The sequence below is a fragment of the Capsicum annuum genome, chromosome 1, assembly GCF_002878395.1.
Source record: "Capsicum annuum cultivar UCD-10X-F1 chromosome 1, UCD10Xv1.1, whole genome shotgun sequence".
Classification (NCBI taxonomy): domain Eukaryota; kingdom Viridiplantae; phylum Streptophyta; class Magnoliopsida; order Solanales; family Solanaceae; genus Capsicum; species Capsicum annuum.
In genome coordinates, this window is record NC_061111.1 from 251425083 (window position 1) to 251478050 (window position 52968).

Genomic DNA, 52968 nt, shown 5'->3' on the forward strand with positions numbered 1-52968 from the left:
TGGGTATCGTTAGACTCGTATTGATGAGTAGATTATATTTTTGATAGTGTGATGACATTTTGGAAATTGTGAAGTGAAGACCAGCATGTGGTGCGTGAAGTGTGATTTTGCGGTTTAGCCTTGAGGTAGGCTTCTGTCTACTCTTCTTCATGGATGATGTATGATATATATTGCGTGTGAATGTGAATGTTAAGATTGATATTGGATAGAATGACTTATTATTGATTATAAATTTAAGTTTGGGGATTAGATGGGGGTTTTGACTCGTAGGTTGAATTACTTAATACCCTTGTAGAATCCTATTGCCTTCTCCCTAGCTTGGGTAAATTTGTAGCATGGACATGATATAATGTTATGCTCGGAATATGATTTTAGAAGTTGAAGCATGATTTGTATATTTAGCCTTATTGGGCTAGTGTGATAGTTTTGAAACCGTAAGTTTGGTAGAGTTGACTTGAGTACCTTTGTTTCTAGTCGAATTTACTATCTTAGGCATTAATATGGCTTGCTTGACATCTAGAGGATGAAGTAGATATCTTAGCCTAGTTTGGAGCATAGTATGCCAAATTATGGTTTAGAAGTGGGATCATCCGGCCCACTTAGGCCAAGATTTGTCTTAGCCCTTGTGGGCTTAGTTGCGGATAGTAGACCTAGTTGAGACTAATGAGCCTTATTTATGAGAATTACTTGGTGAATTGATAAATTGTGATGATTTTCGTCGGATTATGATTAGTGGCCCATAGAGATGCATTCTCCTCTTTATTATGATATTTGGCCCCTAGAGATGCATTCTCCTTTTTATTATGATATTTGGCCCATAGAGATGCTGCATTCTCCTTTTTATTATGATATTTGGCCCATAGAGATGCATTTTCCTCTTAATTATGATATTTTGCCCATAGAGATGCATTTTTCTCTTAATTATGATATTTGGCCCATGGAGATGCATTTTTCTCTTAATTATGATATTTTGCCTATAGAGATGCATTTTTCTCTTAGTTATGATATTTGGCCCATAGAGATGATTTTCTTCTTAGTTATGATTATTGAGCTTATAGAGACTGTAACACCCCAACTTAGGAAGGAGTCCCACATCGATAAAACACAGGAGGGATGCTGGGTATATAAGTGAGAAAGCCTTACTCACTAGTGACGCATTTTAAAGTCGTGCGGGCCTGGGCCCAGAGCAAAAAATATCACTAGTGGGTTGGGGAGTGTCAGGGGTATCTCGGGCCTGTGTGGTTCGGGATTCTCGTTGGGGCCAGGGCCTCGGGTCGGGTCGTGACAGAATATTCTATCACGACCTGACCCAAGGCCTTGGCCGCGATGGACATCTTGAACCACAAAGACCCGAGAGACCCATGTCTCTGCCCAACCTACTAGTGATATTATCCGCTTTGGGCCCAGGGCCATACGGCGTTAAAACGCGTCACTAGGGAGTAAGGCTTTCTTACTTATATACCTAGAATTCCTCGTGTGTTTTGCCGATATGGGACTCTTTCCTAAGTTGGGGTGTTACAAAGACGATTTTCCTCTTGGTCATAATGCATAACCTATAGATATAAGATGTCTAATAGAGGCGATATGCTTTTTGATATTATATCTCCTAGATGTAAGATGCCTCCTAGATATGAGATGATTATAGATATGCTACGATTTATAAATATGATTATTGATATGAGTCCCGGATATGTATATGGGCCTAAGGCCATGATTATGATGTTGTGATTATTTCGGATAAATTAATGGGCCAAGGGCCGTGTTATGGTACTGATTAAATATCCAAGAAGTGTTTATCATTGTGAATGATGTGATTGCGATTTATGAATATGAATATGTATATGTTTGTATACACATCTCTCCGGTATGGGACGGAGGAAGATACAGTATAATGCTTATTATTCCATTGATTGAATACTGGTGATGGTATGCATAGGTTTGGTACGTTCATGATTATTTACCATTATAAATGATGTGATTATAGACAAAATATGATCTTATGGTTTTTCTTCTTGTTAGATGGTTAAGCTATGTGGTAACTAGTTATCTATTAGCTAACTATTGCACTTGATGGCTAGGAAGCTAATGTATTAGTTAATGAATCTTGCTTAGTTGGAACATGGTAGCTAATGATGGTCAGTTAATGAATGATGTCATTTAATAAAAGATGGTTAGGCGAAAAGTAGTAATGTGTTGTCTAGTAATGATTAACAAAAATAGGATGAATAGTTGATAATAAAGAATGGTAGATAAATGACGGTTTTGGTCTAATGATGAACCTAGACTAGATGTTAGATGTTGACTATTAAATGAATAGTGGTTAGTTGTTATCCCGTGAATAAGGATTATGTGAAGGAAAATGTTTAGGCTAATAACTAGAGGTTATGTGATGACTAGCGAACTAGCGGTTTAATAATAATAAGTGTTGGTTAGATAATAACGAGTAGTTGGGATGTATTGATAAGTTAGACATCTTTACGGTTATGAGTATATTGGATTGCGTCTGTGCACCTATTATATGCCTATATTTATGCGTCGAGAGTTATGATGATACATTGATATCCGGCAAGGCCAGAGGACATTATGATGATATTGATATCCGGTTCGAGTCCGGAGGATACTATTGAGATGATATTGATTCCCGACAAAGCCAGGGGATATTATGATGTTATTGATACCCGGTTCGAGTCCGGAGGATACTATTGAGATGATATTGATACTCGGCAAGGCTGGAGGATATTAAGATGATATTGATATCCGATTTGAGTCCGGAGGATAATATTGAGATGATATTGATACCCGACAAGGACGGAGAATATTGTGATAATATTAATACCCGATTCGAGTCCAGAGAATACTATTGAGATGATATTGATACCCGGTGAGGCCGGAGGTTGATGACGATGATGATGGTCCTGATGAAGACAGTTATGGTGCATTGTGATATTGATGGTATATTTTGCATTCATTCCTGCATGCGCATCGCCTATCACCAGTATACACATATGTCTATCAACCAGTATGGGACAGTTGCATAGATATGGGTAAAGAATATGTCTTGTATTATTGTTTGTTGATTGAACCTTCCGAGTCTGGGGCGGTGGGGATACACATAGGCTCAGCTAGGTATTTGGTTATCCGGAGTAGCCGGTTATTTATGATGTTATTGATATTGTTATTATCATGGTTATGATCATTATTATGACTAGCTTATGACAGATTGGTCATGGATCCAGTATTGGGATTGAGGTATGTCTTCGACCTTTGCTATCTTATGATTACATTACTATGCATGATTATTCTATGTCTAGCCATATGGATTAGTAATTCTGAGTATGTTGGTATTGAATCCTGATAGTATTATAATGAGGTCTTAAAATGAGAACATAACGATGTAGGTTATGTTGAGATGACCTCCTATATATATATATATATATATATATATATATATGAAGTCATAGTACTATCGGATATCCCTTTCTTTGGTGTTCATATTGTATAGTCGTTCCTTCGCCTTGTATATTACAATATATCTTTATTTCACTCTTTATTTGTCTATTGACCTGGGATATATGGTATAGCTTTGGCATATATTGAATGTAGCTAGAATAAGATAGTACACCTTGATACTTCCTTAGTCTTATTATGTTAGACTCTTGGACATGAATAGGATAGTTGTCCCTTGTTATTCTCATTGACTTATTACATGATTTATGGACTCTTAGTTGTATTTTCCATTCTGTTTATATGTTGTATATATCTACTTTATCTTTGGAGCTCAGTTGGCAGTTGCTTATTGAGTACCATTCGTTTGGTACTCATACTACACCTCTGCAGCCTGCAGATCATAGTATAAGTTATCATCGTTGATGTATGCATCGTGTGGAGTAGCCTTGATTCGGAGACTTAGAGTGAGCTCTTGACGTTCGGAGTATTCCTTATCTCTCTCCTATGTATTAGACTAGCCTCTAAGTTGTATTCAGAGGTAAGTTGAATAAGTGTATTTCTCCTTGATATATCACTTTTGTACTCTTATTATGTTTAGAAGCTCCTGTACTGATACCACCAGGTTTTGGGATTCACCTATGTATTGATCTTTATCTTATATATTCTGTATTCTTTTTCTTATGTTATTAAGTAGTCCGTTACTAGCCGTTCTGGACTACAGGTTGGCTTGCCTACTGGTGGGTTATGGTAGGCGCCATCATGACCTGAAAAGTTGGGTCGTGACAAATTGGTATCAGAGCCTAGGTTTCTTCGGTGTATTAGTACAAGAGCTAAGTGTTTGTAGAGTCTTGTGGATCGATGCGGAAATGTCCATAACCTATCTTTGGGAGGCTACAGTGATATTTTAGGAAATTTACTTTATGACTCCTTATCGTGTGTCTCCATTCCTATGAAACTTGAACATATTCTTTGACTCTATTCTACTCCCGAAGGACGATATGATATTGTCGATAGATGCGGATGAGACTCCAACATGCATTTTCAGAATTTTTGTGCAGTATCGAACTAATGAGTCAAAGATAGATATCAAAGATCTTCAGCAGTAGCTAAAAAGGATTTGGGTTAAGTCCCTATTAGACTTGCGGAGTGTGGTATAGTTCTTCGGGCCATGGTGATCATTCTGGATTATGAGGGGTAGTATTTTGAAGTATTTTAGATTCTTGGTTTGGTTGTGTTGTGATGGGACACTGATTCAGAAAATGCCCCTGGTATGAGATAGGTGGTCAGATAGAGTTAGCCTGTATTCCCTGCCAGCCTAGAGTTCCTAAGAAAAACTATGATTTTGAAGTTTGGACCTGAATTTACGGATTTCTCCCGACGTTGGTTGGCCATCCATTTGAGCTCAATTTGTGTCCTCGCCATGTTGATGCTCCAGGAATTGCTACGAGAATAGGACGATCGATTACTAGTATAAAGAGTGTCTTCGACATAGGAGTTTCAGTTATTCAGCTCATTCAAATCAACCTCGTGATGTTGTGGCGTCTTCAGTTATAGATGGTGCATTTGGCGACTCAGTTGATGATTCAGTCGGTTGGTCTGAGTTAGGCCTGTTCAGATTTTTTTTCCCTATGCCCATCAGGCATGTGATTGCGGATGTCGCCACGACTGGTGTGCTTTTATTCTCGCCTTTATCTCTTATTATGTGTATTGGGATTTTCATATCCATTGATAATTATATGCCTTGATGAATTTATATCGGTCATTATGTGCCTTATTATTGAATTCATGATTATATTACTACTCCATGGTTTATTTCTTTTAGTAGTGGATGGAGTAGATCTATATTGATGTTTCTTCCCTATGGGTGTGCTTTGGGTTCGAGTCCCATTTATTTTGGCACATTAGTCCTGTTGTGTCCCTTGAGTGGTACATTATGTTGATGTTTATTTTGGTACCACCTATCGAGTATATTCATTTTAATATTGTTGTTGTTATTACTACCACTACATGAGGGTACTAATATTACTTGATGTTGTTACTTTATAATTGATTCTTGCTGGGTAACTGTATAAACTAGTGTTATCTAGTTAGACTCTCATTTTCTTGTGTTATTATTTGGTGGCTTAAGTAGATATAGCCCGATTTGATGATTTATTTCCCCTACCATGGCGAGGTTGATTGTGTTCCCTCTTGGTTAGCTGTATTAGATTGATTCGGGGATGTATTGTGATATCGAAAGGCAAGTTAATCTTTTGTGGCACTATTATCACCCTAGTTGGAAATGTAATTGCATTGCCTATTATTGAGTCTGAGATCCTTAGACTTGCCTTCTAGGTTGCGAAGGTTTTCGCCTTAGCTATTCTTTTAGATATAGCTGTTTGTGAGATTGACCAGTTTGAGGTCCGCTCTTCATTTGTGGCTATTTCTTTGTCCGATAGCGATTTGATGTTGATGTTGAGATGTCATGGATTTATCTCATAGGTAAGTTGGTTCGCTCTCTTGTGATGGATTGCCTTGTTGTTAGTGTGGAGATTGGATACTCTTTTGTCGTTGTGATATGGTTTTGTCTAAAAAAAATGAAAGATAGAGGCAGGTGGCCTTTCCTGTGATCGCTTCTAAAGTTGGGAAATTAGAAACTCTTTATCTTGAGTTGTTGGTACTTTGGTGGTTGTCTCGACTTTGACCTTGGCTTTGAGATTGTTATTTCCTTTTTGATGATGTGGTTCTTGGGTGGATTCAGGAAATTCCTATTTCCGTATTTGTTTGGCCTAGTAAGGCTTGGTAGAGTAATTCTCCTCAATGATATATGTTTATGGCTATTTCTTTGCCTAGATGGGGTATCGTATTGGTTCAGTTTTAACTTGACGCTTTGGGATGGCGATTGGGAAGTATGATAAATTTGGATTATTAGTGCCTACTCATTCTTAGTTTTGTTTAGATATTTGAGACCGAGCGATTTAGCCTTGGTATTGAGATTTTAGCTTGGTATTGAAGAGCTTGCGTGGAGCTTCTATTTTAGAGTTGTCTTTGTTCAGATTTCATTTATAGGCTGGTTGAGCCTACTCTGTGGCTGTTTATTCGGTTTTCTTGACATCGGTTGGATTATAGTTGATAAGTGTTCAGATGATAGCTCGTGGGCCCCATATTGGTTATATCAGTTTTGACCTCGAGATTCAATTTTCTTTAGGAATTTTGGATGATTTACTCAATGGGAGTAATATACTTGAGTTGGTATCAATGTGTTGTGGTTCAGATTTGTGTGCATCAGTCTTTTCAGTTTAGTTGGAGGCCATTTAGCGGTTGAAGTTGAGGTTTGGTTGTTTGGGAAGTAAAGTGAGGGTGCAAGTTGATAAAGGGATACCTGTGGTGAAATCCCTTGCAAGTGTTCTCTCCTCGTAGAGGTTACATGGGAAGTCATTCTTGGAGCATGTGGGCCCAGTACCTCATCCATATTTATGCTTATCTTCACCGTTTGAGCTTCTCCATAGCTGCCCCAAGTCATTTATGACTTGCTGGGACTGAGGATTCGGTTACCGGGTAGTTCGTTTTGTTTTTAGGGTCAACTTTCTGTTTAGAAGTGTTCGTTGGTTCCAAATGGCCACCGATCGAAAACTTTAGCGAAACGATCTCGGATGAAAATTTCAACTGCGCCAGTATATCTGAAATATCAATTTTAGTTTAGGTAGACCTTTGGTTCGGGTCCCAATGCACCCGAGCTTATTTCGACCTATTAGTCAGAAAGTCATAAAATTGAAACTATATATGTGGGCCCCACTTTTTGCCTAAACGAACTTGTTTGGAAGTTTTGATGATTCCAATGGATTTGAATTGTGGTTTACACTCAAATTTTACTAGTGGATCATATATTTTAGCTCCCGGATGAGTTTCGAGAGTCAAAAACAAATTTTTGACTTTGCTGTCACAGGGTACTGCGTCTATTCGCTGAAGGAGTCTATAAATAGACCCAAGGTCGCGATTTTGGGGATTTTTCTTTCACATTTGAGAACCTAAAACCATAAATGGGTATGATAGCTCGAAATTGAGTCTTGTGGGTGTCTAGGGAGCTTGGTAAACATCTTTTATCATGATTACCATCCGAATTAAGGTAAGATTTCATCACTTTATTGGTGAATTTCATTGTTCTTGACCCAAAACCCCAATTTAGCTTAGGGCTTGATTTAGCCCCAAATTTCATTTGTTTGCACACATCAATTGAGGGTTATGCTTCCTTGGTGATAGATGAGCATTGGGTTGACCTCGAAAACATGATTTCCGTATGTGGGATCCACTTGGGCTTTTTGGTGTCATTTTTGGACCCGAAGCACAATAGTGCAATATGGGTATCGTTAGACTCGTATTGATGATTAGATTATATTTTTGATAGTGTGATGACATTTTGGGGATTGTGAAGTGAAGACGAGCATGTGGTGCGTGAAGTATGATTTTGCAGTTTAGCCTTGAGGTAGGCTTCTGTCTACTCTTCTTCATGGATGATGTATGATATATATTGCGTGTGAATGTGAATGTTAAGATTGATATTGGATAAAATGACTTAGAATTGATTATACATATAAGTTTGGGGATTAGATGGGGTTTTGACCCATAGGTTGAATTACTTAATACCCTTGTAGAATCCTATTGCTTTCTCCCTGGCTTGGGTAAATTTGTAGCATGGATATGATATAATGTTATGCTCGGAATATGGTTTTAGAATTTGAAGCATGATTTATATATTTAGCCTTATTGGGCTAGTGTGATAGTTTTGAAACCGTAAGTTTGGTAGAGTTGGCTTGAGTACCCTTGTTTCTAGTCGAATTTACTATCTTAGTCGTTAATATGGCTTGCTTGACATCTAGAGGATGAACTAGATATCTTAGCCTAGTTTGGAGCATAGTATGCCAAATTATGGTTTAGAAGTGGGATCATCCGGCCCACTTAGGCCAAGATTTGTCTTAGCCCCTGTGGGCTTAGTTGCGGATAGTAGACCTAGTTGAGACTAATGAGCCTTATTTATGAGAATTACTTGGTGAATTGATAAATTGTGATGATTTTCGTCAGATTATGATTAGTGGCCCATAGAGATGCATTCTCCTCTTTATTATGATATTTGGCCCCTAGAGATGCATTCTCCTCTTTATTATGATATTTGGCCTCTAGAGATGCATTCTTCTCTTTATTATGATATTTGGCCCATAGAGATGCATTTTCCTCTTAATTATGATATTTTGCCCATAGAGATGCATTTTCCTCTTTATTATGATATTTGGACCATAGAGATGCATTTTCCTCTTAATTATGATATTTGGTCCATAGAGATGCATTCTTCTCTTAATTATGATATTTTGCCTATAGGGAGTCATTTTCCTCTTAGTTATGATATTTGACCCATAGAGATGATTTTCTTCTTAGTTATGATTATTGAGCTTATAGAGACGATTTTTCTCTTGGTCATGATGCATAACTTATAGATATGAGATGTTTAATAGAGGCGATATGCTTGTTGATATTATGTCTCCTAGATGTGAGATGCCTCCTAAATGTGAGATGATTATAGATATGCTACGATTTATAAATATGATTATTGATATGAGTCCCGGATATGTATATGGGCCTAAGGCCATAATTATGATGTTGTGATTATTCTGGATAAATTAATGGGCCAAGGGTCGTGCTATGGTACTGATTAAATATCCAAGAAGTGTTTATCATTGTGAATGATATGATTGTGATTTATGAATATGAATATGTATATGTTTGTATACACATCTCTCCGGTATGGGACGGAGGAAGATGTGGTATGATGCTTATTATTCCATTGATTGAATACTGGTGATGGCATGCATAGGTTTGGTACGTTCATGATTATTTACCATTATAAATGATGTGATTATAGCCGAAATATGATCTTATGGTTTTTCTTCTTGTTAGACGATTAAGCTATGTGGTAACTAGTTGTCTATTAGCTAACTATTGCACTTGATGACTAGGAAACTAATGTATTAGTTAATGAATCTTGCTTAGTTGGAACATGGTTAGCTAATGATGGTCAGTTAATGAATGATGTCATTTAGTAAAATATGGTTAGGCGACAAGTAGTAATGTGTTGTCTAGTAATGATTAACAAAAATAGGATGAATAGTTGATAATAATCAATGGTAGATAAATGACGGTTTTGGTCTAATGATGAACCTAGACTATAGGTTAGATATTGACTATTAAATAAATAGTGGTTAGTTGTTATCCCTTGAATAAGGATTATATGAAGGATAATGTTTAGGCTAATAACTAGAGGTTATGTGATGACTAGCGAACTAGCGGTTTAATAATAATAAGTGTTGGTTAGCTAATAACGAGTAGTTGGATGTATTGATAAGTTAGACATCTTTACGGTTATGAGTATATCGGCTTGCGTCTGTGCACCTATTATATGCCATATTTATCTGTCGAGAGTTATGATGATACATTGATCTCCGGCAAGGACGGAGAATATTATGATGATATTGATAATAATCGGATGCTTCAGCGAAACTCTGGTGACACTCCGTCGACATAACCAGCGGCCCCAATTCAATCGACCTTCTTCTGGCAACCATTTTTCAACATCAAAATTGACGAACCAGCAGCCGCAGGCGTACCAGTGACATCTAAACTTTGATTATTTTGTCACTCCATATTTCAGCACTTCATATTGTTTGACTGCTTTTTACTATTTTTTTTCCTATCTCTCTTTTCTGCATTCGTTACTTGCTGCTAGTGAGCATAGTTGTGACTGGCTTCTTTGCTTAGTGGTGGATATTGTTTGTATTGTCTTTACCTGCTTTGACCTTTTCTTGATTATTTCATATACTGTAACTGTGCCTTCTATTTCCTGTTGTTACCTTATTACTATTATTGTGGGCATTTTTCTGGACTTGTGGTTGTGGGAATTGATGGTAGGATAGGGTCATGTCCGATGGGATTGGGGCAGGGGGCTATGCTAGGGGTGGGGGAGGAGGGAAGGGTAAGTGTGGGAGTGAGGGATAGGTCTGGCGTTAGGGGAGGTAGAGGAAGAAGTGGTGCTAGAGTGGATAGGCTGCGGGTTGGGTCTTGGAATATAGGTACTCTTCAGGGTAAGTCTATTGAGCTAGTGAAGATTCTTAGAAAGAGGAGGATCAATATTGCGTGTGTACATGAGACTAAGTGGGTAGTGTCAAAAGCTAGGGATGTAGATGGTTACAAACTTTGGTACTCTGGTAGCGTGAGGCGTAGGAATAGAGTTGGCATCTTAGTAGATGAGGAGCTTAGAGGGCAGGTAGTGGAGGTTAAGAGGATCAGCAATAGGTTGATGACTATTAAGTTGGTCATTAGGGGGTCTACCCTAAACGTGTGTAGTGTTTACGCACCTCAAGTAGGCTTGGATAGGGATGAGAAGATGCGGTTTTGGAAGGCCTTGGATGAGGTGGTGAGAGGAGTGCCTAGTTCTGACAAGATTATTGTAAAAGGGGATTTCAATGGGCACATCAGGGCATTACCGGGAGGCTTTGGAGATGTGCATGGTGATTTTGGTTTTGGGGAGAGAAATGAAGAGGGAGCTGCTCTGTTAGACTTTGTGAGGTCCTTTGGGTTGGTAGTGGTGAATTCGAGCTTCCCGAAGAAGGACGATCATCTGATCACCTTTCAAAGCGCGATAGCCAAGGAAAGGGGATAGGGTGTTGTGTAAGGACTGTAAAGTCATCCCGAGTAAGAATATTTCGACCCAGCATAGGCTCTTGGTGATGGACTTAGGTATTAAGAAAGACAATAAGAGAAGGGGTGAGGAGGGTAGACCTAGAATTAAGTGGGGCGATTTAACGCCGGCGAATGCGCGGGAAATATGGGAGAAGGTGAAGGGTATGGAGGGGTGGGAGTGTAAGGGGGATGTGGATGGTATGTGGGATATGGTGGCTAGGTGCATCAGAGACTGCTAGTAAGGTGTTGGGTATGTCCAGGGGCCAGGCCGATCATTGTCGAGGGGATTGGTGGTGGAATGAAGAAGTTAAGAAGAAAGTGGAGATTAAGAAGGAGACGTATGCTAAGTTGGGTGAGAGTAAGGATGAAGATGAGAAGCGGGCTAATAGCGAGGGATACAATATAGCTAGGAAAGAGGCTAAGTTGGCAGTTACGACGTCTAAGATGACAGCATTCGAGAGATTGTATGCGGGGTTAGAAGAGAAAGGACGGGAAAAAAGGTTGTTTAGGCTTGCAAAGGCTAGGGAGAGGAAGGGTTGTGACTTGGACCAGGTAAAGCGTATTAAGAGGGAGGATGGTAGAGTGTTGGTGGAGGATGATCACATTAAGAAGAGATGGCAGTCGTACTTTGATAGGTTATTGAATGACGAAGGGGATAGAGATATTGTGTTAGGGGAGCTGGAGCACTCAGAGGACTATCGTGATTTCAGTTATTGTAGACGTTTTAAGGTAGAAGAGGTTAAAGAAGCTGTTCGCAGGATGCGTAGGGGTAGGGCGACGGGGCCTAATGAGATTCCTGTGGACTTTTGGAAGTTTTCTGACGAAGCGGGCTTAAGGTGGTTGACTGAATTGTTTAACGACATTTTCAAGTCGGCAAAAATGCCCGAGGCTATGAGATGGAGTACAATGATCCCTCTTTATAAGAACAAGGGTGACATTCAGAGCTGCAATAACTATAGGGGTATTAATTATTGAGCCACACTATGAAGATTTGGGAGGGAGTGGTCGAGTTGAGATTGAGAAGGATAGTGTCTATCTCGGAGAACCAGTTTGGATTTATGCCCAGCGCTCGACGACGGAGGCGATTCACCTGGTGTGGAGACTGGTGGAGTAGTATAGGGAAAGGAAGAAGGATCTGCACATGGTATTTATCGACTTAGAGAAGGCGTACAACAAAGTCCCTAGGGAGGTTCTTTAGAGATGCTTGGAGGTGAGCAAGGTCCCGTGGCGTATATCAGAGTAATCAAGGACACGTATGATGGAGACAAGACTCAGGTGAGGAAGGCGAGAGGAGACTCAAAGCATTTTCCTGTCGAGACAGGGTTGCACCAGGGATCTACTCTTAGCCCGTTCTTATTTGCTTTGGTGATGGATGTGTTGACGCGGCGGCGTATTCAAGGAGAGGTGCCTTGATGTATGATTTTTATAGATGATGTAGTTTTGATTGACGAGACGGGGGGAATGATAAATTAGAGGTGTGGAGACAGACCCTTGAGTCTAAAGGGTTCAGGTTGAGCAGGAGTAAGACAGAATATTTGGAATCCAAGTTTAATGACTTGAGGCAGGAAAATGAGGTGGTAGTAAAGTTGGATTCTCAGGCGGTGTGTAAGAGGAATAGTTTCAAGTATCTTGGGTCCGTGATTCAGGGGAATGATGAGATTGATGAAGATGCCTCCCACCAGATTGGGGCGGGATGGATGAAGTGGAAGCTCACCCCGGGGGTATTGTGCGATAGGAAGGTACCGCCTAAGCTTAAGGCAAATTCTACAGGGTGGCAGTCCGTCCGGCCATGTTGTATGGAGTGGAATGTTGGCCAGTCAAGAACTCTCACATTCAAAAATTGCAGGTGGCGAAAATGCGGATGTTGCGTTGGATGTGTGGGCTTACTAGGGGTGACAGAGTTCGAAATGAGACTATTAGGGAAAAGGTTGGAGTGGCTTCAGTGGAGGACAAGATGCGAGAAGCCCGTTTGAGATGGTTCGGACATGTGAAGAGGAGGGGCACGAATGCCCCGGTTCGTAGGTACGAGAAGCTTTCTTTGGATGGTTTCAAGCGGGTTAGGGGTAGGTCGAAGAAATACTGGAGAGAGGTTATCAGGCAGGACATGGAGCAGTTACAGCTCACAGAGGACGTGACCCTAGATTGAAAGATCTGGAGGACGCGGATTAGGATAGAAGGCTAGTCCCATTTTCGGTCGCTGGGGTAGGGCATTACTTGGTAGGTTATTATTCTTGTTATGACACCTTGTTGCATGCTTTATTACTAGTTTGTTTACTGATCTTTGATTATTATTCCTTATGGGTGGCGTAGGTATGTACTGTCATCTTGTTCCATGCTTTATTAAGGATTTGTGTATTATTCCGTGTCTTGAGCCGGAGGTCTATCGAAAACAGTCTTTCTACTTCTCCGGAGGTAGTGGTATGGACTGCGTACATCTTCCCCCCCCCCAGACCCCACTATGTGGGAATATACTGGGTTTGTTGTTGTTGTTGTATTGATACCCGGTTCGAGTCTGGAGGATACTATTGAGATGATATTGATACCCGGCAAGGTCGGAGGATATTATGATGTTATTGATACCCGGTTCGATTCCGGAGGATACTATTGAGATGATATTGATACTCGGCAAGGCCGGAGGATATTATGATGATATTGATATCCGATTCGAGTTCGGAGGATACTATTGAGATGATATTGATACCCGAAAAGGCCAGCGAATATTGTGATAATATTGATACCCGATTCGAGTTCGGATAATACTATTGAGATGATATTGATACCCGGTGAGGCCGAAGGTTGATGACGATGATGAAGGTCCTGATGAAGACAGTTATGATGCATTGTGATATTGATGTACATGCGCATCGCCTATTACCAGTATGCACCTATGTCTATCAGCCGGTATGGCACGGTTACATAGATATGGGTGAAGAATATGTCTTGTGTTATTGTTTGTTGATTGAACCTTCCAAGTCTGGGGCAGTGGGGGTACGCATAGGCTAGGTTAGGTATTTGGTTGTCCGGAGTAGCCAGTTATTTACGATGTTATTGATATTGTTATTATCATGGTTATGATCATTATTATGGCTAGCTTATGACAGATTAGTCATGGATCCGGTATTGGGATTGAGGTATGTCTTCAACCTTTGCTATCTTATGATTACATTACTATGCACGATTATTCTATGTCTTGCCATATGGATTAGAAATCCTGAGTATGTTGGTATTGAATCCTGATAGTGTTATAATGAGGTCTTAAAATGAGAACATGACGATGTAGGTTATGTTGAGATGACCTCATATAGAGAGAGAGAGAGAGAGGGAGAGAGATATGAAGTCATGGTACTATCGGATATCCCTTTCTTCGGTGTTCATATTGTATAGTTGTTCCTTCGCCTTGTATATTACAATATATCTTTATTTCGCTCTTTATCTGTATATTGACCTGGGATATACGGTATAGCTTAGGCATATATTGAATGTAGCTGGAAAAAGATAGTACACCTTGATACTTCCTTAGTCTTATTATGTTAGACTCTTGGACATGAATAGGATAGTTGTCCCTTGTTATTCTCATTGACTTATTACATGATTTATGGACTCTTGGTTGTAGTTTCCATTCTATTTATATGTTGTATATATCTACTTTATCTTTGGAGCTCAGTTGGCAGTTGTCTACTGAGTACCATTCGTTTGGTACTCATACTACACCTCTGCAGCCTGCAGATCATAGTAAGAGTTATCGCCGTTGATGTGTGCATCGTATGGAGTAGCCTTGATTCAGAGACTTAGAGTGAGCTCCTGACGTTCGGAGTATTACTTATCTCTCTCCTATGTATTAGACTAGCCTCTAAGTTGTATTCAAAGGTAAGTTGAATCAGTGTATTTCTTCTTGATATATCACTTTTGTACTCTTATTATGTTTAAAAGCTCTTGTACTAATACCACCAGGTTTTGGGATTCACCTATGTATTGATCTTTATCTCATATATTCCGCATTCTAAGTTGAATCAGTGTATTTCTTCTTGATATATCACTTTTGTACTCTTATTATGTTTAGAAGCTCTTGTACTAATACCACCAGGTTTTGGGATTCACCTATGTATTGATCTTTATCTCATATATTCCGCATTCTTTTTCTTATGTTATTAAGTAGTGCGTTACTAGCCGTTCCGGACTACGGGTTGGCTTGCCTAATGGTGGGTTATGATAGGCGCCATCATGACCTGAAAAGTTGGGTCGTGACAATGTTGCAGGAATTGCACCATATTTCATTAGAGCCGAAAACTCCAGGAGAGAGCAAACTCCTTGCCATCTCTCTCCAATTCTTTGTTTGAAGTTTCTTTTCCACCAATTAAGAACAACACAGGCCAATGAAACAAGTCCTTAGACACGAATCTTACAGTACTATTTTGGCAATCTGGATTTCAACCTTAAATTTTCGTAGTATAAAAACAAGATCAGGATTTAGCAATATGAAGACACTTTTAGGAGCTCCGGTGTCAATCAATTCCATTCCTCTCGTTAGACTGTCTGTAGCACTCATAGCTACAGCGCTTATTCGATTATTTCCTAATAATTGTTGTACCTCACAAGTCATATTAATTAGTTGACCAACACTATCTCGACCTTAAACTGCTGGAGCTTTATAAATATTTGGCATCTTGCCCGGCGAAAGGCTTCATCTAGCACCGGACCAATGATTCAGACAACAAGCCCCCTAGCCCCCTGTTCTTTTCCACGCGTGGAAACCCCAGAACTAGAATTAGTAGGATTGATTCTCATAACAATAAAATAAATAAATACGTTGAAATGTTTCCAAAATCTTTCTTAAATGATGATTAGAGAATGAACACTGTTACTTAGACATGAAAACTTACTAATAACTCCTTGGATACTGACAAGCGCAATCCAAGCCTTGTCAATCAGCTCAAACCAGTTTCAAACATAAAGTAACAGATATTAAGCATGTCGCGATTAACACAAACCATAGGGGCTCAAGGTTATCAATAAGAAAAAAGAACTTTAGCATGCGGAGAGGATCTTGTTAAGCTTAGGAAATCCAATGCCATTATTTCATAACCCGGAGACGCATCACTCTCTTGGAATGCAGCATCAATGAAAAACTCTTCTAGCACAATGGCATGCTTGAGCAAATATTTTACCAATGGCAGCACAGATCCGTAAAAGTTACGGAACTTGATGGTCTTCAGATGTGGAAATGAGCCGTTAAAATTATGTGTCTCAAACCTCCTGGTCTGTTCATCCTCGTTTAACCTTGACAGCAGGTCCTGTAGGATAGAATCAGGAATCAGGAAGCCAACGAGTTGATTGTGGATAAGCAATCTCAGCGCTTAGCAAATGTTACAATGTGGTATAAGCAAACAGTAAAAAGATGTTTCAAAGCATCTGATCATCTATCCTTGGTTAGACATCGTATTAGAAGAGTTGCAAAACCTTCTTGGCAATATGAACCTATTATTGAAAAGATCGAAGAGTTGATGCGTAAGTCAAGGTGTGACACATCGTTACGGAGAAGCCAATAGTGGGGCAGATTCTATTAGTTGAATACAGTCGCCTAATGGATCTAGCGAACAACATTTTCAGCTTAGACTCATTATGAAAAGAAGCTAGACATTACTTAAGGGTTGACTTGTGGAATCTTTCTTCCCGGTTTGATCCTTCTGTCAGCTCACATGTCACTTGTCTCACTTTTTCTCATTTTTAGTTCTTATGGGAACAACACACACAAGAGCTGTTTCCGCAAGTTATGTTGAAAATCTCTTTAAGTACCTACGCTAGTTTATGTTCAGAAATATTGTTCTTCCACTAACAGTTGTTTGATATGAATAAAATGAAGTAACAAAAATAAAGGTGTAAAAGAAACTTACACTTTCTCTGTTATCGTACCATTCAATAACCAATGTCTCAAGATCCAACGAGCTCTGAAGAAAGCTGCAAATTCCAGGGAAGTCCAACCGTCCAAAGGCTACGCCAAGTGTTAAGACTTTCCGGCTTGATGGTGGAAACTGCCACCCTTCCAACTCCAAGATGGACAGGCACTTGCAAAGAAAATAGACAAACCAGACTGTCAAAACAATGAAATATAACGTACTTACTAAATGAAATGCAAATTGTTGAATCATCAATAAAAACTTGGACTATATGACTGTGTTTTGCCACATCAAAGTGTTCATGGTTGTTGCGGTAACCCAAAGATGAACCTTTAGACACTTGGGGAAGCCCATCAATATGAGCGTATGGTCGACGTAAATCAATCCAAACTTTACATTGCGAAATCTTTATTCTCATAGTTAATCATACAAAAATTTGTTCAACTTAGATTATCCTAATTTCCTCAGTAACGCCACCGTTAATGTTAGTGAAGTGTTAATAAAAAGACCGTAGAAAAAGATTACCTCGATGCACCAGCTCCCCAAATTAAGAGTCTCGGCATGGGCAACACTCTGAAGAAGTTCCTTCAAATAAGATTCCTCAGATTCAAATTCTACATGAAGCATTGCATTCACAAGTGATGCCACATTTCTCTGCCCGATGCGTATCTCACTGCATGGACCACAAATCTGCAAAGTTTCAATATGTGGGGCTATTATTTCGAGCAAACTATCATCATAGTTTTCTAACGACAACGTTCTCAGTTTCTCAGAACTGATTTCCAAACGATTTATCCCTGAAACACTTTCCAGATTCAAGTCCTCCAAATTAGGACAACCAGATAATACCTTTTCCATCACATCATCTACCAATTCTACATACCCAATCGAAAGAGAAATGAGACTACTCCAATTAACACTACTCCCAATAGGGTTGGTGTTGAGTCCCAAGTCGAGTGTTGGGGTCGGGTGTCAGGGTCGGGGTCGAAGTTGGATCCCGGTTCAGGTGTTGGGTTCGCGTTCCGGATCAATCGTCGATGTTTGTTCCCGGGTCAAAAACTATTTTCCTAAAAAGTATTTACTACACTCTAGCTAAACACAAAAAGATATTTTCTAGATAATGTTTTTCCTTGACCAACCAAACACTAGTAAATATTTATCGAAAATATTTTCTGAAAAACATTTTCCACTAACCAACCAAACAGGAGAAAACAAGTAAGAAACCAAATTATTTTCCATGATAAACATTTTGCTTCATACCAAACACACCCTAAAAAACGAGCAATACAAATAAAAGGGTGGGGGAATTTCTTTCTTTATCCCTATCATACTTTTTGACGGACAGACGGAATGATTAAAACGAGTAACTGTGCAACTCCCCGAGGACCAGTGTCATATGGTTCGAAACTTGAGTGGATAATGAGTCCACCTTTCATAACTGACTTATGAAGAATGATTTCTTATGCAATTAGCATAAATAGCAAAGAATTAACACCCAATTTGTCGTCATCTTAAGAGAAAATAAGACATCTCAGATGTAAGACATTGTAAGAGTCGAGAGTCCAGATCCCAGCAAGATCAATAGAAGTGCTTGAGGCATTTCATTATTGCCTCCGTATGCTTAGGATTCCCGACAAACACACAAAGGTATCCCTTCAGTTCTTCCCAAAATTGTTGTCGGATCCCTATCAAATCCTTCGAAAATGCACTACTTTTGAAGGATCGGAACGCACCCAACATTTTTGGATAGTCCAATGGTTATAAGATAATATAAAAAGTTAACTCTTGACCCTTGGTATTTACTACTATTTGTATTCCCTCCACCCCCACCCCACCCTGCCCCACATTATATAAGGATAAATTCATTTGTATATTTAAAGATTCTTCTACAGGTGATATTCATATATACTCAACCTTATAATAGTTCACTAATTCAGCAGTGATCAATGACCTCTTGCTCAGCATAATCATCGAGTAATATGGCCTTTCAACTAACGTTAAAATATTTCTTTCGAATTGGTATCAAAGCTTTGCAGAGATGATGTTTAGCCCAGAATAGGAGAACATAAACAAAAGAACAAATTGGAATCGAAGCAACAGAATTTGACTTTACAAGAATGGAAGTTAGTAATATAAGCACGTTACCTTCAATTTCTTGGCATCCATTCCAGATTTAACCTTACAGAGAATGAAATTAGAATAGATAGGATATGGATCAAGAAATGGGACGTATTTCAAGAGATTAAATAACCTCTCCCTTTCTTGCACCAGTGCCACTTTCACATTCTGGCATAAATGAAGATTGCGCTTCCAAATAAAGTACAATTTCTTTATCTATGAAAGAGATTAGGACATTTGGGCAAAGTCATTTAGCGATATTCGAGGGAAACGTTCAACATCCTAAGATACCTCCAGATAAGTAGGATTCTTTAATGCAGCACATGCAACGACTTCAGCAGCAACAAACACATTATATGGTTGCTTTGCTTTCAATAATACTCTGTGGAAAAGCTCCATATCCGACTCTGCGTCCAGCTAAACCTGATGATCAGGATACCACTTTTCTTGGTCAACTATACTTAAATCCCAAACACCCATTTATGACACCACCTGTAAAGACAAATCTCACGAACTGGAACACACAAGAAGTCTTCATTACTACTACAATCTGATAATATGTATAATACCTAAAGACACTCAAACTTGCCTTTAGTTGGCAATTAAGCACTACAACTTTGAGAGTGCACATCTACACACCTCAACTTGGTCTCAACTGACAACTAAACACTCCAACTCGACTGTGTCTCATGGACACCTGACGCTGACGTGACACTTGAATTTTGGAGGTGTCTAGATGATCATTTTGTAAGTGTAGTGTTTAACTGTCACAATGGTGACGAGTGGAGATGTCTAGATGTGCACTCTCAAAGATGGAATGTTAACTTGCTAGCTGAGGCCAAGTTTGTGTCTGTTGATGTATTATTAATACTATGACAAGACAGACTGAGATGAGCATGTCTCAGACACAAATGATACGATCTTGCAGTGCATGAGCAAAAGAGCAATAAGAAGCATATGAGTTTTCCAAGCAAACATATTGAATTGTTTCATCGATGTCAAAAGAAGAAGAATGAACCTACCAGCTCTTTTGTTGTATGTACGACGAACAATCAGATTCTCATGTAGCTTGACCCACTTCATCTTAGACTCTATTCCAGAAAACTCAACATATGCTTCATCCAATACTACCAATATGGGCAGATGAAGAATTTTCAAAAGAGTTTCGTCATCAATTAGACTGTTCAACAACAAGATACATTGTCACGATAGAATGGCAACTTAAAGGAAGTTGTACCAAAATGGATAACGGCAAAAGAAAAACCTAACAAAAGAAAAGTCAACCAATTGGAAAACGAACAGAAGTACTGAGTAAATACAAAATGAGTTTCACATTTTCAATTCTCTGAGGTCCAGATGTTAGGAAATTACTCTAGAAACTCCTACATAGTAGATATTTTTTAGTAGACAAGCCTGTTGGTTAAGATGAGTGGTGTTTAGTGAACCACAAATGTCAATAGCTTGGGCAAACCTCAACTAATTGCACGATATAAATGCCACCTCCCTCCAGCAGGTACCAGGTAACTGTGTCCACCAAGTCTAAGATGGAAGAAATCACCTAATTTTTGGTGTAAAGAATTTTATTTAGATGAAGAGGCTTCACTACCTATGTGGGAAAACACTGGGTATGTTGTTATTGTTGTTGTTCAAGAGACTTCACTACAGCTTTTAGAGTCCTCGTAAGAAGAATATTGGGGCAATTTTATTAAGTACTCAGTAAATATGGTTTCCAGCACAATCTTTGTGTTGATGAATATAGCTGTACCTTTCTCAAGAAAAGAAAGAGAGAGACTCACATGCTGTACATTCTAGAGAAAACTACTACCACAAAGAGAAATAGAACAGGAACACAATGCAGAAATACCTCCCCTCGGGTTTACTAGGCGGAGTCCGAAATATACACTTTGGCTTAACTACTTTGGCAATCCGTTCTACATCCAAGCTGAAGTCTGAATTTTGAGGCAGTGCCAGTTTGAGACAGTTGCGGATTAAGAATTATCTGTAGAAGACTGGAGAATAATAGACGCTTTAAGTAAAAAAAGAAGTGACGAGTTTATTTCATTTTTGATGAAATGTATGAGTCCACCAAGTACCACAGGACCTGGTCGCTAAGGTAACAGATGCAATACAGTAATGATAGAAACAACAACAAAGCAGTAATATAGAGAACACTCAAGTTTACTTGGAAACTTCCTTGCTCAAGGGAAGTAAAAACCACGACCTGTCCTCAGGATTTCCAATGCTTCACTAATCTTCAAGCAACCAAGTGATTACAAACTCCAATAATCACCACTTCTTGTAATAGCTCTATTACAAGACAAGCATAGTAACTCTACCACACTTCCAACTAACTAACTCTAGCCACTCATCCTAGGTAAGTCTACCCAGGACTCAAAACCACCCAAGATGGTAAACCACACGTGACCAACTTACAAACAAACTGATTTGACTAGAGTTAAGACTTGGACAAGCTAAACATCTACTGTCCTTTATAAACTAGGAGTTGATTTACAATATGAGAGCAAGACACAACAAGACTAAGTGAACACTTGATCAGGTCCCATGTTGATGCATGAGCTGTGTATATGAAGACGGCTTTTGGTGTTTTTGAGAGAATTCTTGATGTCAAAAACCAGGTTTTGTTGTGTGTGTAAGTAGTCCTTTTATATGAGACAACAAAACCTAGAACTTCTCCCATTGGTCGAGGTTGAGCATCTCTACTGCCGTGCTACCAGCTTTCTGCAGGAAAGTACAGCTTCCAGCTGTAGTAGACTTGTCATCTTCGGAGAGCAACTTCATATGGGACCAGGTCCCATAGATACTGACCTAAGCCTCGATCAAGTCCTTTGTAAAATAGTTTGTGGATCATCAAAACTCCGAGGGTGTAACTATTTTACTGCCATGCTTTAAAGCATTGCTTTGTCTGAAAATAGAGCATCTGCATTTTCGTTGTACTCACTCCATTTCTTTCTTAAACATGACATTTACACAGTATGGTATTAACGAGCAACACATCATTGATAGGCAATGACCGGATGGACAAGTACTAGCAACAACTAATAACACGCTATAGTGATGCCAATGCAACTACTTGTTGAGAAAACTATCATTACCCCACAAAGTGCTTAAATAATCAGCTTAAGACCTAAATGATGATAGCTAGAAAACCAACATCCTTCAGGGAGAAAAATGTCGCACGCACCTAAAGCAGAGAACATTCAAATATCCGGCAGTAGATCAAACAAGGACAATATTCTCAAAAAAAATGCAAAATACTTTAACCAAAAGGGTAGTCTAATCATACTACTTACTGCATTATCAAATCAACGAGTTCATCAGCACCACATCCTGCAAGGATACACTCAGCTTCATGGCCAGAATCTTCAGCAAGTGTCGCATGCAAGGTACGGCTTTCAGGATCAGGATAAATATATGGAAATTTCATATCTCCCAACAACAACAAAAAAAAACCCAGTGTATTCCCACATAGTGAGGTCTGGGGAGGGTAAGATGTACGCAGTCCATACCACTACTCCCGGGGAAGTAGCAAGGCTGTTTCCGATAGACCCCCGGCTCAAGACAAGGAATAGTAATCAAAGTCATACCAAAAAAACTGAAACAAGACAAAACATAGAGATGCAACATACAAGGAAAGAGTAAACAAAGACTAGTAAACAATTGTAATACAAATTTCATATCTCCCAAAGCATCAAATACCTGCAAGAGATTATTACAACAACAACAACATACCCAGTGTATTCCCATAGAGTGGGGTTTGGGGTGGGTAAAGTGCACGCAGTATATACACAATTCTATTTATTAAATTTCAGAAGATTATAATATAATACATTCAAATGGTATACTTCAAAAAATTCCCCTAAACTTTCTATACATATAACAAAAATTCCCCTAAACTATAATACATTCAAATGGTATACTTTCAAAAATTCCCCAAAACTGTCTTTCTATATATATAACAAAACTACATTTGCTACTTTATCTAATCTGTACCAAGTCAAAAAATGGCTCTAGCTTTCTCTTTAGCACAGGCTTATTCGGATTCCCAAAAATATTCCATAATCTTAGTGTCTCATCCGCTGCTGCAGTCGCCATGGTATAGCCATCCAGACTCTGAAACATGTCGAGAAGGAAAGTCGGTAAGGGACGGCGAAATATGAGCATAAACGAACACGATGTGGCGTTATTGGTTAACAAATCATACCTGAGCCATATGAAGAACTCGTGATGTATGATCGAAAAGTTCTGAAATTTTTGTCATAGAAGGATACTTCCAAACAGAGAGCTGGTTGTCAGTAAAGCCGTGAGAACTCAAAAGCTCGCGCTCGTGTCTATTCCAAAGCAAGGAACAGACTTGTGAACGTGTATTGACAGTGTTCAAGCATGCCCCGATATTGGTGTTCCAAAACTTTATGCACTGATCTCCCACGCCGCCACCTGAGGCAACCATGTTACTCTGGAAAGGACACCAAGAAAGATCTTTTACAGCAGCTGCATGATCTGTCATATGCTGGATCCACTGGTGAGAGTTGTTAAAAGACCCCATCGATATGCTCCCTATATGGACCAAATTATCGTTCCCTCCACTAGCCAACAGCTGGCCTGATTCGGACCACTTCAATCCACATATCTCCTGGGTGTGTCCCCTGTGTGTTCCAACTACGTGGGATCTTACACGCACGTCATTGTTGATGATCATACTATCCATGCCTCCAGTTGTCAATATGTGGCCATTCCAATCAAGTGAGCCAACCCTTAATTTGTGTCCTCGTAATGTCCTCAGCTGTGTAGAAAGAAAAACGTTAGACTTCTGGTAATAATTAGACTAGAAGAAGGAAGACGGCGAAAGAAACCACTTACCAATTGGCTAGACCCCTGCAAGGTGTCCCACAGCTGAACGTGTGAATTATTCAAGGCAACTGCAAGGTGTCTTCCATCTGGTGACCAGCTGACGCTAGTCACCAGCCCAAAATCATCACCAACGGTGAGAAACTCAGTAGTCGAGCCATCAGAAGCATCCCACAGGTACACAGAATTGCCTAACCCAATGGCAATAATGTTATTGCTACCCCAGTGTAATAAATTGAGACATGAATCATCAGGAATGTCACGAGTATCCAGGGTCCTCTGCGGATACTGTTAACAAGCAAAAAGCTGTCTAAGTAAGGAACGAAAAGCCAAGATAACAACACATTTATTTACACACTAATACAATAAGTAGAGTTAGACAGTAAAGAAAAACTCACTTGGGGAATGTATCTCCGCTTTTTAACCTGTTGATTGTGTTATGGAGATTGAGAAACTCTGTGAGCCGAAGGTGGAGGTATATTCTTAAAAGCAAGGATCCTCGTTCTGTTCATGTTGAAAACTTGTGCTAACAGCTTCGAGTAAGCTTCTTTAGATGAAGAATTTACTCCAACGTGTTCCTTTTTAACCTTCCCACCACTGAGCATGTAATGTGCATAGAGCGATTGGGAATGAACCTGTCCAGTTGCATTTCAAGGAAAAAAAAACATATCAATTAAAATCTTTTGATTTGAAAAAAACCGACCTTGGATTTGAATACAATTTAGTGTCTCCTTTTGATTTTTTTGATTTTGAATTTCGGTGTAAATGATGATTGTATGATAGATGATTGTGGTACATACCAATTTTCAGGCAAATTGACTGATACACTTGTGGTTCATAGCACCTGAATTTTGGTTTCCATTATGCAATCTTAATTCGTTTGATCGGTTTTCGCTATATATGTTCTAGTTTTAGCTGTTATGCATCATGAAATGGCATCGCCAATGTGTTTTGATATTTATATGATATGTTGTTGTTGTTGTTTTTACAAGGTTGGAATTTTAATTGATACGTTCTTCTTCTTTTTTTTCCTTGAAATGCAGCTGGACAGGTTCATTCCCAATCGCTCTGCGATGGATTTTGACTATGCACATTACATGCTCAGTGGTGGCAAGGTTAAAAAGGAACACGTTGGAGTAAATTCTTCATCTTACTTGAAGCTGTTAGCACAAGAACTCAACATGAACAGAACGAGAATCCTTGCTTTTAAGAATAAACCTCCACCTTCGGCTGAGAGAGTTTCCGAATCTCCATCACATATTCAACAGTCAAAAGCCGTTAAAAAGCGGAGATACATTCCCCAAGTGAGTTTACTGTCGTTTCTGTTTTTTGCGCTAACTCTACTTATTGTATTCGTGTAAATAAATGTGTTATCTTGGCTAACTTAGACAACTTTTTGCTTGTTAACAGTCTGTGGAGAGGACCCTGGATGCTCCTGACTTCCTAGATGATTTTTGTCTCAATTTGTTAGACTGGGGAGCAGTAATGTTATTGCCATTGGGTTAGGGAATTCTGTATATCTGTGGGATGCTTTTGATGGGTCGACTACTGAGCTTCTCACGGTTGGTGATGATTTTGGGCCGGTGACTAGCGTCAGCTGGTCACCTGATGGAAGACACCTTGCAGTTGCCTTGAATAATTCGCATGTTCAGTTGTGGGACACCTTGCAGGGGTCTAGCCAATTGGTAAGTGGTTTCTTTCGCCGTCTTCCTTCTTCTAGTCTAATTATTATCACAAGTCTAACATCTTTCTTTCTACACAGCTGAGGACATTACGAGGACATAGATTAAGGGTTGCCTCACTTGATTGGAATGGTGGCCACATACTGACAACTAGAGACATGGATAGTATGATCATCAACAGTGACGTGCGTGTAAGATCCCACATAGTTGGAACATACAAGGGACACACCAAGGAGATATGTGGATTGAAGTAGTCCGAGTCGGGACAACAGTTGGCTAGTGGAGGGAACGATAATTTGGTCCATATATGGAGCCTATCGATGGGGTCTCCTAACAACTCACACCAATGGATCCACCATATGACACATCATACAGCTGCTGTAAAAGCTCTTTCCTGGTGTCCTTTCTAGAGTAACATAGTTGCCTCAGGTGGTGGCGTTGGAGATCAGTGCATCAAGTTTTGGAACACCAATACCGGGGCATGCTTGAACTCTGTCAACACAGGTACACAAGTCTGTTCCTTGCTTTGGAACAGACATGAGCGCGAGCTTTTAAGTTTCACGGCTTTACCGACAACCAGCTCACTGTTTGGAAGTATCCTTCTATGACGAAAATTTCAGAACTTTTCGGTCATACATCAAGAGTTCTTCATATGGCTCAGGTATTATTCGCTAACCAATAACACCACATTGTGTTCGTTTATGCTCATATTTCCCAGTGCCTTACTGGTTTTTCTCCTCGACATGTTTCAGAGTCCAGATGGCTATACCGTGGCGACTGCAGCAGCGGACGAGACACTAAGATTATGGAATGTTTTTGGGAATCCTAAAGAGAATAAACCTGTGCTAAAGAGAAAGCTAGAGCCATTTTTTGACTTGGCACACATTAGATAAGTGCTGGAGTGGAGTTGTTTAAGATAAAGTAGCAACTGTATTTTTTTACATATATAGAAAGACAGTTTAGGGGAATTTTTTGTAGTCTTCTGAAAGTTAATAAATAGAATTGTGTATATACTACAAGCAATTGCTCTTGTATCTTTGGGGGTTGTGATTGAATCACATGCATTCAAGGATGTGGTCTAACGATCAAGTAAACTAAAATGAATCACGAAAAATCAATGTTTTAATAGATTTAAAAGAAGTCTTTGTAATTTTGCTTTATTTATTTAGGTCTCGATTAACAAAGTTATTTGAGACATGTTAAAATCGAATTTAATGATCTTTTTTTCTTTACATGATGTGAAAGTCGAAATTGAGAGTCGTCAAGTAGGTCTTACTGATAGACTTGCAAACAAGTTTCTATAAACAGCTTATAAGTAGGTTTCTTCAAGCATTTTACAAATAACTTTTCAAATTACTTCGATTTTTTTATAAATAAAAACCTAACTCAGGTCATTTACAAGGAGAGAAGTTTTAACAGCTGAATTTGTTAGACCGGGGGAGCAGTAATGTTATTGCCATTGGGTTAGGGGAATTCTGTATATCTATGGGATGCTTCTGATGGGTCGACTACTGAGCTTCCCACGGTTGGTGATGATTTTGGGCCGGTGACTAGCGTCGGCTGGTCATCAAATGGAAGACACCTTGCAATTGCCTTGAATAATTCGCACGTTCAGTTGTGGGACACCTTGCAGGGGTCTAGCCAATTGGTAAGTGGTTTCTTTCGCCGTCTTCCTTTTTTTAGTCTAAATTATTTTCGGAAGTCTAACATCTTTCTTTCTACACAGCTGAGAACGTTACGAGGACACAGATTAAGGGTTGCCTCACTTGATTGGAATGGCGGCCACATACTGACAACTGGAGGCATGGATAGTATGATCATCAACAATGACGTGCATGTAAGATCCCACGTAGTTGGAAAATACAGGGGACACACCCAAGAGATATGTGGATTGGAGTGGTCCGGGTCAGGCCAGCAGTTGACTAGTGGAGGGAAAAATAATTTGGTCCATATATGAAGCCTATCAATGGGGTCTCCTAACAACTCGTGCCAATGGATCCACCATATGACACATCATACAGCTGCTGTAAAAGCTCTTTCCTGGTGTCCTTTCTAGAGTAACATAGTTGCCTCAGGTGGTGGCGTTGGAGATCAGTGCATCAAGTTTTGGAACACCAATACCGGGGCATGCTTGAACTCTGTCAACACAGGTACACAAGTCTGTTCCTTGCTTTGGAACAGACATGAGCGCGAGCTTTTAAGTTTCACGGCTTTACCGACAACCAGCTCACTGTTTGGAAGTATCCTTCTATGACGAAAATTTCAGAACTTTTCGGTCATACATCAAGAGTTCTTCATATATTTTCAGAACCTGTATTGACAGTGTTCAAGCATGCCCCGGTATTGGTGTTCCAAAACTTTATGCACTGATATCCAATGCCGCCACCACCTGAGGCAACCATGTTACTCTGGAAAGGACACCAGGAAAGAGCTTTTACAACAGCTGCATGATCTGTCATACGGTGGATCCATTGGCTAAGTTGTTAGGAGACCCCATTGATATGCTCCATATATAGACCAAATTATCTTCCCTCCACTAGCCAACTGCTGGCCGGACTCGGACCACTTCAATCCACATATCTCCTGGGTGTGTCCCCTGTATGTTCCAACTACGTGGGATCTTACACGCACGTCATTGTTGATGATCATACTATCCATGCCTCCAGTTGTCAGTATGTGGCCCTTCCAATCAAGTGAGCCAACCCTTAATCTGTGTCCTCGTAACGTTCTCAGCTGTATAGAAAGAAAGATGTTAGACTTGTGATAATAATCAGACTAGAAGAAGGAAGACAGATAAAGAAACCACCTACCAATTGGCTAGACCCCTGCAAGGTGTCCCACAGCTGAACGGGCGAATTATTCAAGGTAACTGCAAGTTGTCTTCCATCGAGTGACCAGCTGACGCTAGTCACCGGCCCAAAATTATCACCAACCGTGAGAAGGTCAGTAGTCGACCCATCAGAAGCATCCCACAGATATACAAAATTCCCTAACCCAATGGCAATAACATTACTGCTCCCCCAGTCTAACAAATTGAGATAAAAATCATCTAGGAAGTCAGGAGCATTCAGGGTCCTCTCCGCAGACTATTAACAAGCAAAAAGTTGTCTAAGTTAGAAACAAAAAGCCAAGATAGCACATATATTTACACACCTAGGAGATATGGTTGGGCCTAGAATCATCTATCATACAATCATCATTTACAACACAGAATCAACAAGAATTAAATCAAAAAAGGGAAAAACTTACATTTACTTGATTTTTTTGTTACGAGGCATGCTGTTGTACATTTTCTTGATTTTTTTTGTTACGAAACGACAAGGATTGGTACGCAACAATGATGAGAGAGAGGGGAAATTTGGGTTCAGGAGAGGGATTGGTTTGGGCTGGGGTTTGCTGGCTCTTGTTGTTGAATTGGGCTGCTAATTTAATTGAATTTTGGGGTTATTTTTAAAATATAGGGACCCAATTAAATTTATAATTTAGCTAAATCCATTTAATTTTCGGCCAAATTGAAAATCAATTGGTCAATTAAATTGCAATTGTGCTAATGTGATTTTAATTATGGCCAAATTTAATTCAAATTCGATATGAATTAATACTTCATTTAATCGTGGGCTTCTTGATTTAATAAAATCAAATACATATTTATCCAAATAAATTATTTTTGAGAATAAACTATATTTCAATCAAGATTTTAATCATTTAAATTTATTTTCAAGAAAATCCTTAATTAAAATTCAATATTCCATGAAATAAATATTTAAGCAACAAAATTATATAATTTCGTATAATCGAATACGATAATATATAATCGCTACTTAAAATGGCAAAATTATCCAAATAAATACTTTGAAAAGCTTTTCATTTGGGAAAAAATAAATATAGTAATTTTATTTCAAATTGAAGAAACTCATAACCAAAACCAATTTAGTCGGTTTTTGAATTTCTAACACCAAACCAAACCACAAAAAGAACATAACCGTCGGTTTGGTTCGGTTTTTTGATACTTTCGGTTATTGACTAGCCTACTCCAACCATCTCTAGAACAAACTCCTTTTTTAACTCATAGAAAAGAGTATCACATTAAACAATTTCTCATGAAATATTTGTACAGTGATGAACAAATGACACTATAAACTCTTAAAAATGAGAACAAACACATTAAACAAAACCAACATTGAGATGAAAAGCACCAGCTTTGTATTGTAGGCAATAAGATTATCCAACAACATACAAACATATACATGTACATTGTAAAACAGAGTTTTGTATTCTATTGCAGTGTACTGTTTACTTTGGGCAAATTTGAGTTATCTGTTTACTTTAAAGACTAGCTAGGTGAGTTAATCATAAAGGGAAACTAGGGGTATACAGATCAAACCGTCATGCTAAACCAAACCGAGAAAAAAAACCGACTTATGGTTTGGTTTAGTTGGTTTGGCGTTTGAAAAAAAAACGATCATTCTTGGTTTGGTTTGGTGTTAACTAAAAAAAAAATCAAATTGAACCCAAATCAAACCGACATAATATATACATACATATATAAATATATGTGTGTGTGCGTGTTTCTGTATATATATCAATAATCTATAATATATTAAAAGTGTGAAGACCCTTGAAAAAGTGATTTGAACTTTTTACCCTTCATTAAAAGTTTATTCTTTAGACAAAATTGTCTTTTTTCAATATTTCTATAATTATTATATCGTATATTATAATATTTAAAATTAAGGAATCCTATAGGTAAAAGAAAAATATCTTTTGAAAACTTTTCCTTATAAAACACAAAAACCATCAACTGCCCTAAAGTTTTAAAAAAGAAAATACCTTATTTTAAATTTTTGAGGAAAAAAAATAAAAACATGTTTCGTTAAATTTTTTAAGGAGAACGAAATCCTTAAGTATCCCTAAAATAAAATCATAACTTTCCTAAAGTAATTTTTTAAAAAAAAAAAGTTCCTTTTTCATGGAAAAGTTTCCTCATAAATTAAAAAGTCATGTTTTTTTTAAAACCTAAATAACTGTTAATTTTTAGATTGTTTAGGTCCGAATCACTTTAAAATAAAGATTTCTTTAATTAATTAATTAATGATAGTTGTATCTCTTTGTCTATGTCTTGATTATTTTATAAAATTTTCTTATCATTGAAATCTTGAAAGATAAATAAAAATAAATTATCATATATTTTAATAGGCATTTGCTAATTGAGAAATTTTCTTTTGTAACTTTAGCATGTTTCTAAAGTTTAAAATAACAATTATCATGTATTCTCGATAGAATCGTCATTATTTTAATATTTTTTTTGAGGTACAAGCTATATCATTTAAATAAATATAAAATTTGGAGACAAAAATCTATTATAATGCTAAAATAATTGTTGTTATATATTTCTAATATAGTATCAAAATAATTTTATAAAAGTGAATTCATTGAAGCGAGGTACACGCATGGAGTGCGTAACCTAAACTAGTATATATATATATATATATATATATATATATATATATTCATATTTGGGTCTTTAAGTTGTAATATTTATCCATTAATTGCTAATAAAATGACCCAAAATCCAATATAAACTTAAAACCTAAATTTTTCACTCTTCATCTTATTTTTTAGTTTCAAGAGAGTTTTTCGCTTCTCAATTTTTCATAATTGTTCTTTTTAATTGGCACATGAGTGAAAACATACTTGATCTAAACTTCCATCACAATATAATTGTAAAAAATAAAGATTATTAAAAAAAATGAGAAAAGTCGAAAAAACCGACTAAAACCTAAACCAAAAAAACCGATTTTATGTTGGTTTGATTTGGTTTATAGTTTTAATAAACCGACATAATTGGTTTGTTTTTTTTTCAATAGAAAACCAAACCAACCCGACCTATGTACACCCGTAAGGGAAACGATTGAATAAACAAGGAGACATAAAACTACCATTTGAACCAGGGACCATGGTAACTCGTATTGTGAAAGCTGAAGTAGAAAAAGTGAGTTAAGGACCGTAGGGTTAACTTATTAGTAATAGTAGGTAGAGTTGGGCTTGGGTATGGTGCATTGGGCAATTGTGCTAAAGTATTGGTTGGACTAGACATAGATTGAAATTTAGTTTTAGATTAAATTTAATAAAATATTTATATTTTATTTATAAATTATATATAAATAGTTATAATATATATATATATATATATATAATTTATGGGTTCGGTTTGATTATTTTTATGATTTTTTTTTAAATAAACCATAACCAAATCAAATAGCATCGGTTTTTTAAAAATTTAAAATCAAACCTAACTAAACCAAACCAAACGTCAATTTTTTTAATCGGTTTGGTTCGATTCACAGTTCGGTTTGGTTTTTAACCTAACCCATGAACATCCCTAGTCAAGTAGGGTAAATATTAGGTGTCAGCAACTGCTCCCTCCCTTTGGGTAGGGTGGATGCAACTAACCCTGGGCAAAGGGAGTTTGATGTTTCTAATTTTTGTCCGACCACAAATTCATTTCTGAAAGAGGTTGATTTTCGCACGAGTTTCATGGATTTGTGGTCAGACCTCGGTATCAGTTTTTCTACATATTTCAGGTTACATGATAATTCAGGTCATTTGTAGTTCATAAAGTTTGATTTAAACTGAAGTTGGGCTGGTCAAGATGAGTTGAACAAGTACTTGGGCTAATGCCCAACCCTGCCCAAATGCATTTGGGTCAAGATGGGCTAAATTATGGGTCATGGGTTATAACTCAGCCCGCCTAAATACAAGTTTAATCAAATTAAAAAGGCCACAAGCTTTTTTCTTTTTCTATCTTTTGACCTTTTCCTTTTTTTCTTTTTCTTTTTTTATTCCATTTTCCTTCTCTCTTTTTTTTCTATTTTCTTTTTTCCTTTCTCTTTTTTTTTTTTCGTTTTTAATATATTTTTTGTTTTTATTACTTTTTTCTTTGCAACCTTTTTTATTTTCTTTTTTCTCTGTTTTGTTTTTTTATTTTTTGTTTTTTTTTCTCCTTTTTTCATTTTTTGGTAATTCCTTTTTCTTTTCTCTCATTTTTTATTGTTGTTGTCGTATTTTATATTTTATATAATTTTAAAATTTTATATTTATTTGTCTCATCTATATTTCGAATAAATTTATTATTTATATTTGAATATTTTAGTTGTGAATATAATTTATCATTTGTATTTGTATACAAATAGTTATAAGGAATAATTGTATTTACTTGAGTCAAAAATATTTAATATGTAATATGTCATTCAATGCAAATGTATCGTTAGTATTTGTATGTCAAGTTTATCATTTACATTTCTATAAAAAAAAAAGTGTTATTTTTATGTGTATGGTTCAAGTTGTATAAACATGTATCATTTGATACAAATGTAAACATTGTATTTGTATAGTTTAACATTTTATTTTTGGTATTTATCGTTTATATTTGAATTGTTCAATTTCTATTCATAAAATGCAATTCATATCAATGGAGATAAATCATATAAAATATAAGTAATAGTGAGAACTATAAAATTCAAATACAAGTGTGATCTATAAAATACAAACATAAACACAAGCGTGAACTATAAAATACAAGTACAATTTTATCAACGAATACCAAAATATAAATGATGATGTGAACTATAAAATACAAATACAAATACAAGTAGAATTATAAAATACAAATACAAATGTCAACTATAAAATATAAATACAAATACAAGCGTGAATTATAAAATACAAATGCAATTGTATTAATAAATACAAAAAAATATATAAATGATAGTGCACTATAAATACAATAAGTCATTGTGATATTTTCATTATCAATCATAACTTGTGCTCCACATAGCCGTATTTTTTAAAAATATAAATAAAATAAAATTAAAAAAAGAGAAATAAGAATTTCAAAAAAGAAAAAAAAAAAAAGAGAAATACAAGCTATAGATAGAATAGAGAAAAGAAAGAAATAAAATAAAAATAGAAAAAAAGAAGGAGAAAAATGTAAATAAGAAGAAAAAATCAAAAAAGGGAGAAAATATGAAAAGAAATGAGAAAAAATAAAAGAAAATCAAAAAAATAATAATAAAAAAGTAAAAAGAAATGAAAAAGATATAAAAGAAAAAAAATGATGGTGAATATAAATGCAATGATCGGTTATGATGTATCTGTCATGTTCCATGACTTGTACTCGACGTAATCATATTTTTCAGAAATACAAAAAATACAAAATACAACAAACACAAAAAAAATAAGAAAGAGAAAAAAAGAGGAAATTAAAAAGAAAAAAAAAGTAAAAAAAAAATGAAAAAGAAAGAGAAGTAGAGGCTAGAGACAAAACAGAATAAAAAATAAAAAATAAAAAGAGAAAGAAAATGCTTTAAATTGTAATTTTTAAAGTTCAGCTAGAAATATTTTCATTTGTTAAAACCTAAACTATTTTTGTAAGCCCCCCATTAATAAAACAAGATTCTGTAAAAGCTTTAAGCAATTTGATGGGTCAAATTTGAGCATCATCATGGGTCTATTTGAGTTGGTGATTCATAATGGGTTAACTTGGACTATCCCAATTAGTCCATTAACAAAACTAAAAATTACATATAGACACAAGTTAACTTTTACTTATTATATAAAATCCCTATTTTGAAAAGTAATTACAAAAGTCTCATATTAATTACATAAAATCTCTTTCTTTTAGTCTTTCTCTCTCTTCCGCCTCATACATTCTAAAACATCCGTATATTGCTGCATGTTTATCCGTCTTTTGCTCCATAATTGTATTCCTTTTTATATGCCTAAAATCAAGCTTACTTGACATGGGGGTTTCAAAATTTTCAGTTACATTATTGCTCCACTGTAATTGTTTTTATTGATTTTTTATAAAATATCAGAGTGTGAATAATTCTTTTTAAGGGGAAGAAGATTTGGAGAAGGCATGATTGGTGCAACTTGTTTATTTAACAAGATTGTGATTTGTCGTCAGAGAAAGGAAATATTTCCGACGCTAATTCGAGCCTATACCTTCGACTAACCTTTCAGCAACTGCTTCGTCGTCTCCATATTTTGATCCACCATCTCTGGCTAACCTTCCTGCAACAACTCCGCCACTTCGCCACCAAATACAGCAACAGAGTTGTGGTAGAAGCTGAAAACGGCCATTCATTCGCCGTCGAAGTCAACGCCCCTACACTCCAAACTGATTTTCGAGAATACGCTCTTCTCCGCGGTGACCTAATCTATAGAAGCTCTCAAATTCTCAAATCACCTCCTTCAGCTTCTTCCTATCCTTTTAGATTGGTTATATTATACATTAGATTGATTACATTATACATTATAGAATGATAATATAACCTTGACTGTGTTAACTCCATACATAACAAAACTTATCTTAACGGTGTTAATCTAAAGTATTAAATTGATTTCATTATACATTAGATTGGTTACATTACACATTAGAATGTTAATATCACTTACGTTGAATGTGTTAACCTATACATAAAATTTTTACATTATACATTAAAATTATAGTCTTATATATTAGAATGGAGAAATAATTTTTTACATTATACATTAGAATTGTAACCTGATATATTAGAACATGAAAAAATAACTTAATTTGACTGATTCAACCTCATACATTATAATGGTAATATTATACATTAAAAATAGCAGCATAACTTACCTTGATTGTGTTAACCTCATACATTAGAAATGTTAATATTACACATTATCAAATCTTTTTTCAATTTGATTTAATGTTACTGATTTTAAGGATCCACCAAGTCAGTAAATTAATGAGTTTCGTTAATTAAGTTAAAGAATAATGGTGGCTGATTTGATTTCCTTAATTGTAGGAAAAACAGTTAACTTATCTAATTTTATTTCCTTAATTTTAGTCAAAATGATTACCTTATACATAACACAATGTATAAGATATAGAAACATATATATATGTATTTTTTCAAATCTGAGATAGAGAGATTAAATCTGGGATCCTATGTAATTACTTCCATTATATGTGGGATTTCTATTGTTTATACTTATCAAAATCACTCTTGCTCAAACCCATCAAATCTTGGGTGGGGTGGACGAGTTGGGTGGGTCATTTGGGTTTGGGCTAATTTTGCCACCCTATGAAATACAATACAATGAATTATCTATTACTCTCTCTACTACGAAAAAGAGTGATAATGTGTTAACAATCTTTTCATTTCAACACAAAAAAAGGAATCTGGTACACTTGCTTTTCGTATGCAGTCTTACCATGCATTTCTGCCAGAGATTGTTTGCGCAACTTGAACTCATAGAATAGTAATTTAGAGTACTTTCATGTAGTTTTCTACGTAAATTCCAAGTTCAAGCTATAATAATTTATTTATTTTAATAATCGTGGTGTCTGGATCAACTTACCCGCATTTCGACTAATTCCACATGATAGCTGTCATCTCTCTCCAGCCACAAGTATCACATAACCTATCCACCAAGGCCACGATAGATGAGAAGAAATCACCTAATATTTTTTTTTTGTCTCTGCTAGAACTTAAACTTGAGATTTCATGGGTGTCAACTACTTTATTGAGCACTAGGCCAATGTCCGTTAAAAAGAGAATTGGAAATGTGTAACATGGAAGTATACACTGTGTATCTCCACATGTAGGAATGATATCGTGTAATTCGACCTTACCCATACCTTGCGACGATAGAGAGAATATAATCTCCTTTTCTGTTGTCATAGTTTATATAAACTTTGACTAAGATGTACTTTTTAATTATATTGGAAAAGAAAATTGCAACTTATAGTGTTGATATAGTTTTTTGAATATCTAAATTTTAATTTTAAAACATTGAGTTAAGCTAGTATAAGTTAGCTCTGCAAATTAGATAGATTGACTATAAAATATTGAATAAAGCTGATACACTTTAGTTTTGAAAATTAGTCAAATTGACTTTCGAAAAATGAAACATGACAACTAAAAAGAAAATTCGTGAGAAAATGAAGTTGCCAGTGAAAGAGGGGACTGAAATGAATTTATTAAAAGTTTATTTAGACATGGTCAATCCCAAAAAATTTGATTTGTTGAGATATTTCATTTAGATACTCAAATTAAGCGTTAGTTCTAATTAGCACATATTTTATTCAAATTTTGAACAAAGAAATGTGTGTTTATTTGTCTATCAGGTTGCTATATTAACGATATAAAATATGATATCTTTTTAAATTATCAGTATTAAGTAGAAAATGTATGGAGTTTTACTGGTTTATTGAGGCATATGTGGATTATTAAAGAGAATGACACATTTTATGTGGTTAATTAACTAATTAATTGACAAATGAGAATACATGCAAAGAAAATTTTCAAATTTTGATTTGAAAGTGTCTAATTGAAACACTTTATTAAGAATTAAAGTGTTTAATTAAAAGATGACTTATGTTGAGTATCTAAATGAAGTATTTTTGACAAATTTAAAGAGCTGATTTACGTATTACGCTAAATGTATGGAGTTTTACTGGTTTATTGAGGCATATGTGGATTATTAAAGGGAATGATATATTTTATGTGGTTAATTTAACTAACTAATAGACAAATGAGAACATGTGAAAAAAAATATAAGTTTTGAATCGAAAAAGTCTAATTGAAACCCTTTATTAGGAGTTAACGTGTTTATTTGAAAGATGACTTAGGTCGAGTATCTAAATGAAGTATTTTGACAAATTTAAAGAGCCGATTTACGTATTACGCTAAAAAAATCCACTAAAAGTAAACACCAAAAGTGTTTGATTTTCGTTGTAACGTTATATATATAAACTCTTCGTTAAAAAGATTCAGATGAACCCTTTACACCTTTGTGGGTCCGCCCACTAGCTGATCAATAACTTATTCGGAAAAAGGAACGTATATACCTTCGAACTATCATAAATAATATGCATAATTCTTCGTTATACTTTGGGTGCGTATATACCCCTACAGTTAATTTTTTAGGTTGTATATACCATTTACGCAAACAACAGGACACGTGTCTTAATCCTGTGCGTTTATCTATTTTTTTGTTTATTTTATCCGAAATAAAATATCTCCTTAAGTATGCATCAAACAATTTTGACTTCTTGTGTCACGATCCAAACTAACAGACTGTGCGGACACCTACGCTATCCTAAGTAGCTAATAGAATCCTTATTACCCAATCAAAAATATGTAAAAGACTTCTATTTTTAAGAAAATACTGGATTAAATATAACAAAGTAAATTAAAATTGTAGTTATCCAAATAACTATATATCTAAGGTTTGGTTCTACCCTTAGGGCTCATTTGTTTGCACTTAATGGATGTATGAATCTAAATGGTTCAAACTTCAGACCATTAAGTGCATTTATTTTTTATTAAGAATTTAGCTCTTAATAAGTCTGAATAGGTATTAATCATTCAGATCTAGAATCAAACCTTAAGAGGTTTGAAGAGGAATTCTGGTGTTGGATAATATTCACCGCCACTCCATTCATAATCATCAATCACCACCTCTGTCACCGCCCCCATTGTCAACCACCACCCACCACCACTAACCACCTTTACCATCACAACCACCATCAACAACAGATATCACTACCAATCATTATTGTCAACCGTTACCACACCTACTACCTCTATTATTCTAATTATATTCATCGTCACCACTACCGTCAACAACAACACCATCATCAACCACTACCGGTCAATCCTTACTATCGACCAACTCATCTATCACAATTAGCACCACCGCTAACTACCACTAATACATCACAACCTCAACACATTCTTTGCCCGTCACCACCATTGTCACTAGTAACGCCACCTCTACCATCACTTCAACCACTACCATCGCTACAATTTATCTCTACTAACAACCATCTCCACCATCACAACTAATAACATCTCCAACTAACACTAACACTTTGTCAAACCATCATGCATTCATTTTTCAGCCATCACAATCAATATCTTCAACTGCTAACATCAAGCAACGTCACATCACAACCATCACCGTCACCATCAACAGCCACCATCATAACAGTAACTATAATACCAACCATCACAACTTTCACCACCGACGTTACTAATCACTAACATCAATCACTGTCACTGCAATCACCATTATAAACCATCTCCACTATCAATAACAAACATGAATATTTTTTGCAATCAAATAATAATTTTATTGTATTAAATTACATACTTTTCTAAAATATAATTAGTTTTTTATTTGAATTGTATTTTTTATTTTATTTTATTATATAGACAAATAAAATTATTTTGCACGTTCAGATATTGAAAAACAAACAGTCTTAATCATTCAGTTTTTAGATCTAGAGACAACATCTTAATCATTCAGATGTGCATTCAGATTCAGACCCCTGAATCTTAAAAAACAAATGCACCCTTAGGTGGACTTGTAATGTATATAATAATTTTAACCATGCTTTAATTTAACGAATATATGAAACTGAAAAATATGAAAAAAAAATGGTAATAACTATTTAATCTATTATTTCCCAACCATTGGTTGGCTAATATCTTTTTAAATCACTAGGATCATGACATAATTATATTTGGTGTTGCGATAAATAAGAGGAATCACAAATTTGTGTATCTAAATTGAGATATATTTTTTGGAAGGTTCAAAAATCTAAAATAGTAAAGCTTAAAAATGGTATATAAAAAATTTAAAACTTCCTTCATATACTCTATCCCTTTATCTAATTTTTTTATTTTTATATAAATATATAACAATCATGAAAAAGTTAAATCATTCAACACAGAAAAAAAAAAACATCATTAAAATCTTACACTACAAAATCAGAATTCTCTCTATTTCATCCAAGAAATATAAGGTATATTTTCTTTATTTTATTTAAACTTTTTCAACTAGATTTTCTTAGCTTATTAAATTGTTTTATAATAGTTTGGAACTTAACTATAGAAAATTTTGATATTTTACATAATTACTGAAAATTTCAGTTTTGGGTCTGTCAAGATACATAATTAGCTTCTCATACATCTAACGAAAATCTATTTTTTTTTCTTTGTAAAGATACAGAATTAACTCTCAATACAGTCCTTTTCAATTTTGGGTCTATCCAGTTACATAATACATTCAACAAAAATATTTTTTTTTTCCTTTGTAAAGCTCTCGAATTGGTATATGGTTGAATAAAGTTGAGTAATAGTCATTAAATAATTATTTATTGAATCATTACTAGAAATGTATCGTATTTACCTTATTCTATTATGAGAAACTAATCACCAAAAAGAAAAAGAAAAAAATAGGATTAATCAAAATCAAATTGTACTATTATATATTATATCTCTATATACCTTCTGTGGATATCTATACTTGTCCAATATACTAATACCAAACACCTGTCGAAATAGTGTCAATTTTCTTAAAAGATTCTTCTAATCTTTTTCAACATTTTGACATTTCAGGAGGAAAATCGGAAAAGAAAAGGAACATATATATATATACATGATGCAAGAAGCTAAAACTATAGCAACTATCACCTCGACGACAATATTGTTTTTGTTCGTGATCAATATAAATATCTCAAATGTTGCAGCAAGATTACCAGACGAAAAAACCGTTGTCATAACGAACAACCACACAAATTACCTTAGCGTTCGCTGCTTCTCCTTTGATAATGATGGTGGTGACGTTAAACACCTACATTCCATGGACAGTTTCAACATCACTGTCAAAATTAGAAAATTCTTCTCCACTTCAACGATGTATAATTGTTCCACGAACATGGGAACGTTCGTCGCATTTAAATATAACTATGGATGTGCTACCCATTCATGGTCTTGTGAATGGAGGTTTGATGAGAACTACGTGTATCACTATAGTCCCAAAAGGAAAGAGTGGGTTTTACATGAATATAATCCGAATTATGAATCTCTTATGAGAGGAGGAGTCATCAAAGGGTATTACGTTAACTAAAATGAAACGTTATATATGTGATAATATTGAAGATTTAGATAATCGACTCCAACTTCTTAGAGACGATTAGATACTTCATCAGAAACAGATAGTATGAAATGTAATTTAGATAATAATAGAATATCTAGTGTGACGTGTTAGAAAAATAGGTGATGCTACGATAAGTTAAATTGTGGTATTAGATATTTTTTTTTTTTTCATCTTTTGAGTGTTTATTTCAATTTTTTATGTTTTATATTTTAGAATTTGATGAGACTTTATTTATATTTATGGTTAAATCTTTTCATGTCACTGTTTCTATCAGATCTAACAAACATAAATTATTGCTAATATTTGATGAGAACTAAAAGTGTTAACTTTCGATAAATTTCAAAAATCAAAATTAATTGGTGCATATTAAAGAGATTTTTTTTTATTCTTTAGAAGGTTCAAAAATATTTAGGGCTATTTTTGTCATTTTCTCATCTAAATTGAGACAATTCTTTTATTCTTTAGAAAGTTCGAAAATTAGCAAAACCTTTAGAATAGTATAAAAGATTTATGACCTCCTACAATAACTCTATTCCTCTTATTTAATTTATTATCAATAATATATATATATATATATATATATATATATATATATATAGCAAGAGAATAATAGTTTAATCATTAAAAAGAATCAAGAAAAAGAAGAAAAGATTTCTCTTTCTCTCTCTGTTTACAAGATTTCTTTCCAAGAAAAACCCATTTCATAGAAAAAACATCATTAAAAATTTGGTGTAATCATTGTGATAAATCAAAAAGAAAAAGTTTTTAGTTAATTCTTTTCTGAAAGAATTCCTTCTATTTGAGGCCAAGATATATAAGGTATATTTTCTCTTTCAATAATTTCAGCGAGATTTTCTTAATTCGTTAATATTTTTCCTTTTTACCAGAAAGATAATCATATTTAAATCTTTAGTAGAAATTAATCTTTATAACTTTATTCCAATATGAGTAATTGATTACAAACCCTTCCCTAAACCCCATAATCATTCTTGAATAAACATTTGCAATTATATACAATTATTGTTGTCCATTATATACATTCTTGAATTAATTTGATATAATAAAACAAAAGAATCCCATCATTTAATTTATTTATGCAAATAAACCTTTTCTACTCCTTTTCTTCTTTTCAATAAATAGGACCAAAACCTCCCAAAAATCACTAAACTAATTTTTGTAATGAAAAAAATCACCCAATTTTATCATAATACTTAAAAAGTCATTATACTATCTTTTGTAACCCAAAAGTTACTAAATATGTCTAAACATAACTAAAAATAAAGTCACGAGGAAACAAAAGAGATATTTTATAAATAATACTTAGACAAAGTTAGATGACTTTTTGAAAACAAAAAAAATTCTTTAATAGTGATGTGTTATGATATTTAGGCAAAATCTAACGGGCAGGGGCAGATCCAGGGGGTTGGATCGGGGTTCTCCGGGAGTCCAGTAATTTTTGTATAAATTTTGTATTTATATTTGGAAATCTAGTAATTATATAAGAATTATAAATCGGGAGTAGGAGGATTTGTAAAGTTTTGTTGACCTCTTGATTATGTGTTTAAATCCCCTTATTTACTATTTGACTTTATTTTTGTCTAACATACAGACCAAAAAATTTTAAATCTTGAATCCGCCTCTGGGAACAGGTTTTTCTTATTACAAAAGATAGGTTACTTTTAGTGATAGGGCAATGTATAAAATATAGTTCAATAACTTCGATGTGAATATCAAAATTGAATGATCGCTCACAATTCTTTAATTTTCTTCTAATCTGTTTTTTTTTTTAACATTTTTGATATTTCAGGAGGAAAACAAGAAAAAAAAAAAGGAATATATAGTACACCATGCAAGAAACTAAAATTGTAGCAACTATCACCTCAACAACAATATTATTCTCGTTCATGATTAATATTGTAATAATGTCTCAGCAGGATTACCAAATGAAAAAATTGTTGTCATAACCAACAACCATACAAATTACCTTAGCGTTCATTGCTTCTCCTTTGATAATGACGGTGGTGACGTTAAGCACCTAAATGCCATGGGCACTTTCAACATCACTGTTAAAATCAAAAAATTCTTCCCCATGTCAACAATGTATAATTGCTCCACAAACATGGGAACATTCATCGCGCTTAAGTCTAGCTACGAGTGTGTTAGGCATTCGGAGATTTGTCAATAGAGGTTTGATGAGAACTACGCGTATCGCTATAATTCCATGGACAAAGAATGGGTTCTTCATGATTATAACCCAAATTATGAGTCTCTTACTAGAGGAGGAGTCATCAAAGGATATTATGTTAACTAAATAGTACTTACAATATATATCTCAAAGTGATCAAAGGGTAATTAGTGTTAGTGTGACATGTAATTTTCGCAAGTAGAATATACAGTGTGAGATGTTAGACAAATATACTAACAAAATTACTTTAATTAGGAACACTTGAAAGCTTACGGATATCTTAGTAAGGGCAAATTGGAAAGTTTAATTAGGTATGATAATTGGTGTATCTCAATTTATATTATTCTACATAGAATACTTGTGTATATTTATTTAAATTTATACAAGTTTACATATCCATTTCTGCAAAATCCAAAATTGAAGAATATAAATACAAATTAAAGCAAAATTAAAGAACACGTTTAAGTAATACATTGGTAAGTGAACTATATTAGGTATGATAATTGGTGTATCTCGACATATATTATGCTACATAGAATTATACATGTGTATACTTATTTAAATTTATATAAGTTTACTAGTCTATTTATGCAAAATCCAAAATTGAAGAATATAAATACAAATTAAAGCAAAATTAAAGAATACGTTTATGTATTACATTGGTAAGTGAACTATGTTAGGTATGATAATTGGTGTCTCCAGGTATATTATGTCACATAAAATGCATGTGTCTGTTTATTTAAATTTATGCAAGTTTATATGTCTATTTCTGCAAAATCCGAAATTGAAGAATATATATACAAATTAAAGCAAAATTAAAGAACATGTTTAAGTAGTATATTGGTAAGTGGACTATATTAGGTATGATAATTGGTGTATCTCGAGGTATATTATGTCACATAAAATGTATGTGTCTGTTTATTTAAATTTATACAAATTTATATTTCTTCTTCTACAAAATCCAAAGTTAAAAACTATAAATACAAATTAAAGCAAAAATTTAAAAACACGTTTAAATATTACGTCTTTTTTAAGTTATATGCATGTAGGATATAGACATGTTAACATTCAAGTAATTATATATATTCTTTTCATCATATGTCAATCGACTTCTTTAAATGTCTATTATACTCTTATATTATCAACTTTTGTCCTTTTTAAAAATCATAATATTTTTTAAATATACATAATAATTTTATCTATAAAAAATAAATATTATTCTCAACAAAAAAAAAAGTAAGAAATACTATGTCTATATACGTTAATGACATTCTAAAATGAAATATCTATTTATCTTGGTAAATGAATTTTAAATTATAATGACAATCAAAATTCTACACCAAAAAAAAAAAAAGACAATCAAAATTCTTTTATCTCAAATACATCGTAGACATCAAATATTGTCTTTACTTAATCCACCACCCGACGTCCCTTGCAATTAAATACATAGCAAAGAGCTTCAAATCATCCTACATTTAAGAAATATACTACTAATAATCTTTGAATCAGAGAAAAAATAAATAGAAGAATCAAGGGAGAAACAAAATTGTACTTATGATATTTATCAATAAAAGTTTGTTTCATCATATTTTATTTGTAATTACAATTTATTTTCTATCACTTTAAAATTTGTTGCAAACACCGAGAACGCTATTGAATTTATGCATACCTAAATGTAGGGAGCTATCCTTGAGTCAGGGGTTCATTCGAACCCCACTTGATAGAAAATTATACTTTTTGTGTATGATTAAAATTATTTTTTATGTATATATAGTAGATATTGAACCCCGTTTAATTAGTTCGTATGTTTATTTCTAAACTCTCTTAGTGAAAATCGTGGCTCCACCACTACCTAAATGAAAATCTTAAACTAAATTTTATAAAAAAAACTCTTCACTATAAAATGGAAATAGAAAAAAAACACCAATAAAACTTGAAAAAAGATAGTCATGGGAGGTTATAAAAGAGAAGATAAAAGGGTGGGAAGTAGAAAAATGGAAAGGACTAAATTCAATTTTCTACATGACAAATCTTATGCGATTTGATATTTATGATACGTGTAACTCACGTGATTTGCTACGCAATATGTATGTCTACTTGTTCAATTTGAACAATCATGAAGAGTTGAAGACCACCATTCCTGGTACCACTGTATCTACTAGGACCATCCAAGCTAAGAATACAATTTCAGGAAAGAGGAGCTCATGGGCATTTATATTTGTCTTGAAGCCTTAAAAAGTGGATGAAAAGAAAGGTGTAGAAAAATAATTGAGGCCGAATATATCGCCTACTCTTCAAGCTGTTACCATCTTTCACTTTGGTACCTTAAGTGGACGTTGTTCATTTTAAACACCTAAAGGAGCCATAAACTATGTCACTTGACACCTTTTATTGATTCAGCTCGCGATTTGGCGCGTGATAGCGGTATTTTAGCTCATTTTTAATTTAATTTTACCATCTTCTTCAACTGTTTCGCCGGAACTTCACCCGCCGATGGTGTCGTATCTGATCTGCTCCTGCTTACATGGCGTTCCGTTAATTGACTGTACACTTCATCCAAGCTCTTTAGCTCATCTTCGTCTTCATTGTCTTCTTGGATTTGATGAAAGTTGAAATGGGTCTCCATATCTTCAAGTTTTTCTTCATGGGGTCTGTGGGAAAATGTACTGGGTCAATTTTTCTGGTAGACTTTCTTCATGGATATGCTGAAAAAGGTATTGGGTTTGTGTGTCTGAAAGATTTTCCTGATGACCTCCATTAGTGGAGGTTCAACCTTATGTTATGGGGGACTTTTTTGTAATTATTTAGTTAAAAAATCATGTGTCATTAATTGATTGGATACTTTCTCATTTATTTTGGTTCCTTTTTTATTTTAAAAAAAATTGTGGGTAGATATAATGATGTGGTGATTTAAAATGAGTTCACATAAATTAATTGACCGTTTAATCCATATTGGAAGCGCGTGCAATTCACGCACCAGAGTTGGTGTCGAAAGGTGCCAAAATAGCATAGTTTGTAGCTGATTTAGGTGCCTAAAGTGAATAACATCTACTTGAGGTGCCAAAATAAAAGATGATGCCAAGTTGAGGGGCATGTCGATGTGTTTGGCCAATAATTTATTTAGATGTTCGATCTCTCAAGGATGTGTGTAAAAGTATCTTGTTATCTTGCATTTTTAAAGATGAAAATAATTAGATATACCATGTAGCATGGGCATTAATTGATAAAAAAATCAAGGACACATGGTGTTGATTTCTTAGGTGCATCAGACATGATTTGGAGCTTACAGAAACTAAAAGTGAAAGATAGGCACTGATATTTGATATGCAGAAGGTATGATTTATTATATTTTTAGTTATATTTTTTTTAACAATTTGCTGCAGTAATTGATATTTAATTATAATTTTATATTGTTTGATAGGGTCTTCATTTGGCATTTACTGATCTACTATCAAATACTGAGCATAGATTGTGTGCTAGACATATATGGGCCAACTGAAAGAAGGAATGAAAAGGTTAAGAAAGGAGGAAAAAATTTTGGTATATTGTCAGGACATCATTTGAAATGTATTTGCAAGTAAAACTTAATGAAATGAATGAATTGGGAGATGAAATTGTGAAAGATTATCTCAAGTACAATAAAGAGGCATGGTGTTGGGCTTTGTTTAAATAACATAGCAGGTGTGATATGGTTGAGAACAACATGTGTGAGATTTTCACTAGTTGAATTTTGGATGCTCGGTTCAAATCAATTATCACTATATTAGAGGAAATATGGATCAATGATGTATCGCCAATGACTATGAAAGTTCTTACAGAGAATGGTGAGTATGCAGCCAACCGTGAGTTGAGTTTTAATGGTGATATTGGCTTTGAGATTTGTGATTCACCATATACACATGTTGTTAATGTGAAGAAAAAAACGTGTAATTGTAGGTCATGGCAACTAAAGAAAATTTCTTGTGCATATGCATTTGCTACAATGCACTAGAAGAAATGGAATGTGAAGTCATTTGTTGATCATCGATATAAGAAGGAAACATACCCGAAGACATACAATAAGTATATTCAACCTATAACAAAAATGAAGATTACTGAGTCACCTGAGATTACTACCATACCAGGAACACCAAGTAATAGAAGGAAAGATAGTGATTAGCCTGTTAAGAAGAAGTTTGAAAAGGCTACAAGAAAAGAAAGAAAAATGACATTCTCTGTGTAAGCCTATTGGACACAACAAGAAATGATGTTAAGCTTTGGTAAATTGTGCTTTAATATCTTTTTATTAATGAATTTTACTCCTTTTAGATGTGTTTTTGACCTTAACATATTCCTTTGTAGAAAAATAATGTCCCTGGTAGCTTTAGAACTGCTACAACATTTACAAGTGACAGTCAACTAAGTATAGCTACAGCACCAAGTGTGTAACCTACCCTAGTACCTCAGCATTTGGTTAGATACCTACAAATGTTGTAGTAAGTGTTGAGAGGCCTGCAAATGCTACATCAGCAAGAAGAAGACCTCCCAATGCAACAACATCTGGAAGAAGGCCTATAAATGCTACATTAGTTGGTGTGAGGCCTGAAACTGCCTCAACAACTGATTTATGGCTTGTAATTGTTGTGATTCCTGTAACCACTTTTGCAGTATCTAGGAATATTACTCAACCAACAACTCAACAGTCTATTACTAGTGTTAGTGTAACAAAAAAAAACTAGTATAACTTTAAAAGGTGCGACAAATCTTTCATATAAAAGACCAAAACAAAAAGGCAAAAACAAATGATTTTGGTATGTTGTTTCGACCAAGCGACAGTGTAGTGGAGAGGGTAAGTCCTCTATCATCTAAACACATTTAACTGATATTAATTAGTACATCTTTAACTGATTTTATTATTTCTCAGTTTGAAAATACTGATAGAGTGTCACATAGTCCAATATTGATTAGTTTAGTTTCAATCAATATTGATTTGGGTTCAAATTAAATGTACTAAGATGGAAGGGTAAATCTGCAGTTACTCAAAGGTAGATACAAGAAGAGAGTTATGGAAGATCAAAATCTTCTACAATCACTCAAGCCACAATAACCACTCATGCCAATAAAAATCAGTCCACACGAAGCACTCAAGGCACACAGTAGTAGAATTCTCTTTATGTAGCTTGATTACTAGTTTTTTAAAGCTTTTTGATCCCAAGTGTTTATGAACTTCTAGTACATTTCTCAATAATGTTGTTGTTAAGGTAAGTGTTTATGAATAACTATTGTTAAGTTTTTTATCCCAACTGTTGTTAAGACATGTGCCTATCTTGAAGATTTGTGTGTTGGCAAAATGATGCTTGTCATTAAATTTCAGTTTCATTATCATCGTACATTGCAATTATAAATCAAGACATCTTAAATACAACAGTTAAAAATCAAATGACAACAATGATAATAACAATAATATCAATTCTAGTGTTTGATCTCCTATGCCTTTCATTGTCTATAATTTTTTTCATAAAAGAAATTAAAGAATAAGAAATTTAGAGAGAGAAGATTGAGAAAAAAGGAAAAAAAAAAGGCTCACATTGCTCCAACAATGATGTTGGAAGCAGATGAGGAAGAAGAGCTAATATAAGTCATAATTTGACCGTTGGGGCCTTTTTAAAAGATGGGACACATCTTTTATGTTTGCATCACACGCTCCTATGTGGTTCATGCCACATAAAATGTCATGTCAAAATAAAAATTAAAATATTATTTTTTTATTGGATTAAAAAGTTTACATGACAAAAAAATAAGTAGAAGTGTCCACTTTATAAATTTAGACAAATACAAGGATCCATCTGATGAGCAAATTTGTCAAACTACTTATTTACATTAATGAAAATAAGTAAAAGGAATCGTTACAAGAAAATCAAAAGAAGTAAGCATGACCCACGGGGGCGGTCACAATAATAGAGCAAAACGTAAGGTGAGTTCTCTGAAATTATCCAAAAAAAAAAAAAGTTCGAAGGCTACATTCAATTTTGATTTTAGGCTATTAATGTGCTTGAGTCACTCTTATTTTGTTGATTGTTGATTTTTGTTTGTTAAAATTCTTGAATAAAATATTATGCAATACGTTACTAAAAATACGTTAAAATCTTTTTGAGTTTTTTTAAAATACTATCTTAGTATTGTTAATTGTTTCACAGATCACAAGTTTGGATATTCTTTTTATATTTTTGAAAGTTCAAAAATAGTAAAAAGTTTTAAAATAGTATAAAAAGATTTATGCCCTCCTAAAATAACTCTATCCCTCTAGTTTCATTTGATCTATAAATAAAAAGCAAGAAAGGTTTAATCATTCAACAAAACAAGAAGAAGAAGAAAAAAAAGAATTATTTCTCTTTACAGTTTCAACATTTCTTTCCAAAACCCAAATTCATAGAAAAAGAACACATAGTACACCATGGAAGAAGCTAAAGTTGTAGCAACTATAACCTCAACAACAATATTGTTCTGGTTTATGATCAGTATAAATATCTCGGCTGGATTACCAGATGAAAAAATTGTTGTCATAACGAACAACCACACGAATTACCTTAGCATTCGTTGTTTCTCCTTTGATAATGATGGTGGTGACGTTAAGCACCTAAATGCCATGGGCACTTTCAACATCACTGTCAAAATCAGAAAATTCTTCCCCACTTCAACGATGTTCAATTGCTCCACAAACATGGGAACATTCATTGCGTTTAAATCTAGCTATCAATGTGTCGGTCACTCAGAGCCTTGTCAATGGAGGTTTGATGAGAACTACACGTATCGCTATGATCCCAAGGACAAAGAGTGGGTTCTTAAAGAATATAATCCGAATTATGAGTCTCTTGCTAGAGGAGGAGTTATCAAAGGGTATTATGTTAACTAAACACACATATATATGATAGTACCGAAGATTCAGATAGTCGATTCTAACTTGATTGGACTATCAGAATGTATCGTTAGAAAAAGTTAACTAATGTTTGTATGACATATAATTTATACAAATAGAATGTTTAGTGTGAGATATTAGAAAAATAGGTAAGCTAGCAAATATTATGTATGGCAATAGTTGTATCAAAAGATGTACTTCTCAAATTACATTTATTTGAGTTATTATTATTGCTTAATTATTATTTTTAACGTTTAACTTTTACAAGTTAGTTCGCTATAATCTCACCATTTGATCAATTCAGCTCGCGCCACCTTAAACCGCGTGTATAAATTTAACTGTACTGTTTGAGGGTAAACAACTGTATTTTATTGATATTGAATAAAAAAAAATAGAACGTAACAAATCGCAATTTGTCAACCTCAAACTACGTAGAACGTCATTGTATCTTGTTTTCGAGTGGTTCGGTCACCATACAGACCCCATTTTTATGCAACCATCTTTGAGCGAATCAATTATTATGGTATTTGGTTCATCTAATTCAATAAATTCACGCAAACAATAATTTTTATACAAAAAAATTATTAAAATTAGAACAAATAGTATTTTACACTTGAAGACATAAGTAGTATCATTTTTTTTATCTGAACGCTTGTATGAATTCATAACTGTAAAAATAAAATGGGTTAATGCTAAGATAAAAACATTAAACTCATAAAGTTTAAATTTTGGATGTACCTCCATCTCCCCATGTCGTATGCCACTTGCTTTCACACACACACAAAAAAATCCTAAGATGTGTCACATTGCCTTATATAAAGATGACTTAAGTTATTGATAGACCCTTAAACTTGTTTTGAGATTTCACACGGTGAAAGTTACGCAAGAGAAAGTGATAAATTTTCAGCCTTTATTATTACTACTGAAATGATGAAAATATTGTTTTGCATTTATCGAATTCCAATATCTTTTCATTTATGTTATATTGTCTAAGATGGGTATCTTTCAGAGTCAAGCACTATCTTCAAATATATGCAACTACACAATTCAGTCAAACAGGGTCTATTTGTGCTAACACCGCTGCTGCGCCAAGAACACCTCAAAGTAAGGTGTCAAGTGGGGCTGATAGAGGTCAAGGTGATGCTGGTAGAGGTCAAGGTGGTGCTGGTAGAGGAGGTGAAGGTGGAACTGGTGGAGGTCAAATAGGGACGGGTAGAGGATTGGGGAGAAAGGTCGTCAATGCAAGAGGAACTCTATCTGAAAGTGCAAGAAATATTTCTTCTAGTCAACCAAGAGGAGGCCATACAGTGCTGCCTCATTTGTTGCTGCTACTGGATACAAAAGGCCTACAACTGGTTTGATATTTATTTTGATCCTACAATTGGAACTCAAGTGTACAATGTATTTGTCTTTGTCTCATTCTTTTTTTATAACTTTTTCTTTCATTCAACTTTTCAATGTTTATTGTCTTACATTTTTTGATATGATTTTACAGCTCGATACATCAAGTGAGAGAGTTTTTTATGAAGGTACAAATTGGAAGAGTGTTTCATCAGTCAATATAGATGTTCATTTTAAACACCGTGATCTAAAGTGGAATGAAAAAGCTGCAATCACCAATAAACAGTTACAACAAATGAAAGCAAACGAGAAAAATAAAATGGATGCAGCCAAATATTCTTCATCAGTTGGATCCTCTACGAAGTAGTTCATTTAGAAAATGTGTCCCTGTTTTTTGGTCTATAATATGCTACTGTAATTAGGGTTATACTCTCATATTGAATAACTTGTGTTAGGCAGCAATTATGATTTTGTGGTATGCTGCAGTAATACTATTGTGCTCAATGTTGAGCGTTTTTACGCAGTTTTATAATTTATGTTGAACAATTTATTTAGTGGTGTGATGTACTTTTTAGCTCTACTTTGAGCAGTTAATATAGTGTGCTTGTGAAATATTTTCATTTCAATTTAATTGCATTATTATTTGTGTTGTGATACATAATTTTAGCTATACTTTGAGCAATTACTAATATATGTTCATGTTCTATTTGATTGGCATTATTATTTTGTGCTTTGATACATTTTTTAGCTCAATAAAGTGCTATTGACAACACAACTGGACTTAACTATTTACATTCTAGATACACGCTTACACCATACTAAAGAATCATTTTACCGTCAGAACACAAAGATAAGCAAAAGAAGTTTGTTAAATTTAAGCTTTGCACATTCCCTCTCGAGTTTAACTTCTTTGAATTTTTGCTGCAATGCAATCAACTTTTTTTCACGGTCTTTCAATTTCTCAGACAAAGTGTCCCTCTCTTCTTCAACCTCTTTAAGCTTCTCCTTTAGTCGATCACACAAATTTTCACCATCTTTAAATTTATTCATTAAGTACGACACCACCTCAGAAGGTTGATGATCAGCAGTCACAGGTGATGGATCAATCCACCTAAAATAGTCGCATTCACCATTTTCCTAATATACAAAAACAGTAGAGTTACCAAAAAATCACCAAAAAAATCAAAATTTAAATCTTTGAAAACTTTACAAACATTTGAAACTTTACATCCAAAAAATCTACGATTTGAATTTAATGGAGTCCTTGAAATTCTCATAGGACAAAAATCGTCATACTTACAAATATCTGCTACCTCAAGATTAACTGAATTTTTCAATATTCTTGCATAAAAAAGAGAAAAAAACAAATTCCGAACAAGTTTAATTTGAAAATTTGGGGGGTTTTAAGTTAGAAAAATAAATTAAAGAGAAAGATGAGAGACGTCAACTTTGTTGATATTTCACATTCACACGCCCATCATGTGTTACTGTCACGCGATGTGCCATGTGGATAAAAAAGGCTTAGGTGGATCAAATGTCAGATGGATTAGATGTCCGATAGGTAAAAAAGTCAGTTGAGAGATTCAAGTAAAATCTCAAAACAAATTTAAAAACCTATCAATAACTTTAAGCTAGCAGGACAAAATCTGATTATCAAACTAAATCAAACCAAAAATAAATAAAAATATAGAGAGAGAAGAATGAAAAAAAATTAAATACATGACTTTTGTTTGTTAGAATTTTTTAATAAAATATTGCGTAAAACATTACTCAAAAATACGTTTATTCTATTTCTAAAAATTTTCAAAAAATATATTTAGTATTCTTAATTGTTTTACATAATGAATT

The 52968-nt window shown here is 34.8% G+C and overlaps 3 protein-coding genes and 4 pseudogenes across 6 annotated transcripts; 3 read left to right on the forward strand and 4 right to left on the reverse strand.

The window, feature by feature from the left end:
- Window positions 1–15967: 15967 nt before the first annotated feature.
- On the reverse strand, window positions 15968–19597 carry LOC124885199 (putative F-box/FBD/LRR-repeat protein At5g44960). Of its 4 annotated transcripts, none has more exons than XM_047401673.1 (4): window positions 19458–19597; window positions 17574–17721; window positions 17046–17216; window positions 15968–16445 (listed from the first exon to the last, which is right to left on the reverse strand). In XM_047401673.1, exons 2-4 carry the CDS (start codon window positions 17673–17675, stop codon window positions 16161–16163), a joined length of 558 nt encoding a protein of 185 aa, XP_047257629.1. In that variant the 5' UTR covers window positions 17676–17721; window positions 19458–19597; the 3' UTR covers window positions 15968–16160. The 4 variants fall into 4 exon arrangements, with proteins under 4 accessions (XP_047257629.1, XP_047257626.1, XP_047257624.1 ...); XM_047401670.1 differs by having other exon boundaries at window positions 19194–19595; XM_047401668.1 differs by having other exon boundaries at window positions 17574–17738; window positions 19194–19595.
- Window positions 19449–21965, reverse strand: LOC107863050 (annotated as a pseudogene).
- Window positions 20360–27937, reverse strand: LOC107850554 (annotated as a pseudogene).
- Window positions 25070–25798, forward strand: LOC124885284 (cell division cycle 20.1, cofactor of APC complex-like). The gene is made up of 2 exons (XM_047413348.1): window positions 25070–25389; window positions 25504–25798. Exons 1-2 carry the CDS (start codon window positions 25070–25072, stop codon window positions 25796–25798), a joined length of 615 nt encoding a protein of 204 aa, XP_047269304.1.
- Window positions 25816–26607, forward strand: LOC107850560 (annotated as a pseudogene).
- On the forward strand, window positions 27504–28084 carry LOC124889689 (annotated as a pseudogene).
- Window positions 28085–28189: 105 nt separating this feature from the next.
- On the reverse strand, window positions 28190–45510 carry LOC107863058 (cell division cycle 20.2, cofactor of APC complex-like). Its single transcript, XM_047413353.1, has 5 exons — window positions 45340–45510; window positions 42684–42734; window positions 40343–40393; window positions 28525–28800; window positions 28190–28447 (listed from the first exon to the last, which is right to left on the reverse strand). The coding sequence occupies exons 1-5, from the start codon at window positions 45508–45510 to the stop codon at window positions 28190–28192; spliced, it is 807 nt and encodes a 268-aa protein (XP_047269309.1).
- Between the last annotated feature and the right edge of the window lie 7458 nt (window positions 45511–52968).

Bases quoted from the DNA above. Each gene is read 5' to 3' on its own strand.
- LOC124885199 (XM_047401666.1), bottom strand. From the start codon at position 17,906: ATGGAAAAGGTATTATCTGGTTGTCCTAATTTGGAGGACTTGAATCTG. The intron at 17,217-17,573 runs GTAATCTTTTTC...TTTCTTTGCAAG, and splicing joins TGGGGAGCTGGTGCATCGAG to TGCCTGTCCATCTTGGAGTT. The intron at 16,446-17,045 runs GTAAGTTTCTTT...TCTATCCTACAG, and splicing joins GGTACGATAACAGAGAAAGT to GACCTGCTGTCAAGGTTAAA.
- LOC124885284 (XM_047413348.1), top strand. From the start codon at position 25,070: ATGCAGCTGGACAGGTTCATTCCCAATCGCTCTGCGATGGATTTTGAC. The intron at 25,390-25,503 runs GTAAATAAATGT...TCAATTTGTTAG, and splicing joins ACTCTACTTATTGTATTCGT to ACTGGGGAGCAGTAATGTTA.
- LOC107863058 (XM_047413353.1), bottom strand. From the start codon at position 45,510: ATGGAGACCCATTTCAACTTTCATCAAATCCAAGAAGACAATGAAGAC. The intron at 42,735-45,339 runs GTAAAATTAAAT...CATGGCATTTAG, and splicing joins CGAAACAGTTGAAGAAGATG to GTGCTTAACGTCACCACCGT. The intron at 28,448-28,524 runs GTAGGTGGTTTC...CTTTCTATACAG, and splicing joins TGCAGGGGTCTAGCCAATTG to CTGAGAACGTTACGAGGACA.